At 37.7% G+C, this 72,089-nt stretch overlaps 1 protein-coding gene across 2 annotated transcripts; it reads left to right on the top strand.

The window, feature by feature from the left end:
- The first annotated feature begins 35,863 nt into the window (after positions 1-35,863).
- Positions 35,864-61,169, top strand: DSC1 (desmocollin 1). 2 transcript variants are annotated; one of them, XM_030943871.1, is made up of 17 exons: positions 35,864-36,155; positions 38,607-38,691; positions 41,240-41,442; positions 41,918-42,037; positions 43,217-43,372; positions 44,285-44,429; positions 44,702-44,868; positions 47,080-47,214; positions 48,107-48,292; positions 49,540-49,799; positions 49,995-50,137; positions 51,315-51,530; positions 52,966-53,199; positions 55,874-55,995; positions 57,072-57,308; positions 57,930-57,975; positions 58,061-58,172. In XM_030943871.1, the coding sequence occupies exons 1-16, from the start codon at positions 36,117-36,119 to the stop codon at positions 57,966-57,968; spliced, it is 2,487 nt and encodes an 828-aa protein (XP_030799731.1). In that variant the 5' UTR covers positions 35,864-36,116; the 3' UTR covers positions 57,969-57,975; positions 58,061-58,172. The 2 variants fall into 2 exon arrangements, with proteins under 2 accessions (XP_030799731.1, XP_030799730.1); XM_030943870.1 differs by lacking the exon at positions 57,930-57,975 and having other exon boundaries at positions 58,061-61,169.
- The last annotated feature ends 10,920 nt before the right edge of the window (positions 61,170-72,089 follow it).

The raw sequence follows: 72,089 nt of genomic DNA, 5'->3' as shown, positions 1-72,089 counted from the left end.
ACCTTACAACTGGCCTTGAACTTCTTGAGCTTCATGTGGGCTCACTCTTCAGGCCTTCTGGATGGCATCCCTTCCATCCAGCATGTCAACTGCACCACACAACTTGATGTCAGCAATCCTGCTGAGTGTGCATTCGATCCTGCTGTCCGCGACATTGACAAAGATGTTAAACAGCACCAGTCTCAATATGAGCCCCTGAGGAATGCCACCCATCACTGGTCTCCACATCTAGCCATTGATCCCATTATGGATAATTCCCAGGCCTATTAATACGTTTTCAAAACAAAAGTTGTATGGTCTTAAATCCATATTTAATCCATGGAAGTAGTACAACTGCTGAGCCACACTAGTGATGGGAATGAGCAAACTGTTGGCAGTTAGTGTAGGATGACATACAAGATTAAAGTTCCTATGTAAAGTGTTTTAAAATAAAAAAAATTGAAGTATCAGGCAATTTAAAAATAATTCCTAATAAAGATGAGTCTTTGAGACATCATTACATGGTGTAGCAAAACAATTAAATATTCAAGACAGCAAAGTCCTGAATACAGAAACTGAACATATGTGATTAACATTGTGTTTCATGGAGTGAGACTGTCTGAAAAAAGATAGTATCAGTGATGGAAGGAAGAAGGTGCTGCATGAAGGGGTGGTTAATACAGCCTTCTATGATTAATTTAAAAATCCTGCTGTGATGACAGAGGCGGATGGAGCATTTCTATTGAGTGACACCTGAGGCACTGTGCCACTCACTTCAGAGATGTGTAGAAAATAGATGACAGATGAAGGACTTACATTTGATGGGGTGTGTACCTGCCTTCTGCCTTCTGTAGTTTACTGGTGCACAGAATCAGTGGAATGACTAGACAGAAATCAGCTCCCAAATTTCATTGTCAACAAACAAAAAAGGTATAGGACCTTGTTTCTGCTTTCACCATCTTATGAACTTCAGAGCTGAGCAGTCTGGTATGCAGAAAACCTCAACATGGCAGGTTTGCTTTTTAAAGATTTTTTTTTTGTCTACACCAATTAATCTGTATGAATTGGTACAGAATATTACTTGTTCTTATGAACTCTCTGTATCTATGGATTACCTGCATTATTTAAAAATCTTAAGACAGGATATATAATATGAAAATCCTATTCAAGCAAAAGAAAACATTTCCCCCACAAACCAAAGAGGTAATTTAAGCCTCTATGGTGCAGGCATTTTCCACCCTTTGATAAAGAATATCAATACATAATCTTTGGAGAATAATAAATAAGATGTTGAGAATAATAAATAAGATGTTGAGATGTTTATTTAATTAAATAAATTTACTGGTTGGAATAGCTGCAAGTATATCTGGTGTCCTTTGATTCTTGTTAATTTTACTGGTTTGTTTTTTTTTTTTTTTAATTATAGAAACACCAATAATACAAAAAATGTTATAAACCATAAAAAGGAAAATAACTCCACTGAAGAGCTCTGGACCATGCTGCTAAACAAAGCTAAAGTAGTGAAATGGTCAGAGACAAACATGCAGAATTTCTTCAAAGTGTTATTTTCTCTGAAAAAATATGCTTATTATGTCTAACTTAAGTGAGAGGGTACAAGTAACAGTGACAGGGAACATGTGAAATAGTTAAGTCTCAGAGAGTTTCTGGCTTTTACTACTTGTTGCTTTGAAAAGGGAAAATGTAAATGAATCAAGTTCCATCTTGTACAGAAGATAAGGCTCTTCAAGCAATTGCAAAGAGTAGGAGGTGTTGACGAGTGATATCTGCACAAGTGCCACTGGCAGAACTTGTATTGCTATTTGATTTGGACAGTGATAGGGGAATAAAATTTTCTTCATTATTATTCAGACTAATTCAAAATATTAGTACTGACCAAATGTAATTGTTTCAATTGTTTGAAATAATCAAGCTCTGCTCTCTGATTGTCCAAACATTTTTCTGCTTATTACATAAGGAAGTCAAGAAAAAGGTAACTCCTTATGTCGCAACATCTCTCATGTTAATGTGCAAACACACAAGCCAAATATCATACACAATATGTGCAAATGACAAACATCTAATTTGTATTGACAGTTATCACAATTATTTGCACAAATTACTGTCACATACATATGCATAATTAGTTACACTCAATAACCAATTTGTTTCCAGATTGAAGTGTACATTTTCCATGTGCAGCACCATATCTGAACAATTTGCTATTTTCCAGACACTTTAATGTTTCTGATCTCCAAGATAAGCATTTTCCTTCCCAAAAAAATACCCAGAGGTGCATTTCTAAAGACAAACATTTGTTGTTTTGTCCTGTCTGTATGTCACCTAGTGGAAAGTCGTCATTGCGGGGTCTTCAGTCTTAGTATAAAATAAATATAAATAATATAATTAAAAATACTGTACATCTTCTTTCTTGCACTCTACAGTCATCAAATCCCAGACACATACAGTTTTCATCTTACAGAGGAAACAACAGGCAGTTAGACTATGCCCAGAGTTATTTTTAAAAATAATTTAAACTGATGGTGGGATTTTTTTTTCTGAAACCATCATTGGCAGTATGGCAGCAATATTGAGGATATGAAAAGAAACCACAGTAAACAAAGAAGAAGCACTGGGCGAAGTTGCAGCTACTTGCTGGATCAAAGCTTCAGTCTCACAGTGGTGCTTTTGCCCCTGGCTGCGGTCCAGGAGAAAGGCCCAAGGGAGTGAGCTCCCTGGCGAGTCACGGCGTCTCTCCAAGCAGGCGTGACATCTCCTACAAAATCAGACTTGGCCTCACCCTGCCTGAAAGCAACTCTCTGCCCAAGCTAGGAGTATCTGAGTTGACTTCTAAACTCAGTACCAAGCCCATTTTTAATTGGCAAGGTAAGCGTGTGAAAATGCTGACTGAACGTCACTCGTATGTACCAGCCTTTTAGTTAAGCACATTTGTAGGTGGGGCATACATAAGCATAAAAAGGCCTGAGGACAATTGGAAATTGAGCTCTGGCAGCCACTTGTCCCCAGATTACAAATTGTACATGATGTTCACCTAAGCTACATAAACTTTGCAAACTCTACAGTCTGGTAAATATCATGAAATTCAGTGCTTGAGAAATTTGGTTTTCCCTTGGTATTTGCATGATGAATACACAATTGTGCCTTTTCATTGTATTTTGCATATCTTTATAGGACTGTAATTAGGTTGGATATAAATCTGAAGTAGAAGTAGAATAAAATTCTAAATTCTGTGTAATTTCAAGCTAAAATCTCAAATTAGGTCAATAAAGCAAGTTCCCCACATCTTCACATTTGGATCACACAGAGGTCTTTGAAGTCAGTTGTGTTACAACCTTCTAAAATGGTGTTAATGGCCCAATTCTAATTTAAAATCCAGTTTTATGGCATTCCAGTCATTTCCATGATGTTTGTTTCTCATTTGCAAAGTCAGATTAGAATCGAATCCAATGAGGTTTGCTGCAGAAGGTCAGATAAGACTGAAAAAGTATCTCCAGGCTTTTTTTCCTATGGAAACCAGTCTTCTAAATCATGTTGATTCTTGCAAAAAGTATCAGGAATGACTATTAAACAGCAATTCCATTGTCTTAATTTGTTACTTGTTTGGTCTGCATCTTATAGGATGAGTTTAAGTTCTCCTGAGACATCTAAGGTTGTAAAAGCATCAGTACCAAATTAAACCACAGCTGGCCCAGTTCCCTCTCTGATAATGGCCAATGATGGATCCAGGGAGAGTATATGAACAAGGTAGGCATAAAAGTGGCACGTTCCTAACGAGCTTGTACAGCCTACAGCAATCTTTGGCACAGCGACTTCCCCAGGAAAAACGTGACATGCTTGTTTCTTACAGCAGAGTGCAAATCAAGAGTAATTGCATTGAAATTTTGTGGAGTTATAAAAAGGTATGCAGCCAACAATAGGTGTATTTTTTTTCCTGTAGACCCAGGAAAAACACTTGATTTTATTATTTTCCTGTCATTGTGAATATCGAATTATGTTTAAAAATATTATATTTTCATGAAAATACCTCCTTACTTTATGGTATTAATAACACAGTTAGAAAAATAAATACTTAAAATAAATGATAATTACTTTGAAATCTGCTAGCAGTTACTGCATTTGAAATCAAATTATTGATAAAAAAGAACATTTAAAATATCTTCAGTATTAATCATGTTTATGTTCCAAACACAACCTATATTGTAAACTTTAAAAGCAGTGGCTTTTTTTTAAAGTGAGTGCACTGAATGAGATTTTTAGACACATCTGTTAGCCACTAAGAAGGTTCATGATAATTTACTGTCCGTATAGTGTCTCAGGTACAGATTGTGTGGATGGAGCTTCGCAAATATGAATTTCGACAAAGTTCCTCCCCTGAGAAATTTGGAGCCTGTTTTGAAAAACTGCAATGCTAATAATTTAAGGATTGGGCACAGGAACAGGTGTAAAGAGACAGAGAAGGTCAAAAAGGTTACCTGAAGGATATGGGATTTAATAGGGCATCTGAAACTCACTTGATTCACAGGTGGAGCAAATGTGTTCCCAGAAGAAATACTCTCATGTAAAATTTCTTCAAAATGTTTTTTGAAGGACAGTGAGGGCCTTCTCAAAATACAGGAGATAAGAACTGATGTGCATATGAGCTGTTCATAACTAGAAATTATGATTTCCTCTGACATGAGTTTGTTTCCTTTTTGCACAAAGTTCCTGAGTTTATAGCTTTTGCCTTACCCCAAAGTAGTAAGGACTGCATGACTGGAGTTTTAATTTGCTGTAATCTAACCACATCTATTTACAACCTTCAGGCCAAATTAGAGTGATTGCAGGGAAACCCACACTTTTCTAGAGACAAAAGACCAAAATTGCAGGGCAGTCCTAAACCAGCTCTTTCCTCAACAAATATGCACGGAGGCTTGCACACGCCCTATCGTTTTTCTTGGATCTCTTTGTGTATTCTTTCTCTGTCCTTGCTTAGAAGGGATTGGTTGTGCCTGGTGGCCCATGGAAATTGTACAAAACAAACCCTCTGCCCAAGGGCCTTATGGCTCATTTGGGCATCATTTGGCATCATTTGGGTTTTGTCACAGCTAATCTACACAATTGCTTGGACATGAACTCGGCAAAATTCTATGTACTTGGGCAGCAAGAATTTTTTACTAAATGTTTAAATCGTTGCTATCATAGACAGCACCTGCAAATCACTTTTTCACCTCAAAATATAATGCTGACCACAATTCCCATTTTTCTGCCATGAAATTTATGACTTCAGTATTTTAGAGGTTAACCCATTTAAAAATAATCTAAACCTGTGATTTTTTCTTCTTACAATCTCCTTTCTTCTCAACATTAGAAATTGATCTTGATTTTTTTAGCCTGTATTCAAGACACTTGCAGTCAGGTGACACTGTGCCAAAAGTGTTGTGTAACATTAGAAAGAAAATGTATAACTTGCTAGTTTGAAAGTATCATTTCACTTTTTAATTTTTTATTAGCAAGCTAATTTTACATCATGAATTGAATCAATTAGGATATTTTAAAGGTATACAGAGAAGGAAGGAAATCCTCCAGTTAAGAGAAATACAGAATGATAATAAACAATCTCCTGAAAGGTAATTTTTTGGATATGTATGAGAAACAGAACAAATGCATGCAGAAGCACATACCTATCATGTTAATGAGTTGCATTTACAAGCTAAGGGAAGGGTATGCAATGCTGTACAGTGTACTTCATACTTGCAATCTTTGCTTTTGCTTTTCAGTATTTTATTGCTCTCTCTATATACCTTGAAAAAATACAGCATAAAATTATGTAACTGCAAATAATAACTGGGCACCAGTATAAAGCTGAACCCTTACAAAAAGCTGCCATGACTGAAATGCAGTTAGTGTCATGAAAGCAAGTAGGGACCTGTTAAATTATGCATTTTAACACAGCTGTCTTCAAAAGGACACAGATTAAAAGGATACAAAAATTATACATGGAAACAGAAAAAAAAAGTAAAAACTACAAAGACATTTTTTAAATTGTTCTTCTCTGGTGCTACCCATACCATGTCTGGAAAGCTGAGATTTCTGCTAATAACAATAATAATATAGATTTATCCTTTATTATATTTTGGCATTTATTTGAAAAACAAAACAACAAAGAAATAATTTAAAATGACCAACAGCACATCACTCTGTCTCTATACTTCAGAGGATACACCAAGACTCACACAAAAATACTTCACAGTGCTGTCAATGAAAGGAAGGAAATATAACCTATTGCAATTCTCACAATATACTACGTCTGTAGAAAAAAATTAATTGTAGAGTAGAAATTGTTAATTTTTTGTCAGATTTTTTTTAAATTGTGTTCCTTTTTCAAATCAGATCACATAAAGCCAACAAAAGCAATGGGGGAAAAAAAAAGATGAAAAAGTGAGTATGAAATGCTGGAAAAATACAGGATTCAACTAATGGCACTGGAAATGAAGATGAACAATAATCACAGTGCCAAATAGCAAGTACAGTCTCTTCCTCTGGGCAAACTGAAACAAGCCAAGACAGCCCTAGAGCACAATCTTGTGAAGCTCTGGACCTGGCAGAGACAGTGCTTCAAACACAGGGCTAAGGAGGAGCAAGCACAGCTGCAGCATACGCCCCAGTTCTGAGAAGTGGCCTTAAACATCCTTTCTGTGTTCTAACCCAGCCTGGCTCTCTCTCCTAAGGAGCAAAGCTGTTTCTGCAAGTCTGTAGTAGAAAAGCAAGAGCAAGGAACTGATGAATCACTCTCTCATTGAGTAGCCATAAAAGCATTATTGATGTTTAGTTAAACCACTCAAACTGTTTTAAAAACAGATTTAAATTGGCTCCAGACCATTCATATTTCCCCTGTATAAAACTGATAAAAAGAAAACCAACAGAAGCGTCACCTTCTGAGCTGAGCTCAGGTCCCATGCCCAGAAACAAAAGGCTTGCCTGCATGTTCAGTTTCCCCTAGTCACTTTCTAACCCAGTCTAAACTCTGGCTTTATATTTATGTATAAAACACATGCTTCATGTGAACCTGCAAAGACCCTCTCTTAATCACCCAGGGCTGGAAGAGGAACTGTTCATTTGACAATGGAAATGCACGAGATCTCCATAGCTGAGGCCCATCACTATAGACCTGGATAAACCCTGCAATTCTGGGTTCTCTTCAGTAAAGCTACAAGCTTATGGTGAGCCTCCACATTCCCAGGGCTTTTCCACATGCCTGTGTTTTGCTCTTTTTTTTCCCTACACTGACCCTTTTATTTCAACACACACAATAAGCAGGGAGAGAGATGCACAATTTTCATCATGGTGATCCACAAACCAGGGATAATCCCATCGGAGAAATCCAGATGGCGTCACTTCCTGTCATGTCTTTTCTGGCTCACCAGCAGGAAGACAGATTCCAGTTAAAATGGGGATCTCAAGGAAGATTTCCAGGGGAATTAGGGGCAGGGAGCACAGGGGGCTGAGGTGGCAGGTGAACACAAAACTGCAAGATGGGAGGAAGTTGGGGGACAGAGAGACTGTGGACTGTTGAAGAAACTTCAAGATTTCTCTTACTGTTTTTTTCTCTGTGAAATTTTGTACTAATGTAGGAAAGATGCGTTTAGGTTAATAGTGAGGTACATGTATCTGTGAATGTAAAATTTGAAAATCAACCTATGCCTGGAAAATTATGACAGTAGCATAACATATATCACAAGTCTTTCTCAGGGTAGTTGTTTTATTATGTCTTCTCAAGGGTACCTATGAGATATATGTTTAACTTGTGTCTCTGTCTGAAGGTAACTGAAGCTTCTTCCCAAAGGCAAAGGAATCAAGGCGTGAATCCATGTCTGATAGATGCAGAATTAGAATAGTAACCTCCAGTATTGAAAGCAATAGGACAATGAGAGATAGAAGCTAGCAAACATCTTGAAACCAAAGAAACATTTTAATATTTATAAAGTATTCCTTTATCTCCCCTGGAAAGTGGTTAGTACTGTATAAACTGTATTGTACTTCCATGGGCATGACTTAAAGATGGTTTAAGAGTCCTACTTTAGTAACAGAATATATAATCAAGGCTTTCAAAAAGGATTTCTATCTTAAAGAACCTGTGTTGCCAGAAGGTATGTTTTCTGGCAAAGAAGTTGTTTGTACAGACTGCTTACCAGGTTGTTTACTTCCACTGATTAGTGTGTAGCAACTTCATAGTTAGGAACTGGGGAATAAGATGCTACCTAAATGGGAATTTCCTGACAGTTTTCCAAAGCAGGTATCTTTCTTGATGTCATGCATACATTGTAAAAAGTTTGTATTTTGTCCAAAACTTTTGGCCCTAATTAGTAGGAAATCACAAAATTATGTTTTTCTGTAAATATATCTAGGCAGACGCTATAGGTCTGTGAATAGAGTTGGATTTCTGAGAGAGAAATAAAGTAACACAGGAGTCACTGATCTTGATTTGCTGTTGCTCCTTTTAGTAGGGATCCATGAGTATTTCCAGATCTAATATTTGAAATCGTATGGATGTTTATTATTTTCCTGACCCTTGATATGAAATAAAGAGATCAAAAGTTTTAAGTACTAAACACAATTAGGAAATACTACAACAGATGAAATTTCCTCATGAATCTGAAATAGCTGATAAAATATTTCTGGCATGTACATACTACTATTACCATTTCAAAATCTGGTCTTGCAGAAGTGAGAGGCAAGTCAAGCTTCTGTACAGTGACTACACCTACAATGAATAATTCAGTTGCAAGAACACGTGAGTCATGTTAGGATTTCACCTGGCTGCCTATTCCCTGGGATAAAGGCTTTAGCAGAAGCACTTCTACCCAGGGGAAGGTGTGGCTGCTGCCTTCCTTTTTACAAAATATAAGTATCGATGTGGTTTGATTTGATTAATGAGCTCAGATATAACTAGACCAGACCATTGGTATAAAATTCCTTTGGGGGAATGGTAGCGAATTGTATTCTGAGATATCACAAGAACATCTCCCAATAGCTTTTTGGAGCTATAATGAGTTTCGCTAAAAAATGTGGCACAGCTGCCCTCAGATGGTGCCCAGCCCTGGTTCTGCAGTAGGGAAAGTAGCTGGGGACAGAACAGCTACAGAAGTGACATCTCACATTTCCAGCGAAAGGCAAAAACTTTTGGCCCTAATGTGTGTTACCCTGTGTAAACCTGGTATTACACAGAAGGAGCACTTGAATACTCCTCCTGGGAAAGATGGCCCAACTCTTTGAGACTTCAAAGTGAACACCCATAAACTTTTACAAAGAGTGGACTGGCCCCCTGCCAGCTTCTCAGAGACATTCACGGAGCATCTTCTGGACACAGCACTAGAACACCCACAGACTCTTCACTGTGAAAAGCAACATTTCCCCACCAATTTAGAGGCACAGATTGTTTGTTAGAATATCATTCATTAACCTTAAGATTCAACATTCAAAAAACTGGTTTTCTGGCAATCTGATGTAATTGGAATGAGTCCAGAGGAAGGCCATCAAGTTGATTAGAGGGATGGAGCATCCCTCATATGAGTAAAAACTAAGAGAATTGGAATTATTCAGCTTGAAAAAGAGAAGGCTTTGGGGTGACCTAATTGTGGCCTGCTAGTAACTGAAGGAAGCCTGCAAGAAAGACGGCGAGAAACTTTTTACAAGGGCATGTAGTGACAGGACTAGGAGAAATGGCTTCAAACTGGAAGATAATAGGTTTAGATCAGATTTTAGGAAAAAATTCTTTACTGTGAGGGTGCTGAGGGACTGGAGCAAGTTGTCCAGAGAAGTTGTGGAGGCTCCATCTATGGAAATGTTCAAGGCCAAGCTGGATGGGTCTCTGAGCAACCTGGTCTAGTGGAAGTTGTCACCATCCATGACAGGGGGATAGGAACAAGAAGATATTCAGTGTATTCTCCAACCCAGGCCATTCTATGATTCTGTGATTCTATGATTCTACACAAAACTTATTTAAAACCATTCTGTACTTGAGGATTTTTAACACTTTGCATTAAATGGACATTTAGAAATTGTGGTAGATGTGCCACAAGCCACACCTGTGTTTTGAAAAGCCGTCATATCCATGCTGATGTATAACATGACAGCCATATCTTCATATACCAATTTCTGACCACTCTCTTGCATATGTGCCAGTACATTCAGTGTGCGTGGGCATGTTGATGGAGTGTTCACATAAATACGTCAGTATAGCCTACTGAGACAATACCTTACTTGCCAGTATAAACAGTTTTAATGCAAATATGCAATAAAAATACTTATTGTTATGAGGGCCACAGGTGGAGATTTCTGTCATCTTCAATGTTTTAATTTTCAACTACAGGACATGTTTCTCAAAGGTGTTTTTTTTTAAACAGCCAATTACAGAATCACAGAATGGATAAGATTTGAAGGGACCACAATGGACCATTCTCTCTGCTCATGCAGGACCATCTTAGAGTATGTGGTACAAGATTGAATCCAGACAGTTCCTGAATATTTCCAGTGAGGGAGACTCCACAACCTCTCTGGGCAATCTGTTCCAGTGTATGGTCACTTGCATATTAAAGAAGCTCTTCCTGACACTTAGTGGAGGAAGGCCACTTCTCCCCCAAGAAGAAGTGGAATTTCCTGTGAATCAGTTTCTGCCCATTGCTTCTTGTCCTATTGTTTGGACAACTGATGTACAGCTGCCCAGATGGACAATAGTAAGACCCTGAAATGCAGCTGACAACACACGATACAATGACATACATTTAAATATTGAAATCTAACATTGTTTAATAATGTCCTTTTTGGAAAAAGGTACAAATTTAAGTATACTTAAAACTGCTTAATTACAACTGAATATTTGAGGAGATAAATGTTATAGAGATGAAAAATATGCTGTAATCTGACTTTGATATCTGAACAGCAGCTTTCCAGCCAAATGTAATGCAAATGTTGGTTAGTAGCATAGTCAGAGATATTTTCCCATTAATCCTTAGGTAAAAGGAAGATCTAAGCTTTGTGCTGTGAATAACATCTCTAATGACTTGCTTCACACTAACAGTAAAACTGCCTAATTTACAGTACTTAGATGATGAGACACTATTGCTCTTTCCTATCCAACAAGGCAGCTAACCTATTGATCAAATGCTCCTTCCAGTATTGCACTAAAAGTGTAATCACATGCCTATTTTTAACTGAAAATCCATTCTTGCCTGTAACCTCTAATTTGCAAGTGACCATAGCATCACAGCTACCTCTTCACATAGTCACATTTCTCTAACAGTGAGAAGAGAAACACAAAGTAAGAGAAAGTGTCAAGAGTTGTGTTTTATTTCAATGCAGTTCAGAATATTTCTCATTCCTTTTGTTATTACCAGTACTAGAGAGGAGAAATACAATTATTTTCAAAATTTCTTAGTCCCTCTGTGACATTTAGGTACTCTGGTTGTGTGTTCCAAGCAGCATTTTTTTGTCATTACTCATTTTTTGATTCAAGTCATGATAAGAAAGGCAGATATTTCAGCATGGATTCTCACTGTCACTCAGTACACATGTTCTGCCAACATTTTATGCAGCTTTGTATGTTATGCAATATAATGATATTTTTTAAGTATATGGACATTATCTTTTTGAATTCCCTGACCAAAAAAATGTCTTAATCTTGAAAATATTTAATGATGTGCATAAGAGCTATTAGTAATCTCAGTTTAGCACGTGAAGAAATGTTTTCAAAGTTAGAGGACATGAGTGTGCTTGAATTTAAATTACATCACTATTCATGGAATAATATACAAAAAGTATAAGTTATAAAATGGACTATGTCTAAGCTTTCATGTGTGTGGACTTGCAGCCCATGAGAAACATCAATAACAAACTTATTTCCATACCATAGGGCTGGTTCCTTTTAAGAAAAGAGCTTCAGCATACTCTGATTCTTGCAACTATTCACCTGACACTGGTACAAACATTCAGATCAAGAAAGTAGTATGTACGAGCATATAATTGTAGAAATTCACTTAGTCAATAAAAACCTTATTTTTTTACATTAGGTCTTTCACATGAAGTCTTCACTCCTTCCCCTCAACAATAAATCCACAGAATGCAGAAGAAAGCTCAGTTCTCCAAAACTGAACTCCTTTTACACTTTTTTCAGGAAAAATCCCCAACTCTTATAAGATTTTGCTTTTTACTCTATAAAGTCTTTAAGATCATAAATATTAGCTAAAACTGTCCTGCAATGATAGATTCATTACAAAAACCCAGCTGTTGAGTACATTTCTTTCAAAGAAGGAGTACATTAGAAAGGGGGCTTTTGCTGACCACAAGAAAATTTTTCAAAAACTCCTTCACAATTTCAGTTTATTTACTTTGCAATTTAAACCCCCAAATAAATATATCTAAATCAGCAATTGACCAGTAAAACCAAGTAAAGTTCCAGCAATGTTGGTTGTTAGATTAAAACACAAATTAAAATACGAAACTACATTTTCATCATGTTTGGAAAAGGATTTTTAGAAATTTAGGATTATTACTCATATTCAAAGGCATTAACCTATCACAGATTTCAAGGTCAGAAGAGACTATTATTTTACAAAAGGTTCAAATTCTGTAATCTGCATCAAGCCCATAACTACTATTTGAAATATGTTAGTGTCAAATAATCCATAAATTAAAAGTACAGAATGTGCTGGCTAATAGGACTAGGCCACTCTGAGTGTTTGAATCACTAAGCTCCCTCTTGATTCCCCACACTGTTGATTCCTGACCAAGCAGGCCCCAGCCTCAATAGGAAAAGTGGCTCCACCCCAATTAACCTGGTATTTAGGACAGTTGTAGAGGAAATAAAAATATGTGGCCTTAATTCTGCTAAGGTCGGGGAAGGCAGTAATTTAGGATATCCTATAAATATTTTAGTTAAGTACCTGTCTACTTGCCTTGGTCTTCTGTGGCCACTGTGTGTGGTCAGCCCTGCTCAGGTCTTCCATGGAGCAGTTAATGTGCCTGCTCCCAAGTTTCTCTTGGAATGATGGCTTTGGGCATCTCTAGAAAAGAACAAGCTCAGTGTTCCTCAGAATAGCAAAAAGTGGTATTTTTAATGTCCCCTGTATTAAAATATGTTATAAATCAACATTAAGATTTCAAATGCTCCATGGCAAATAATTGTAGTATCTTTGATACAAGATCGGAAAACATTGCCTTGTAAAAATTAAAGTTGTATATCACCCTTGAAGGCAAGAGTGTGACTTCAGAAGGCTGTTTATTTATACACAGCCATGTATTTATTACATAGCCAGCAACTCTAGCTGTGGCTTCTTATGAATGTTTTGAACTGGTGACTGTGTGCAATAATAGAAATTAATAATTTTGTTTTCAGAAAATACTCAATATAAGAAACACTATTTAAAAAAAAAAGTATTTTGTGTAAATAGAAAAGTCTCCTAAGGGCATGCAAAAGTACTAATTTGGTAGTCATATAAATTATTTTCAAGACACTAACATTAATGGTACATCACCTAATTTACAGACATAAATGGAAGCTGATACTGAACCATCTATTAATGCAATAAAAAACAAGTTAGAAGTATGCATTAAGTGTTGAAATAATATAAACTGATGTATTTTTTCTCATCTCTCCTTTAATCATGCAATATTACAGCACACAGATTTCTGTGCAGATGTATAATCTTTATTACCATATTTACAACATAATTTTAAAATTATGTGCATCTCATAAGAGACAATAGCAAGAATGATAATGTTGGCTTTTCTTTATTTGTGTAAAAACCCCATACTAAATGTGTTTAATATGCTTTTCTGATTTATTACTCTGGCAATATAAATGCACAATTTTAAAACCGAACACTTCCAAATGACTTAATTTTTCCTAAAGAAAGTGTGGTTTTCAAGGGGTGCTATTGCTATTATTCTAATCTTTAGGCATTTGCATATGCCTGCAATTAGAACCATGGCAGTAATCTATTATTTTTAACTCATGTAACAATACTATGAGACTCAATATTGTTCAGATTAGAAAGGCCTTGAAATGAACCTATATTGAGCAGTTTCACACTTCATGGGAATTTGATTTACTTTAAGTCTTAAGGAATGTTTCTTGTCATAGATATCCTGAATTAATTTTCAGACATACATGTCTTAATAACAGTTTTTGACACAGAAAACATGAAAGAAAAGATGATGACCCAAAGATGTGAAAAATGATCCAAAAAAGAGAAAGTTTAGAGTTTTGTAAATTAAATATGCATTGAGACAAATCTTCTAATTCTGTCCACTCAACTATAGAATTTAAAATCATAACTAATGTTCTCTTCTTTTTTTATTATTACCATTGGTTGACTACTTTTTTGGTGCTGACCTGTAAATACTTCTCTACATGGTTTCCCTGGCAGAGCCAGGTATATTACAGGCGTTCAGGCATTTCCCACAGAAATTCTAGCTGCACCTGGAAGGAGGAACTTAACAGGTCATAGTAGGTAATAACTTAATTGTCAACCACTGGAAACGTGGCAGCCCTCAAAGATATGTTTTTGTCACATTATTCTGCCTTTGCAGAAAGTCTCTGCTAAAAGTTGCTTCTAAGTGCCATAAACACCAGCACTGGAAGTTTCATCTTTTCCTCTGAAGGACTCATTTACCAGTGGATTGCATCAGACACAGCCTTGAAAACAGGGAAACTCGGCAGCTCTGCATTCTCACTGCTTTTGTAGAAGTCTAGCTCTTAAAACTGTGAGTGGTGCAGACTGTGTTTACATGCAGGATAGGATCTCTTGTAAGCAGTTGGTGCTGTTCTTGCACCTGGGTTGTATTTGCCTCCACTTGCCACAAGCCATGCTGGCACTCCACTGCTGCCCCCAACCCCTCTTGGAGACCCATGCAAAAGCTGGGCATGTTTCATGTACACAGAAATAACTCGTTCTGAGTAGAAAAAGAACCACAACACTTAAGTCAACTTTAGGCAGATTGCTTTTTCACCCTGACCAAGTATTTTGCTGCTTTAGATACAATGACTGCCCACATTCAAACGTAATTGCTCATGATGCTTTGAGGTTCTAGTGCAAAATCTCACAGCTGGGTGAGGTTCAGCTTTCTCACCAAGCTGGCATGACTGAGCTTGCATTGCTGAACTCATCAGAAATGATATCTCTTGCTGCAACTCTCTTAAATTTGTTCAAAACATCTCTTCATCAACTGAATTTATTTGTTTTCAAACTATATATTTTAGATTTTATTAGAATAAATAATACCATACACTTATAAAATCTCACAGTGTTCTGCTGTTAATGGTTAGACTATTCAGATGAGATATAGCACATTCAAAAAGAAAATAAGCTTGTGGGAACCACCTATGCATTTGTCCAGTTCTAGTAAGTGTGAGATGATAGTTTCACTTGCATACCCATGCCTGAGGTACACAGGGATTTTGACAGTCTTTGACTAAACACATTCACATGAAGAATGACCAAAGAAAAAGAGAAAACTCTTATAGCATCATGTTTCTTGTTTGTTTGTTTGTGTGTTTTTGTTTGGTTTTTTTTACCTAATCAAAGTCATAAGAATATATGCATGTGCTAATGAGGGTACAGACCCTTGAATTTCCCTTCTGTAGACAAGACAAGTCTAATCTGAACTTTGTTTTCCTTACAGTCTACTTGCCTGCTTACAGACTGGAAACTACTTAAACTAAATTGGTTGGACTGCTGAATAATGCACAAACTACTGTGTTGGCCTAACTCTGCAGTGCCCTGTTAGGCAACAGAGGGCATCAACAGAGGTGAAAATGCAGTTGCTACCTCAAAGCCGGTGGTTTTATGCCAGCTGAAAACAGCCCAGGTGATGAAGAAAACTGGTCCTCCCCATCCCATCTATAAAAACACTTCAGGGGTCTATGTTACCAAACACAGGGAAGAAGTGCTGAGAGCTTTTTGGACTCTACCACCAACACTAAACCACCTTATTTTTCTTCTTTTTAGAAGAGGAGGGAGGCAAGAATTTTGGTATGGAGGTGTTCACCTCTCCTTGCTGGCATGTGCTAGGATTCTCCTGCAGTCTCTTTCGAGTCTGTGAATATCACTCCTGAAATGGAGAGAGATACTTGCTACCAGGTGAGCTGAGGCACTCCTGTCTGCCCTGGGGCTGAGATTCCATTAGTCAAACACTCCCTGCTCATTACTAAGGAAAGGAGGCAGAACAAACATGAAAAAGGCCTTCACTACTCCTCCTCTACCTTCCATTCTTACCTTGCTATTTTTTCCCTTAGCAACTTTCCTCCTTGTTTTCATATCTCAGTTTTTGTGACTCATACCCCTAGCTTATGCTGAGATATTTTTCAAAGGAGTATTTATTTCTTCACTACTGAAAAAAAAAAAGTTTTTTTTTGAAGTTGGCTTTTCAATGGAACTTTATGTTACTTTGGTACAACTTTTCTTGCTTCCTAATTATTTTCATATTTCCTTATTCTTTGATTCATCTATTTTATTTTGTTTCTTGTCCAATCTTGTTACCTCACTTTCTCTAGTCACTCATTCCTTTTGTCTTCTTTCTGAATTTCTTCCCCACCTGTTCATTCAGCTCTCCTGTCATATTCCCCTTTTACCCTTATCCCTCCTCTAATTTCTCTGTAGTTATTTTTTTCATAATTTTCAAGCAGTGTTCTGTATGGCTTGCTCAGCCTTTCAGTCCCTGGGGATGGGAAGGGAGAGGACTGGGAGGAGAGAAAATGAGGAAGGAGGTTGACTTGAGCACACTGTTGTCCTACAGGAAAAAGAAATGCTACCTTTGCAAAGTCCGTAAACACAGTTTGACTGACTCACTACACGCCATACTGAGTGGCAACCTCCTTTCCTAGGATAATGAGAGCCTTGGAGGTATGGTGGTTCCCTGAAGCATGAAAACATGAAAGAGGACTTCCCCAAAGCCATTGGGTGGAGCACAAAGGATATGGAAAGACTGGAGGGCTGGAGAGTAAAGATGATGATAGATAAAGATGAGGAATTCAAGCACCATGAATATCATCAATTGAATAAGGTGGCACTATAAATGTTTTGGCTACTATTAACCATCAGCTGGTGAGGCTGGGAGAGTTTTGTGTCTGTGAGTCTGAATAAGTCCAATACTATGAATTCTGTCATGAATTCCTATATCAGTATACAATAGCCAAGCAAAAGATGTGTATATTACAAACTCAGTTCACATATGTTTAACTGGAAAAAAAAGGACATTTTTGTTCTTAAATGTCTGAGATATAAACTTCTTTACTGCAGGTACAGGCTTAGTTATCACAGATGCATAAAAAATACTGTATAAAATTCCTTAGGAATACTGATGAGTCATTTCAGGGATCTCTACTTGTGTGTTTGAACACCACCAGTTATGTCAATAATATCTGATTTCTGTATTCATCCTTTTTCCTTCATTTTCTTCCTTCCTGCATCCTGATTAGTACATTTACATTGTAGCTCCCTGTAACAGGAAACTATGAAAAATGTCTTTCCCCTTAAAAACTTTTCCCTAATTTTATATGTGAAAGAAACATGCGACATGATTGTGTTCTTCTGCAACCATCTTCATGTTTTTACATAGTTTTCTAAAAAGTGAGGACAAAGTCATAAACTAAGAACATCTAATTTGCATTTATTGTACAAAGATTTGAATTTCTATTAAAAGCTCCAAGAAGAAGTGTTGGATCCATAACTGTCATCACCGCATCTCTGATACTGAAATCCAGCAAAATAGTGGTTTATGATATCACCTGAAATCTGAAGGACCAACCCTTTGCTCTAATGCTCAGTTTAATTCTTCATGCAAAAATCCTAGAACAAGTTTGAAGGTATAAAATCCAAAAAGGCTTGCCCTGTAATGGACAGTTCATGCTGTCCATACAGTCGTGCACCCTCACAATGCAGGTCTGCTGGATCTGCATAGGTCAATGAGAGAGTTATGTACAGACAGTATTATCAATAGTATATGATATTCTAATATAATTTGAACATAAGTCTGCTTAATTTTCTCTTAATTAGGTAAAGCTCTTTTATTCTATGGTAGTCAACAATGCAACAATGTAAAGATAAAAGCTTTTTGACACCCTTTGCTCATAGCAAAACAATGAAAAAGGAAATTAAAGCAGTTTAATTTTATTTTTTTTAATAAGATGTTCATTCTTTTGAATATCAGACAAAAGTAGAGATCAAATGAAAGAGAAAAAAGATACGTAAAACAAACTGATTACAAGAAAGAGTATAAGTTAATTAGACTGAAAAGTGTTTTGGTTTTGCAGCCATCTTTCTCTATAATCTCAAAAAACATCTAAAATAATAAATGTTAAACGTGTGCCGAAACTAACGCGCATGTATCAACTTGTCTATGCTTACAAATGGAATAATTTAAACAGACCATGGCGAGGGAATTAGAGAAATAAAGGAACAACCACGCCTATCCTTGTAAAGCATGTAGAACTGAATAGCATGAGAGAGCATGAGTGAGTGAAAGAAAATTGTATGTGCGTGTGTATAAGCTACTTAAGGTGATGATATTAAATTAATGTATCACTAACGCAGGGTGGATGAAGTGGACCTGGTCAGCTTCCTCTTTCCATGACAAAATAAGATCTGATCAATGCATTAATTAAACAAGCGTTTCATCTGTTAATTACTGTGTTATTGTCAGAGTTTTAACAACTCTTGTGAATGCAAGCCACAATGCTGAGATTTTACAGGAGAGAACCTTATGACATTAAACTGACAGAACTGCAAGATTTTAATATGGGATGGAGTCAGCTTGAAGAAATAAGTGAATACTTCTGGAATTATAAATTTATCCAAGATGTACTCCACATAATGTAGAAGTCACAAAGGATCTTATTTTGTGGTTTCTATAGCCACCAAACCAGAATATCATAACAAAATTCTATAGAACATGAAAATTATCACAGTAGGAAGAGTGCCTCTTCACAAACACCAAAGCATCAAGTAGAGATTGAGATATCTAATTCCATGTTCAAAGTTTTGCCTTAGTAATGCAATGCAATGTTTGTTTGATTTTTTTTTTTAAGTTGGACACATAATTGGGGATTCTTTTTGAGCATTATGAAGCAGATGGGGAAAAAATGACCAAATGTAAGTCATCTGGAAGTCATAGTCAATGTGAAACATGTGAAGTTACCAATAAGTATATACTTGTTATGCAATTTGAAAACAGCTTTTTTAGTACAAAAATTCTATGTATATTCTAGCACATATAGTAAGAATTAGGAGTGCTCCAACACCAAGCAGAGAACCCCAGTCATGTCCTGTGGAAAAAAAAAGAAATCATCCCATGTTCCCACCGTCTCTCCTGCTCTGTGTCCTGATTTCCACTGGATGAGAATTTGTGCATGTGGAAAGCCCTTTGTATGACAATAGGTCACAATAGATTTCTTGGGACAAGCACAAGGTCAAGACTGCAGGAAGAACTGGGGACACCCAAGCTCACTAGTTAAACCATAGAACCACAGAATGGCCTGATTTTGGAAGGGACCTTAAAGATCCTCTAGTTCTAAGCCTCCTGCCATGGAAAGGGACACATTTCACTAGACCAGGTTGCTCAGAGCCCCATCCAGCCTGGTCCCGAACAGTTCCAAGGATGGGGCCATTCACAACCTCTCTGGATAACCTGTTCAAGTGCCTCAGCACCAGCACAGTAAAGAATTTTTTCCTAAAATCTAATCTAAACCTATTCTCTTTCTGTTGGAAGTAATTTCTCCTTATCTTGTCACTATGTGCCCTTGTAAAAAGTTTCTCTCCATCTTTCTTGTAGCCTCCCTTCAGGCACTGGAAGGATGCAATTAGGTCACCCCAAAGCCTTCTCTTTTTCAAGCCGAACATCCCAGAGAATGTACTGTTATCTAATATTAAAATTATGCCAAGCATAAAAATGTTTCTTCTTCCTTCAATTGTCATTAGACATTTCAGTGGGGGTCAATGTCTTGGGTTAGGGTTAGTATACAGAATGTATACTAAGAATGCATATAGTATACAGAATGTAACAGTTAATCTCCATTGGAAATTATGAGAACTTTAACAGAAAAAAAATGTTTCCTGATCTTTTGTCTTTTCCTACATTTGGGTCAACTCCTCTACCAATAAACTCAGTAATTTGTGCTTGAGTAATACTTTAAGGCTTAGGAAGTAATTATTAAAGGTTTCTAGTCTTGGTTTAAGGTCTTCAGCAGCATGAGTCTCCAACTCCTTCACCCCTCTTTTTTTAGCTTGCTGAGCTTTTATAATCTCTCACTATACATAGTATCTACCAATTTTCAAATCCTAAGTGCAGCTTTTTATATGTTGTTTTAAATACTTTACCATAAGTATTAGGTGCTTTGTTCTAGTAGTGCTCTTACCAGAATTGGATACATATGTAAAGTCTCTGTCTTTTTCTCCCAATCTCCATATTGTATCTGAGGGTTATATTAACTCTGCTTTATTGACTGCTAGCATTGGAAACTTGGGTTCAGTTGTTGCTCCTTTATAATTCCTCTACTACAAAATGAAAAAGGCCAAGCTACTGCACACTTTGTCACTGTTTTTATTGGTAAGACCTGCCTTCAGCAATCCCATGTCCCTGAGACCAGAGGGAAAGTCTGGAGCCAGGAAGGCTTACCTTCAATGGAGGAGGATCAGGTCAAGGAACATTTAAACACACTGAACATACAAAGATCCATGGCACCAAGTGCTGAGGGAGCTGGCTGATGACATTCCAAAGCCACTCTTGATAATCTTTGAAAGGTTGTGGGTATTGCGGGAGGTTCCCAAGGCTTGGAAGAAAGCAAATGTTATTCCTATCTTCAAGAAGGTCAAGCAGGAGGATTACAGGCTGGTAAGGCTCACCTCAATCCCATGGAAGGTGATTGACCATGTAATCCTGGAAGCCGTACCCAAACATATTAAAGATAAGAATGTGACTGGAAGGAGTCAGCATGGATTTATGAGAGACATCCTGTCTGACCTACCTGATGAAGTGACTACCTTAGTGGACAAGGAAAAAAAAACCAATGAAATATTTTTTGCTTTAACTTTAGCAAGGTTTGCCATAACATCCTTAGATGAAACACTGAAGTATGGGCTAGATAAGTAGACAGTGGGGTAGATTGAAAAGTGGCTCAACTTCTGGACTCAAACGGATGTAATCAGGTGCCAAAGCTCAGCTGAAGGCCAGGCAGTACTGGAGTACCTCAGGCTGGCACTGAGGGGTCTGATACTGCTAAACATCTTCACTAGTGACCTGGACAGTGGGACAAAGTCATTGGTAGGACAGAGTGTGGATCCTCTGAAAATTTACAGAGGATCCAAAACAGAGGAGGAGCTGATACACAAGAGGGTCATGTCACCATCCAGATGGAATGGGGCCACGGGCAGAGAGTCCAGCAAAAGGCTACAACAGTGATTAATATCTGGGAGCATCTGACTCTGACATGCACTCAGAGGGTGAGAGTTGTGGCTTCTGAGTCTGGAGAAGTCTCAAGTGGTATTTTGTCAATGTGCATAAACACCTGATGGCTGGAACAAAGGAAATGGACCCAGGCTATTCTCAGTGATACAAGGGACAATAAAACACAGAAAATTTCACTAAAGTGAAAGAAAAAGCTTTTTTACTATGAGAATACTCAACCATTGGCAGAGGTTGCCCAGAGAGTTGGTAGAGTCTTCTTCATCAGAAATATTCAAAATCCAGCTGGCCACAGTCCTGAGAAACCTGCTCCAGCTGGCCCTGCTCTGAATAAAAGGTTTGAATAAAATGAACTCCAGAGGTATCTCCCAACCTCAGTCATTCTGTGATTTTGTGGTTCTGTGAATGACAGGATATAGGTTCAGTAATTGACATGATACAGCATTACATTGTTAGGTGCAGCCTAACTCTGTTTTTCCCACAAATAGGCACCTTTTATTTTTATGTGATTTTTTAAATTTTATTTTCAAGATATTGTACAGAAAGAAGAAAACTTGAAAAGCCTTCAGGGGTGATTTCTCTAGTCTTTATTAATTGAAAGTTTCTCTCAGAAGCCACAACTAATTTTATAAAGGTATTCCATTCCTGGAAAAAAATGTTACAGAAATGCATGAAGCACTTAAAACCAAACATGTTAGGGCCAGAACAAATAACAGGACATCAATAAAAATAGAAGTAGAAGGTTAAAGAACTTTAAAGGCGAGTACAAGATGCTTTCATGTAAAGTGACAGGGAAATTAGGAGTGACAAGTTACTAAAAAGTAAAAATAAAAGTTTGCGTTCATTTTTTTAAGAGACTATTATTTTATATACTTCCTCCCGACCCCCCAAATAATAAAGGACATATTTGCTTGATTTTGAATCCCTAGACAAGTAGTGACTGAGTGTAGAGGTGAGCATCTCCCACAGGTGAATCCCCCAACAACAATAATTTTTACAGAGGCACCATCTTACCCTACAGAGGAGTGAGGGAACTTAGGAGAATGTGCTCATGACTTGCAGAGAATTCAGTATCTAAACTTCAGAAGAAAGACTCTTGGACAATCTTTCAAACCAACACACACCAGAGTTAAAAGCTTCTAATATTTTCAGTGAATTTCAGTTTCAGGTGACTGGGAACAAAATAAATGATTCATAGTTTTATGAAAGCTGTTTTGACATAATTATTTGTCTGAGTTATGGTAGGATAAAGACTGGGTAGCAACAAGTTTCTGGGCATGTATATCTCAAAAATAATCTCAGAAGTGTCTTGAGGCACCTCAACAATGTAGGCAAAACTAGGTGGTGGCAAAGGGCATTTCTCATGCGGGTGAGTTGGGATGGAGGAATCTGGGAGTTGAAATAGGCACTGTATATCTGCTGAGGTAGCGAGGTTTAGAGGGCCTCAGGAAACCCTAGGGAAGCAGCATAGAAGGAAACAGGAAAGGCCTGTGGGGATTATGGGGGCTGTGAGAGCTCAGCGACTTTCCAGGCTTTCCTCTCCCACAAGATGGGGAGAGGCCTTAGACAGGCCATGGAGGTTTCAGAAGGCTGTAGAGCATCGAAAGCGTCCAGAATTCCTTTACCGCATTTTTCCTTGAAAAAAAACTTCACTTACAAGCTGATTTGATTTAATAATCACAGATAGCAGCCAACACAACCTCCCATACAGAGTTTTATTGAAGGGTTACAGGTGTTATCCTCCCACACTTGGCGCCATGTTGTGCTCTCCTGCCATGGGAAAGAGGAAAGGATGAGGCTGGGCTGGGGGCTCAGGGACACAAGGGGGCTGCTGACCTCCAAATAGAGCCTGAGAGATGAGCAGAGCAAGATGCAACAGCTGTTGCAAGAAGGAGCTAAAACCAGCAGCTGATCATTGATTTGAACTGACTCTTTGGAGACGACTGCCACCAAATTTAGTGTAGGTAGACAGGCCTGTATAGTCATCCACTTTCTCTGGCTCTTACAAAGAGTTTAACAGTGTCCCAGAAGTTTGCCACCTTATGTACCTGCTTGTTTTGCTCTATCCTAAAGCCCGCTGTGCAATAAGCATTGGTAAAATTTAGGAATACATGTAATTTGAAAGAAAATAAGTAAGAGTAAGAAATATGCTACAATGTATTCCTGTGTGTAGGAAAATTTCGCAGAACAATATGCCCTAACCACCAGTGAAGTCACCCATCCAATTGCAGGTATGTCAGTGAGGACATTACATGATTTTCAATGTAAGCTACAGAACATAATATATCTTTACATAAATCTCTAAGAATGTACACTCAAGACTCCAGTTTATTGACTCTGAATACCAATGCCAGTGTTGTCTTAGCTTCTGACTAATTTCTATATTTCCTTAAATAATGTTTAAGACATATACATAAGGATAAAGAATTTTACATTTTGATACAATTCAGCTAAGCAGCTGTCATTTCCCCTGTCTTCCTGAGGATGATTCTTAATGGTCTTGGTTAAGGTTATAGCTGGCCTTGCAGAATGCATGGTATGTGGAAGGTATACATCCATGGTGGGTTTTTTCAGACTGCACCCTTTGTCACATATACGGGACTAGTACCAGTTCTGGCAAAGCCTGCTTTGCAGTGCTGAAGTCAACTAAAGAGTTAGGTAAACATATAGAGAAATAACCTTAAAGATTAAACTAGTTTCTAAAAGTACAGATGTTACTGGTTAGAAGTAATCTCTCTAAATATTTTAATTGTTTTTGTTCTTTACTGGCCACAGAAAACTGAGAAGGATCCAAATGTAAACAAACTTACTGGCCACAGAGAACTGAGGAGAATCCAAATGTAAACAATCTAATTGGGAAATTTTCTTTTAGAAACATTAGCTAATCAGGTATACAATTTTTACGTATATTGTGGATAGCGCAGTAGCATTAGCGAGATCACAGACTAAATTTTTTCTTAAAATGTTAATTTCAGAGCACAGAAGGAAACTATCCATAGTACCATTTAAAGAGAGTATTTTTTAATATTATGGAGTTAAATTAAGGAGGTAATAAAGAAAAACTCTCTGAAGCACTTTCCACTTAAACTTGTCACACTGGTACATAAGGGTTTGATCACGAGTGTATACTTTTGAACAGAAATAAAGAAATAAAGAGAGTGTTCATCTCATCTAGTCATCATCTAATTGATACTCCAGGAAAGCCCTCATTATTTCATCCCATATTTAGTGAAACAGCATCTCTTCTGCAAACCTTCTCCATTAATTTTGGTAAAAATTCTAGATGCACAGAGAACAGCAACAGTAAGAAAGTCAAAGTAATGCCTGTATTTTAACATGTCACATGTATTGGTACCATTGTGTCCTTTAATTGTACTCACAGAAGCTCCATTTGATTAAAACAAATATGTCACTGGCATTTCATTCACATTCCTATTTACACTAACTGAATTTGCCTAATGACAGTAACCCACATTTACAGACATTCACATGAACTTAAAGAAAAAGAAAATTAATAAGGAAGGAACATTTTGCAATATGTCAAAACTGTGAAATAAAGGATCATTATTTTTACTCCAGTAACACAACACTGGAAATTGAGTTTTAAATTTTTCTGTTCCCTTCTTTTCTTCTCCTTGAGATTAACAATTACCTTTTCCTCATTCACAAGAGACATTACTGCCCTTTTGCAATTCCCATTGCCCTGCACAGAGATTTATAAAATGTTGTAATTCACAAAAATCATATCTGCAAATTTTAATAATCCTCAGGGAAGGAAAAAAATAAAAAAAGAGCAAGCCCTTGGGGCTTATGTTGTTCCCAGAGAAGGCCATATTCAAGGACACTTGGGAGACATGTCCTAGGAAACTCTTTTAAATGCAATTATTTGTGTGAGAGAAAAATGAAGAAGTAAGTTAGAGCTGCACAAATTTCTGTGTCAAGAGAAGACAAAAAAAGCATTGGGGCTTAGTTATTTTCTTATAAAAAAGGTGAAATGCTGTAAAACAATACTCTGCAAATATGTCAATTTTCTACCTTCATCTACATATGGGACAGCAATAATCAACAGTTAATGAAATTGAATGAAAATGTCTATACACAGCTGTTAAAAGAGACCTTTTTGGCAAATGACTATTTAAGATTCTCAAGGTTATTTAAAAGCTGAAGATTATATTTCTCTACACACTTTTAATTTTCTTTATACTATTTGCATATTTCCTCAAATACAGTATAAATACCCTTGCCTAGGATATTTGTATTCAGCAGAACAAGGAAGCAGACCAGACATAGCAGTACTAGATGTAGCAGTAGATGATGTAGTAATAGAATTACAAAACAATAAAGCTACAAAACTAGTGTCAGCTGTAGTAATATTTTCAAAACCTGTTTAGTCATTCTACTTTCTCCCTTGTGTCTGTAATATTTTTTTCTGACATGCACAATATATAAACATCACCAAAATACTGTTTTCTCTAGAGTATTAAAGATTTTCTTATTGATTATAAGAAAATTAAGTTTTGCAAGCATACTTACAATTATTTAAATTCATACTTCTATGTGTTAAAATAACTATTTTTCTTAATTAGATGAACCTAAATAATGAATTTGTACAGAAAAAGAAAGGAAAGACATCCTTGGGCAATTCTGTGTTTTCACACAGAATCCCAAATAATTGTGACTAATTTTTGATCTGGCTTTTATTCTCATTGACAATTCCCAAGTTTTTCCTTATACTACTGTTTTATATAAAAATACAGAAAGTTGTCTCAGGGAGTTTCCCTTCTAGGAAGATTCATCTTCCAGAAAAAGTTCTTATCTGATGCTGTAGGAAAGAGAGGAGGGAGAAGAGAAGAACATGTCTACAGTTCCATGAAATGCACATAAACTACAGCTCTGTTTTCAACAGAAACCTGTATGAATGATAATGTATTAGGAACTTAGCCAAATCTTTCAACAGAAAAAAATAATAACATGCAACTTTGAACTAGAGTCCTCATTTGCCTTAACAAATTGTGTTTGATTCATTAATTGGAGTTAAACAATAGTTATTTTGGCCAGCATTCAATTTCAGACTGTCACCTTTTCCTTTTGCTGTGTTCCAGCAAGGATATTTCATTTCTTTTGAAATAGTTGTCACATATATTGTGATCAGAACTATTAAAATAGATGTTTATATTTAGATTCTTCATATTAAATCCTCTTAAAATGTAACTACATGGTCTTAGGCTCTGCCACAGCAAAAATTGCTTAGCAAATACCTGGGTATCTCAAAACTACTCCTGCAAAACTTAAATGACTTTTAGAAACAGTATTCATGAGGAAGTTGCAGTACAGAACTGAGATTAAGACTCACTTCTGTTGTAAACTCTAGCTAGCTCTCAGTATCACAGTGGAGAATGGCATTACAGTCTATAATTAATGTTAATTCCAGAAAAACACATTAGAAAATCAAGGTCATTTACCTGTTCTTTGTACATCAGCTCGAGAATGTGACTGAGACTTGTCTTTTATTAAAAAAGGTTTAGATCTGTAATAAAGAGCTGCATCTTGGGGCATGCTCTCCCTCCCTGGGGAGAGAAGAAATGTTGCTTCAGTCTGTGTCACCAAAAAAATTGAGAGTGCGAAATATTATTAAATAATCTGATCCAAAGAATGAAAATATCAGGCATTCTAGAGAAAACAAAAACAAAAACCAAAACCAAAACAAAAACAAAGGAAGGGCTTTTCAAAACAAGGGCTTATGATACTTAGATCTGAGAAGAAGTTACTTTCTGATTCTAAGTCAATGACTGATGATATCCCTTGCTGTTGCCTGCCTTTGATACATTCCAAACTTGGAGGAAAGGGAATTAAAATTTCCCTGGAGTCTACACTGTGCATCAAAACTTGTAAAAATTCTTTCCTGGCTTATGTACAAACTAAGTGAATCCATTATCCATGGGATAAGCTGAATTCAACAAAGGAAACTGCAATAAATATTTCCAGCATTTTAAAAGCAAGTATGAGTCTGTAAAACCCTCATAAACTTCACAGGTATAATTTTCAAACAATGAGGGTTTCTTGCCTACCACTTCATTTGAAAAACACATACAGGTTTTCCCTCTTTAAATAGTGACAGACTTTATATATACAATGCCTTTTGTAAGATCATTATGCCTAAAAAAACTAAACTTCTTTATCTACCTTGATAGCTTAAATAGCCCTTTAAACTTTCTAAAATACCTCTTCCTATTACTATATTAGTCTTTCTTTTTTTTGATCCAAATTTATAATATTTTATAAACATCGAACATCTTGCTAATACTATGCACTGTAATGCTAAAATTCCTCAATCTTTACTGAAAGTTCTCCTTCAACATTCCAGTAAATGCAGTTCCCTCTCTTTAAGTGCCAACTCCAGTTAAGCCTTCAAGTTAAACTAAAACTTCTGGACTTAGTCTCTATATGCTTTACTTTCTATTATGCTATTTTATCCTACATTTTTAATTCCCATTCACAATGTGCAGTCCACCTGTTCCTGTCAACATTGGCTGGATTTTTCCAGTTTTACATCATCCTCACACATGGTTTATTAAAGCCAATTTTTTAAAATCAGTGTTGTAAATAATGATATTAAGCAGAACTTGTTCTAAGAGTGGTCCTTGGAAAATATAATTTCTAGCCTCTATCCGTCTGGAAAATTCTCTTAGCATTGTAATCTTCTCTTCAGCTACCATGTTAATCATTCCATAGTCCTTGTTTTAACTTCCACTTTCATTTCCTTTCCTTTGATATCAATTTTGTTTCCTCTGAGTCACTGCTTAACTGAAACATAGATTATTAAATTGAATTCATTGATCCCACCTGAAGGATATAAAAGAAAGGTGCACTATAACATGACACAATCTACTTTTGCCAAAATCATATTGAATTTATCTTATTTAAACTTCATGTTCTTGGTTACTCTTCCATACAACATCTGTATATTTTATTAAAGATAAATGAGAAATTCTTTTGGATATTCCACTCTTCCGTATCAGATACACGTATCACACTTACTAGTTTCTAATGGGAAGCAATAACGTACCGTGACCAAAACTGCAGCTTCTTTTAAAATAACTCACTGGACATTATCCAGGCTGTTCAGATTTCACACAATACCTGCTTATTTTTGAATTCACCATGGATGTTATCATTTCCATTTCCTATTCTTGGATAATCCTTTCTTAGCCATTTATATAATTTCTTCAATTAAAACTGGGGCAAAGTATTAAGATGTGTGACATTCAATGTCCCCTAATTTCCATCTGATTCTCAGGATATGACCCTACTTGTGCCCTTAATATTATTTCTATAGTACTGTGGTTAGAAATCTTATACTTTTGTTTTGTTTCTTTGAAGGATCTAGCTCAGGTAGACATTTTGCCCTTTTGACTCGATTTTTCTGACCTACACACTGATAGACAATTTCATTTCAGTAAATTCCCTGATCACCTACTATATCCTGCTTAAGGTGCTTAGTGGTCCAGGCAGGCCTATAGTTCTTTCTTTTCTATGTACTGCCTCTTAAAACTCAACCCCAGATGACTGAAATTTTCTCTTCATGTGATTCCATGGGTCATTTGCCTTTTAGTCCATGAGTGCATTTTCATTGCTTTTATTGCCTCAAAATGTGGAAGCTTTAACTATTACTAATCTTTGTCTACCCTGTGCTTGAACCTATTGTGGGAGTTTTGAACCTATTTGTGCTTGCTCATTCCAAGAATACTGTCTCAAACTACGTTTCTCTCGGCTCAGTCCAAACTCTTAAATTAAGATTCATGGCTTTTAAAGTAAATGTAATCTGGTAGTTATAATTATTTTCTTATTAAAGAAATTTGTCTGGTATTTTCTCCAAGAACATCTAAGCTGCTGTCATGGTATAATTAATACTGTAACTTATTAGCTATTTTTTTTTTTGTCAAAACCATTTCTAGGAAATCTATGTATTTCTCTCATAGTTTCTAAGAGTTTTCTAGCACATATACAACTCTGTTTTGCAGATTATAAAATGTGTTAGGGAGTGCTCTTGGCTTCTTTAAAGACATCTTTCAGTTCATTCTCTAATTTTTCTCTTACATGCTAGGAATATGACTATGGGAAGTTTCAGCTTTGACACCTGTTGTGAGTAAAAAGGAGTCATAGGATTAATAAAGATAGTACATGAAAAGAGGTATGATTCTGTTCTTCATTTATATATATGTAACTAGAAAAAATGGAGATGAAAGCATGATACAGAACTAATTCAAGACTTTAAATGTACCAAATGTGTTTTATAAGAGGCTCAAAAGCATTTGTCTCATAACAGTTAGTGCCCTCACCTCTGCTAGATGTCTAGGAAAATGCAACAGACAGACATTATGAGAGAAAAATAAAATTAACCTGCTTTACCACCCATTTGAAGGTCCATTACATTCATACTATCTCTCACAGAATAAAAATAGAAAAGTGACAGTATGATAAGCAAAGAATGTGTGCATTGTCTTTTCCCAGTATACTCTTCAACTCTGCCAATCAGTGTTTAGGGATTTCCTAAGTCAAGCACTCAGGACTGTGTCTCTAGCAATCACTGATAAGCACACCTTGTGCTATTTTTTCTGATCCTTTTTCTGACATATTTATGCTTCTTTCCTCTATAATAAGATAGTACTAAGGTGCACCATGTTATTATTTACTATAAAAATAAACATGCCTGCTTTCACTTGTTTTTATCTTATTGCCTTAGCATTCCCCTTGACAACGTTTAAATTCTCAGCTTGCAAGAAACTGTGATTAAATGTTCCCTATTATTGTCCATATGTCATTCTTTACGTTGCAATTCCCGGTCATAGTAATTTTCCTCACCTATCTAACCTACTACCTACCCACTGCCTTCCATTGTTGATTCTGGATTTAACCACTTTTTAATTCTTTTCTTGATAGATTCTCTGCCTCCTCTAGGTGCTTTCTGAGATGCCTGGACCAGCACACAGAATTTTCAGTGTAAATTCCTTCATTCACACAGTGGCAGGATTCTGCTTTCAGTTTTGCATCCCCCTTCTTCGTTTCCGAATAAGTTTTGATATTCCAGTTGCTTTTCAAATGCCCCTGAGTTATGACCTGAGGTTTTCTGAGAAACAAAAATTCCTTTCCCATGAGGGGTTTCTGCATTGAAAGCTGTTCATGCTTTTTCCTGGAACTCAAGACCAAGAGTGTACACTTGCAGAAAACAATAATATTTTGGTAATAGTGAAGATCAGTTGGCTAAACACGTTAAACACAGAAAAAAGCTACCCTACTTTCTTACCTACAAGACATATTTTGCCTTCTACTACTCAATTTTTCCATTAGTTAAGCTTATGACATTTCACCACCAACCACTTCCTTTTAAAATCTTTTGATTTGGACAAAGTCTTTGAACTAATTTTGAAAAAAAAACTAATATTAATATCAGCTTTTTGCTTCCTTTTGGTCTTGGTTTTGGCCTGAAGATGGCAAAACCCCTTGCCTATAATATTTCCTTCATTGTCACTCAGAGGTAGAAAATTCTGGATCTTCACTTCCAAATAAACTGATATAGCAGCAACAATTTTCCTGGATTTTTACTGGGAGACACAGTTTTTCAACCAAGTGTTAAAAATGCCCATGCAGTTTTAAATAAACTATTTCAATCTAATTTAAAGATTCATTATCTGTATTTAAAATTATTTTATTAAAACAAGAACTATTTAATAAAATGAAAATGTTTAAATTCATAAAAGTTTTTTATATAAAGATCTGGAGGTATATATACTTAAATGGCAAAGAAGGAAATTACCTAGCATTTGTTTGAAATTGCTCAATGAAATACCTGATTATTTCCCCTTTCAAAAAAGCACCTGAAAATCAGGATCTGCTGTGACAACAGGTATACTCAGATCATTTTGCTAGACAAATAGTGGTTTTCATAGAAGAATAGTAATGAGAATTAATAAGTGCAAACAAGAAAAGCTGGCTTAAGTACAGAGGGTGCATTTTATTATTCTGTAATGTAAAACTGATATAAATAAAAATTTGGATAAGCATTTAAATGAAAACAGTTTCAAAATTGGGGATTTCATCTTAAATTTCAGCCTATGCTTGCATTTTAATATGAGAAAAAGAGAAGTGCAAAAGTACGAGGCTATAGGCTCCAGAGCCTTATTCAATCCAACCCTCATGTGGGAATGAGTAATGTGGAAAGCTTCAGACCACTGATAATAATTATTCTCTAAATTAAAGATGAGCTTTAACCCATCTTCTTTGATGATTAAGAAAGCCAAATTTTCAAAGCTAATTAGTTTCTCAGTAAGGGTCATTGTTGTTTATTGTTCAGGTACTCTTGAGGTAATTAGTATGCCTGACCTAAATTAGGCATTTTGCACATTTTATTAACAATGCACAGTAGCAGAAACCCCTGACCAAAATACACGCTGTGCCTCTCCTGAGGTGGCCTACCAAGGAAGCAAATTTCACATCCAAGGATGCGATCCAACATAAACATCTGGCTGCAGGTTCTTGGTTACGCGACCAACAAAGGTTGCACCATCCTGCTGCTCAGGGAAAAGTGGCTTCCATGTTTTCCAAACTCTTTATTGGTGCTATGTTGCTTCATGTGTAGTGAGCACAGCCAGACAGAAAAGTACTCTGAACTATCAAAGGAAGCAGTAAGGACTGGTTTGCCATTCTACCTCAATAGCTTGCCATCTCAGCAGTAGAAAGTAGCTGATTTTACAGAAAAAGAGTAGAAATCATAAATTATTGAATTATCCCTCCTACCTATAAAAAAATATACATAATCTCTTCCAGCTTCCAACCATTAGCATTTTAGAACTTTTTGAATGAAAGGTGAAACTGCTTTTAATATCAAAGATCTAATTATTATGATATTTAGATTATGAGAAAGTATGCAGTCCTTCCCAGCTTGTCTTTTCCATTGTTACCAATTGTGTATCCCTCTAACATACTCCTTCTTTTTTCCAAGCTCAAGAATATAGTCCACTTAGTCTCCACAGCTACTATCTTTTCTTGTTGTTTTTCTTGGTACTGTTTTTGCTTCTACTACCCCTTTTATGAAATAGCTTAACAGAATTGCAAATATATCCTTTTCAATATATGGAGGTACCTGTGGCTACAGAGAATATAACATTAAACATTAAGAGGTTTATGTTGTTTCTTTCAAAAGAATTATGCTGGTTTATTTCCCTTTGATTGACATTAGTCACTGAGCTCAGGATATTTGCAGAGAATGATATAAAATCTGTTTTCAGCAAAGTAGCAGCAAGGCTAGAGCCTGCCATTCTATTCGCATTACATTAGTTCCATTACTATATTAATTTGAAATTCCAGTTATCAATTTAGCATCTTTTCACTCACCTTTGAGTGAAACATGGTAACATTTTTGTTTTACTTTGGGTAGCCAGCCTTAAATATGGCTGGGTATAAATAAATATGAATACGACAAATTCTCCATTGTTACTGTGTTACTACTAATCTCCTTTCACACATCCTTGATGAAAAGATGGTCAGGTCCAGCTGCCAATCTCCCCTACAACACAACTTACAAAATTCTTCTTTTCCCTATTTTCTTCTTTTCCCTATTTAAAACCATTTATGGTCACAGAAAAATCTACTCCTATTGCAATTTTAATTTAGGATATTTTTTAGTGATAGGCTTTATCAAGCTCTTGGATGAAACTCCTGCATTGAACAGGTGAAACTTAGCAATTTATGTATTGAGTCCAGTCTTACACTCTGCTTGATTTTTGAGATGAAACGGCCCTCTATGACAGTCATGCTAACTCTTCCAATATTACATATGTCTTCACATGCTCACTGAGCCCACCCTTTAATAATCCCTTATACTAACTGGTCTCCAAGATAATCAAATTACAAGTAAGTTTTTTTTTGTCAAAGATTTCCCCCCAAGACTATCACGTATATCAGTGATGTCAAAGTTTGAAGTAAAACTGTTGGAGGATTCATTCTGCAATTATGTGATTCTGTTGTGGAATTTGGTAGGGTCTCTGTGCCCAAAATAGCATGAAACAAGGGATGTTCCCCCCCCACACACACTCTTGTTGCTCGACTCTAGACCTAAGAATGCACTCACAGGAACTTTAAATATAAACATATCCTTGCCCACCTACAGTCAAAAGCATGGTGTAGGAAGAAGGTTAATTCAGAGCTCCAGCTATGAGAGATTGCTCATGACCAAACCAAAGCCTTAAAATCAGTGTATAAGCTCATGGACACACAGCTCATAGGGCAGGGATTTACTCTAGTTACACAATACAGCTCTTCCTATGGGCAGGACAGCCCATTGTCAAATACCTCTCTGCTGTACAAATGCTTCCTGGTGATGAGGAAGGCATGAATGACTCTAAAAAAGTGCTGTGACTAAAAGGCATTTACTCAGGTCAAATTTCCAACTGGATTTTTGAACAGCAGAGTGACTTTGATGCAACTGACATTAAGGAAGACCCAAGATTTTCTGGGAGGAACTCATGGTAGCACCAGAGCACATGAGAGACCAACCAAGCTGTGTCCAAGTCAGTGCCCTCTCTAGCCCACTGTGCTTTCTCCAGCTGTGGCTGTAAGCCAACAGCCAGAAAAAGTAAGAAAAAGGCAGCCTTGGGCTGAGGGTACCACAATCCCATCTCATTACTATTCCTGTACATATCTCTCCTTCCAGCATTTGCCTGCTGTCTTCCCTTAATTCCTGCTTTCTCAACCACAGCAGCAGCATCACGTTCAGTGTAGGGGTCCAGTGTGTTACTGCAAATACTGAACAGCATGTAGGAGGAGGAAAACACGAGTGGTACGAAGCCAGGCCAGAATTTTAAGATTGTTAATTAGGGCTTTGGAATAGACAGTCTGGGTCAACCCAATCTAGGCACCTATTCTGACAGATGTGGGTTTGCCCCACACTGACACTAAGTAAAGAATTCAAAAGCTCAAAAATGAAGTTTTGACCACAAGGTAAATATTCTGAGTTATTAGGTTTGGATGGAAATTATTGCAGGTCCAGACAATTCATTCCCTTTCTATGTCCACAAGTGCTTGAATGGAGTGTAATGAATTAAAACAATCAGAAATTTGGCCCTGTGCTTCCCACCAGGCTGGAAACCTCACTAAGGCAAAGAGCAGGATCTGGTGCAGCTGCAGGGGGCTTAGGGCTCTTATTTTGTGCTTATCTGAACACTTCAAGAGGGACAGCCACTGTGAGGTTGCTTCTAAAGACAAATCATGCTTTACCAGTTCAAAGAAAAAAAAAAAAAGAAGTGTTACAGCCCTTTTTTGTCTTCTCCCACTGAGTCTGTATGACGTTATTTGGTGCAATGTTTAGGGTGCAACCATCAGCAGAGCCATCCTGCAACACCAACATGCCATGGAGTACTGCAGCACATAGTTGTGACTGTTATCATAGGTTATCACAGGTTACCTACGGAGTGCCCCATGCCCGCAGTGCACTGCTATGTAACCAGCTGCTCACACACCTCTGTGGATGCCCACGTGTTGGGGGCGACATGGCCATGCTTTTAGGCATTCCAGCATTCCCATGCCCATACAAACGTGCACATCCCACTACCACTGTCCGATGGTTTCACCCCTCCCTACCTTCTTGCCACCTACAGTCACTACTGGTGACCTCCAGCAGTGAATGTCTCATGCTGTCAGATGCAACTCATCTCTCCTTATTAGCTTAAAATTGTAATAAACAGGTTTATTTCTCAGTATTTTTGCTTCTAACTGTGAATTTCAATGTACACCAATGTAAACAAATACTGCAACCTACTTGGTCTCCTTTTTGGCGTGCTTTGGGACTGGCTACAACTCAGTAATAACTGTTTCTGAAGCAAAACGTGGAATAAAATGTAGCCGGCAATAGAAACAGCATTCCTTGCTTCAGGCTGAAAGGTCTTTTGGGCGCAGGCGGCTCCCACGGGAAGCCCACCTCCCCGAGTCTCCGGGTTTGTCACTGTCATTTCGGCTTTTATTCACCTGAAGCCACTTCGAAACCCAGAACCCACACACACAGATCACCACGATCGTCCCGAAAAGAAGAGACCCGGCCGGAAATCCTAAACTTTGTCCCTGAGCGCAGGGTACCTTGTCCCGCCATGGCGGCCGCCGGCCGGCACCGCCCCGACGGGACGGGACGGGACCCGCCCGTGCGCAACCTGCGCCCCGCGGAGCGCGGCCCGCAGCGAAAGGGAAGGCAAGGGAAAGGCAGGGAGAAGGGAGGGGAGGCGAGGGCGTCGCGCCCGGGAGCGGCACGCCGGGGCGGGGGCAGAGCTGTCCCGGGCGCGGCTCCGCAGGGCTCGGCGCGCAGCCGGCGCGGCGGCGGGGCGGGGCAGCGAGGGGAGGGGACGGGCACCGCCTCGCCGCGGAGGTGGGCGGCGAGCGGGCGGGGTGTTCCAGCGCCGGGCCCGCGACGGGCATTACCCAAAAGGCGGAAAAAAAAAAAGGCAGTAATTAAAGTCGCCGCTGCCGCTCGCGGTCCCACCCTCCCCACCGGCCGGCTCCCGTGGCAGACGGGAGGGGACAGCAGAGCCGCGCTCCCGTGGAGTCGCGCCGCCACCTCCGCCGCCACTTCGCACTCGCTCCCTCGCCCGCCGTGGCAGCACCGACGGCGGCGGCTCCCCCCTTCCCGCCCAGCCCCGCGCACCATGGCCCCCGCAGCCCCCCGCCTGGTCCTCGGCCTCCTGGTGAGTGAGGGAGGGAGCGAGCGGGATCACTGGGATGAGTGGGATGAGGGGGTGGGTGCCGGGGGGAGCGCACCTGGCCGCGCCTTTCGTCCGCGCTGTTCCTGCTGCACCGCGGGTGCGCAGCGCGCAGGGGAGGCATCCGAGCGGGTGATCTCTGCCGGCCTCTTGACTCCAAGTCGGGTTTCTCCTCGGCGGGGCCCTTGCGAGGGGCGCAGAGCAGCGCGGAGGCTGCGCGGCCGCGGGGCGCTCCTCGGGGGGGCTTCGGCGCGGGCAGGAATCCGGCGGGATGCGCAGCTCGCCTTGGGACAGGTGGTCGGGTGGCTTTTGGAGCCTCCCGTGGGGTTACGCGGCGGGCACACGCTCGGGTCGCTGATGCTGCTGCTGGATATTCATAAGAAAAAAACCACCGTAGTTGATTTTATTTAAATCTCCCACTCTGCCTCTCCCCACCTGGTTCTCCTTTTTCCGTGGGAAGGATTGTGCCACAGTGTGGAGCGTGTTGGGCTCCTCTAAAAGAGTTAGTTGTGCATGAAACACTTTTCATCGATTTTCTTTGCATTCAGTTCATTGTATTTGTACATAATTATCAGCTCCATAAAGGCCTTTTGGCAGGCGGAGCAGGGTAGTTCTCTCTCACGTTTTTATTTTTTTAATTTATAGTAGATGAGTAAAAGTGATTTTTCTATTGTTTCCTAGCCCCTTTCCTCCGTATTAACATTGCATTCACAAAAAGAGGGCAGATAGTTGGTTGAGCCTGTGAAAGAAAAATACTTGGTAGTGTTGAAGCACTGAGTTTATTATTTTAATATTAGTTATATATGCACATTTTAATGATAATGTTACTATTTCAGACACTGTGTGCCTGCCTTTGCCAGGATAGTAAATTAAAACTGAAAGAAATGCAAGCACCTTTATTCATATATCTAATTAAAAAAAGGAAAAAATTCTTCAGTCAAGCAGAAAAACCAAACAACACTCAAAGGAAAAAATCCTGAGGTGTCTTCTTTGTGTAAAGTAAAAGGACATTGCAACTTTTTTATTCCTGATGTTTCCTTATGTCTTGATGTCCATGAATAACTACCGCTTACTTTTGTTTAACTCCTCAATAGTTTTTTCTGCTGACATCAGACTGGGCTTGGCATTACTATTTAAAAATTAGATGTCACATTGACTCTTAAAATATTTCAGAACAGTGTAAAAATATGTTGTGATTTCACTAACTTAAAAAATTAGTGTGATGACTTTCAGGAGAGAGTGTTTTATTGTCTGTTAATAAGGAAAGCCTACTAATACATAAGCATGGGTGTTTAAATTATTTGTATAGATGCAACTTTTATATCTGCGTATATATATATATAAGGAACTATATGAAGAGCTTTTATGGTGCAGACACAGCATTTTTTTTCTGCAGGGTCCTAATGTCTTTCAGAGTTTAAAGTATTTTTATTGAAATATTTTCTTAATAAGCATCAGAAGTAATTTTCAGGATTTCCATTAGCTATTTACTTCGTTATACCTTTAATCCTAAAGGTATGTGCAAAATAAAAATGCTTTTCCTTTTTTGCTAGACTTTCATCCTGAAAGAGTAAATGCACATAAAAGGGTGGATAGATTTGTTTACATTTTTCTATGTCTTTGTTTAATTGTCTGTGTGATTTTTGGATTACAATTTTAAACACAGAGATAGAAACTAGGCAAAAACACATATACGTAATCCGAGAACAGGATTCACTTGCTCTTGTGCTGAGGATAATCTTTGTACCTCTGTGTGATTCTTTTTAGAAAAAGGTCTGGTTATCTACTACTCATTTGAATTTTAGGAGGACCCTATTTTGTAACTAGTTATATGGGAGTGGACTGCTGTGATACATGACATTTTATTTATGTCATATCTAATTGCTGAAGCTACGTTTAATTAGTTTGTTGAGAATGCACTTTTAAGATGCAAAGTGATATATAAGTGCAAGTGTCGTCATGTGCTTTTAATGAGACACTTGTCCCTTTAATGTTCAGCATCGCCACAATTCTACCAAACTGAGTGTTGGTGCATTAAACTTTCATACTTAGAGACCTGGGATCTAAATTGGCCGGGAATGCTGTTAGAGGGAGCGCACAGCGGAGATGTATTTTATCATATCTCTACTGAACTATGAGTGTAGGCAAAATCCTTTAGTCAAAGGGAAATCTTGCTGTTAATGCCAGTAATTTTAGAAAAAAAAACCAAACTAAACACGACCCTTGGACAAGTACAGGAGCAGTAGTCAGATCTTGTTTCCAGTTTGGAACTTTGTGTGCGCAGTACCTGAATTTTTAGGGAGGAGTTCTTTAAGTGCTGTTTCACTTGCTTGTCATAACAAACAAACAAACCAACCAAAGTCAGCATCAGTGTCTAGTTCGAAATACCATGTAATTATGCGGGTTTTTTTCCTGATTTCTTCATTTGTTTTCTAGGTGCTGAGTTTGTGCTGTGAAGCTTGCAAGAAAGTAATTTTTCATGTTCCTTCTGAACTAGAGGCTGACAAGTTAGTTGGCAGAGGTGAGAGAAACTATGAAATTCCCAGCTTAACAACACAGCATTGCACCTTTGCTGGAGATGCTGTTAACAGTGGAGGAGACTTTATTTTTAATGGAATGAATGGATGACTGGAGAGCCAGCTAAACAGCTGGATCAGCTTTTTATGAAGGATACGCCCTGTGTTTGTTTCGGATTTGAACACCAGCTCCATGCATCCCTTCACCTTTTACATAAAGAGCTATTGTCAGATTACAGGATTTAATTTAAAACTAAAATGTCAGTATTTAATATTTTCAAAATTTGGAGTCTAAGGCTTACTATTTAAATAAATGCTTGATATTCCAAACTGCACCCATAACCCATGGTCATATGAAGAAGAGAATAAGTCATTTGGACAAAGGAAATAATAAAAAAAGAAGACAAAACCTGCTTAACCAGGCACCAAGAGGCTGCTTCTGTGTGAAACACGGATGTGACTGCTCAGCAGTGCTGGGGCATTCAGAGCACACGAGGGGACATGTTGCAGAAGTGTCCTGCATGCACATTCTGTTGGAAGAGTGCTCCTGTCTGACTGGACAGTCTGCCTCAGTTCAGGGCACCTTGCAGGTGACTGGGAGGAATAGAGGAGACCAGAAAACACCCCACTCCTATTTTCACTCCTATTTTTTTTCAAACCAGTCTTTCAAAGGCAGCTTTCAAAGGTGTGGCATAGGGGGTGCTGAAGGATTCTGTGCTGCCTCAGACTGAATTTGAGAATTCAGGGGTGCCCTTTGTGAGTTCTGTGACAACAGAGAAGTGTGCTCCAAGTCTGCAGTCCTAATCCATAGTTCTGTAGAAAGAACAAATAAAGTGAATTGGTAGTTCATCATAATTGCTCCGAAAATCTAGCTTAATAATAAAAATTGTTTGATCTTACTTTTACATTTTAAAAGAAAGAAAGCTGCTACAGCTGTGTGAGTTTTCATAGACTTTAATGTTTCTCTTTGTAAATAAATTTCTTTTATACAAAAATGTTATTGCAGTGCTTTGAAAGAACTTGCATAACACGGAACGCTAAATTTTTTTCCTCCCAAAATTTTTAACAAAACCATTATAGCTCAAAAGACATTACTTAAGCATTTATGGAGAAATATTTTGAATTGATAAAAGGACCATACCTTGACAGTGAAATTAGTCAGAATTTTTCTGCTTATCATAAGGGTTCTTCTTACCTTATACCAGAGATTTTAAAGACAAAAACCCCACAAAACTATAACTAGTGGACCATAGGGTTGACTCATGTAACCATCAGAAACAATATCTCCAGTCTGGTATTTTTGGAAATGCAGTGCTGTAATAGGCAGCAGTATAAGGCACATTTAAGTGTGCCTTAAGTGCCTATATGAGGCAGTGATATTCTTTTCAATACTCTGTTTGCGCTGTACAGATGAAAAAAGGATAGGAGTCACTGCTGCAGTACCATAAAAAGTCTAGGAAATCTTCATTTGTGCATTTAAAGGACAGACTTAAGAGGAAGAAGAAAATCACATAGCATTTTAAATTATGGTTCCCATCTGTTTTTGCAGTTTTGAAAGCGGAATGAAATTTAGTGTATTGAAAATGGCATTTACATATGCAGGATGTAATTCTGAATCTTCATGAATTTTGCAATCAGCTTTCATACAGCAGTGTCCCACCCACTATGATACCATTGAAGGAGTATTGAAAAGTTTTGGTTTTGAGACCATGACACACTCTTGTGCTCTACAATGATCATTTGTTTGGAGTTTGAGTCTGTGACTTTCATCCTTTTCAGGGTGCCAAATCATCCTCTTTTAGGGCTGATTTTGCTTTTCCTCCAGGTGTAGTACTAAACTACTTGCTGGTGAACCGAGTTTATTGAAGTTAAAAGATCTATTTTAGCCACAAGTGACAGCAAATACAATGAAAAATACCTGGGAAGTATGCTGAAATTACCTGTATGGGATTCTATCACATGGATATTAAAAAATTGCTAATTGTTTGTTCTAGAGTTAGTCTTTATCTCTCCCATCTGTCTGCCTCATAATTTAAAGGCCTTTGTCCTCCCAAGAGTATTAAATCACATAGTACCAGTCAGTGCTTTCCTCCTGAGGGCAAATCTTCCAAGATGTAACATCTCCATTGGGTATTTGCATTAATTAATCGTCTTCACCGATATTGTAGGGCATGGAGCACGAGGCAAATGTAATAGCTACTGCTCCAATAATGAGCATGTCTGCCATGATTTTTGTATTTAAATGTACCTAATTTCATCTCTGATGCTTCAGTAATTTTACCAGTGTAATAGTGTTTTGTTGAACGATATCCATATAGCACCCATGTTGTTTAGGAAGCACTAATGAATACAAGAGTGGAAATGAATGAAAACATCAAATTTGAGTGCATAAGTGGGTTTTAAAATCAGTATTGGTGTTACTTAAATACTGAGTGACAAGCTGTTGAAGACTCTATCTGTCAGTAAATACAATTTTTACTTGGGGTTTTGGGTTTGTTTTATAAGGGATATTTTTTTTGCTGTTTGAGTTATTGTTTGGATATTTTTTTACAGTTGATTTGAAAGAATGCCTTCAGTCTGCAGAGTTTATCAGTTCCAGTGATGGGAACTTCAAAGTTCTAGAGGATGGTTCTGTGTATACAACATCTGCTCTTTCTTTGTCTGCTGAGAAAAAGACTTTTACCATATTACTTAAGGACATTCAAGAACAAGTTGAAAAGAAAATACACGTTGACTTGGTGGAAGAAGAAAAAAAGGTTAGGTTCTAATTTCAAGATATCTTACTTATTTGAAATACTTTTTCACAGAATACAGCGTTATACTAAGTATCTGTAGTTGAATTTTAGAATTCAAATAATCAGGCAAAATACTGGTGTAGTGTGTAGTTTTATTTAGCAATTTTTGATTACTGTGTTGCTTTAGTCAGCAGATTTTCTTTCTCAAATGGGAGATGCTAGCAAGTAGCATAATCAGGAATGTCAAGAATCATAAAAGCCGTGTTTGAGGAATTAAAGCAGATCTTATTCATGCAAAGTATCACAAGAAATGAAAAAGCTTGGAATATTATCACAGATATAATCAGAAATGAAGACCTTGGAAAAACAAATTGTCAGTAGGAAGACTGGAAGGGGGAGAAAAAGATGGAAATGCAGGATGGCAGTTAAGCAAAAATTTGTGCAGTTAGGATTATATGGATGTATTCTCATCTGTCTTTTTATCTTCTTGACCCAGACACCGAATACCAGGCATGCTAGGGATACAGTTCTGAAGAGAACCAAAAGAAGGTGGGGCCCTATTCCATCAGTCATGATAGAGAACTCACTGGGACCTTTCCCACTGCAAATACAGCAGGTACATTTTATATAAATCTTAATTTTATGATCCATGCTAGTTTTTTATGTGACTTTTATGATAAAGAAGAGGAGCTGTCTTATCTACCAATGACATTCCTGCTATTATTCCTCTGTCTTGTTCTGTCCTGTTCATTGTATATCTCGTGATCTTGTACCTGAAATAACTTGTGATCTTAGTTGTCAGAGTGAAATGGCATTGTGCAAAAGTTGAAAAAAGAAGGGAGACGTACTATCAAAGAGAGCTCTTTGGCCTGGAAATCAGTGTCTGTAATTAAAAGAAAAGCAACAGCAAATAACCGTCCACTAAACGTTGCTTAGAAAAGGATTTTGTAAACACAGACTGGGGTACGTTTTGCCTGCCTGTCTAAATCCTTTCTGGAGCTCGAGGTGTGTACCTTCAGCCTTGAAGACTGAGTATGGCCGGTGTTATTCAGAAAAGTAGTTAGTGGGAGAAAACAAGTAGGCGTGAAAGAGAAATGCAAGAACTAAAGTTATCATAGAATCATCTAGCCTTCACTAGATTACAGACTAGCTGGTAGCAGATGTGTAGAGACAAGTGTAATAACAGAGTCTGTGCAGAGCAATCATTCTTCTACTAATCTTACCCTCCTAACTTCTGGCATTCAGTAAATAAGTAAAGTATTTTGGGAGAAGAGTGTTTGTAAATAGATAAGTCTAATGTTGCCTCCTTGCTGCTTGTAATGAGATGCAGATGCTATCTGAATTGGCATATCTCTGTACTGTACTCTATGTGGTCTTTATTCCTTATTGCCTTCCTTCACTTTTTCTTCTTTAGGTGCAAACCACAATCTCCGTGAATGCACTCAAACTAAAGTCTCTTGAACAGGTTCAGAAATAAGCCATCTGTATCTAAATATGCCTTGTGTGTGAGATATTCTAGAGATTGGATTTCAAAAAATTTTTTCCCTCTCTTTAAAATCATCTCTTTAATTTGATAATTCTAAATATTTATGAGTTTGAATTAACTCCCGTTCTCATGCACACACATTATAAAGAAAGGCAGTCACATCCAGGCTGTTGTCCTACTTAAATCAAGTTTGGTTTGGTTTTTTTGTTTCAGGAGTTTTTGTTTGTGCTAAATATGATCATGAAAAGGTGGAAATGTATCGAGATGCTGTTGCTGTTTTTCCTTGGGCTTAAAAATGTCTTCTTATAGGTCCAGTCAGACACAGCTCAGAACTACACAATTTATTATTCTGCAAGTGGACCAGGAATTGATCAAGATCCAAAGGGTTTGTTTTACATAGAAAGAGAAACTGGAAATATCTTTGCTACTCGTGCAGTAGACCGTGAACAGTATCCAAGTTTTCAGGTACAGGCCTATGTTGTGTAAATATAATTAAATATATATATATATATATATATATATGTATATATATATAATTTTAAATCTCTCATGCATATATTTGACAGCTGGGTTGCAGAAGAAATGGTAGCAAACAGGATCTGAAATCACCTGTCTATTCTGAGTAATATCCTTGGTGTTGAAGAGATAAAATCAGTAGCAAATAAGTAAATAGCTGGTCATCTAGATCTTGAGAGGTTTTGCTGTTCACTGCTTAATCTCTAATTGCAGCCTAAATATAGTGAGCTATTGGATTTGCATCACTTCTAGGAAGAATTTTTTAGGGAAGGTTGAAAAGATCTGCAGAAAACAGAAATAATGGTAAACCCTAGATTACTATGGTTTTCGGAGTCTCTCAAGCTGTTCAGATCTGTTAACAAGGTACATTGCTCTCTCTACTGGCTGAGAAGTGTAAGAAGGCAATTAGTAGAAACAGCTTCTAAAACGTAATTTTCAGTACCTATTGCTGCAGTTTATTAGGTTATGTTATAATGCGGCAAATAGTTTTACCCTTGTTCTTGTTTTGTTCTAAATAACAATATATACATCTGCATTTTGATAGCTGAGGTGCCTTGTGAACACCTGAAAAAAAAATGTTCAGGAAACTTGAAAAAAGTGATCGAGTTGGAGGAGGGGTCAGGGAGAAAGTGATTAAAGTACTTAGAGTGTGTGAAGAATGGAAGGGGGAAAGATTGGAAAGCATTCAGAGGTTTTGTTCTGCTTTCACTCTAAGATAGCAGTAACATCCCCTTCCATGCTCCTGAAGAGCCTGGTCTTGAGAAGGATGTGCTTTGCATGCTGTATTTAATTTTGTTTTATGGACTCCTCCATTGAACTGAAAGTTCTGCATGTTGCTTAAGCACTGAATTTTTCTTACAGATCATCTGCTTTGCAACCACTCCAGATGGTTATTCACCAGAAGTACCACTTGTGCATACAATTAGGATAGAGGACGACAATGATAATGCTCCATATTTTACACAGGACCTTTTTGAATTTTGTGTCCCTGAAAATTCCAGACCTGGTAAGAATTGTTTTAAATCACTGAACACACTTACCACTACTCAGCTTTGTTACATACTGGTATGACTAGGTGTGATCCTGCCTTCTAAGACGTTTCAGTGAGATTTCTTGGGGAGTATTATATTGCAGCAAAGACTGAATTTGCAAAGAGTGGCAATACATGTTCAAGTAGCTCTCTTCACAAGTTTAAAACAGAAATACCTTTTCAAATATATTTTTTTTTATTATTTGCAGATCTTTCTGAAACTAAAAATTGCTGTATTGTGTTCACAGGTGTTGTTGTTGGGAAAGTGATTGCAGAGGACAGAGATGAGCCTTATACTCTGCATACCACGTTGAAATACCGCATTGTGTCACAAACCCCACCGATTACCCCCGCGTTTTCTTTACATGGGGACACAGGTGTCATCTCTGTATTGCTGCCGCAGCTGGACAGAGAGGTGATCTTTCCTGAAGCATTCTCAGCTGTCATTTAGTGCACACAGATGGCTTAACACTGCTCTGCTCTGCCCTTGTGAGACCCCACCTGCAGCTCTGGGCTCCTCAGTGCGGAAAGGACATGGTCCTGTTAGAGCAGGTCCAGAGGAGGGATGTGAAGAAGTGCAAACCCAAAAGGTGGAGCACCTCTTCTATGAAGACAGGCTGAGAGAATTGGAGTTGTTCAGCCTAGAGAAGAGAAGACTCATTACAGCCTTTTAGTTGTTAAATGGGGCTTATAAAAAAAGGAAAGTGACTTTTTTTTTTTTGCATGGGCAGGTAGTGATAGGACAATGGGAAGTGGTTTTAAACCAAAAGAGGAGATATTTAGGTTAGATGTTGGAAAGAAATTATTTACTCAGGGGTAGTGAGGCACTGGACAGGTTGCCCAGAGAGGTTGTGGATGCCCCATTCCTGGAAATGTTCAGGGCCAGGTGGTACCATGTCCTGAGCGAACTGATTTAGGGGGTGGAAGTTCATGGGGGTGAAATCCCATGTCATGGGCAGTTTGGAACTAGATGATTTTTAGAATCCCTTCCAATCCAAGCCTTTCTATGACTCTATGAAATGCTGGCATGGGGATCAACAGACATAATTTGATTTCCATTTTTTTATTAATGTCTCTAAGGCTTCTTCTGAAGCTTTTCAGAAACCTGTAAGTAGTCCAGAGAGTTTCTGCATAGATTGCCATATTCTAGCTAACCTTGGCAGAGAACTTCCTACTGCTCAGCTGTTCAACCTATGGATTTTTCACTTTTTTACTGAACACTTTCTGTGTTCAGGAATCCCATGAGCCACTGTTTCCTCCTGATTAAGCTTGATTTGCGGTGTTTCTTGCTTCTTCTCAGAGAAGATGAACCGGTTTCTCTGGAAGTAGTCAGTCATCTTATATTAACCAGAAATATCTGCAATAGCTGAAACCTAAACAGTAACATACCATTTCTTAAAATTAATGTGCCACCCATTTATTTTTATCAGCTAGCTTTCAAGCAAATAAGATACAGGATTTCTTTTTTTTGATAGAATGTCATGTGAGATTGTTTACACTAGGGAAAGAATGACGGGTGTAATTCAAAATAATAATTCTCGCGTAAGACAGTCATTCTAGGGGACATTGCAACAGGCACAACTTTTCTGTAGATGAAAGGAGTTATGGCATACTTGTGTTGTTTCGTGGCTGAAAATACACATAAAACATCATGTGACAAAACTTTGCGCTAGCAGTTACAGTGCTTAGCTTTTTTAGCAGGAGAAAATTGCAGTGATTGTGAGCATCACTGTGACTACTAAGGAAGCTGTCACAGTGACAACTTGAAGGAAGGAGGGATTGAAAAACTAGTCCACTGCCTATCTTTTAAAGTTAAACTTACGAAGAAGAACAGGAGATTTCATTCCTGCACCAGAGAAACCTAGTGCTACTTCCAGGCACTCAGATCTAGAGTTATTATCTTGATTTACAAACTTTCTCTTTTTGTGCCTAATCCATCTGTACTGTGTGTTCCCTCCCCTCTGCCCTCACCTTTTTTTCCCCTGGTCCCCCTTTCCTTGGTTGTTTACATTAAAAAAAAAAGCTTTCTGCTCTTCTGGTTTAAGTTAGGGATTTAAGTGGGCTGCTTCCTGTTGGGGAGCCCCTTGGAAGTGATAAGGATGCTGACTCCTTCAGTGCCAGACCCTGCCAAATGACAGGCATTGCCTTAACCTGTATTGCCCAGACAGAGGCTGGTTGCAGCACAGTTTTCTTCATCCTCAGTGAAATAAGAGACATGCATTGAAACATTTCACCTGTAGGGAATACTCTGTTGCTCCAAAGGGGAGAGAAATAGCAGATGAAAGTGTGTCATCTGTATCTTCCAAAACTTCAGGTTCTGGAAAATAACACTGACATTGTGAGGAGCTTTATTTGATACAGGATATAGCATGCATGTTACTAACAGATGCTGACTGAGCTCAGTACTGCTTAGCCACTGAAAATTATTTTTCTCCTTTTCCTTTTGAGCTATAGGGCAAAAAGCCCCAAAGCCAATTGTCTCATTTTGTTGGAAAGCACTGAATTTAGAGCAGAGTTACGGAACACAAATGAAATATTTAGTTCTACTCCTGTGTAACTATGTGTTATTATGCAGTTAAAAAAGTGAGTATGACAAACTTCTGTATGGTTTTCTTCTTCTTTTTAGCTTGTACCGAGTTACACTTTGTTAGTTGAAGTGAGAGATATGGCAGGTCAGCCTTTTGGTTTGTGCACTACAGGAACAGTTGTCGTCAAAATCGAGGATACGAATGACAATGCACCAACCTTTAAACAGTTACAAGTAAGTCTGCATAAGTAAAATGTCTGTATAAAGGTAAAAAAAAGGTATTTTCATCCCCTTTCTAATTTCCTGATGGACAGTCCCTCAAATATGAAGTCTAATGCCCTGAGACAGTTAATGCCAATAGAAATGTCTTTGCCTATTCTAGCCGTGAGTATGATTCAGGGCTAAGAGTATGTCTCAACAACTGTGTATGCATCTCAAATACCACAGGAGATTTTGTAATATGAAATATATGAAAAAATAATTTATTATTCATAAGGAATGCATGTAATTTACCCCTTCTGTTCACTAGTGTAGAATATCGTCAATAATACTGATTGAGATTACTCTTAACTGCTCTTCTTCAGCTTGTACAGAATAACACAAAAATACAAAAAACCCTTTTATCTTTTGCCATCAAAGTAGAGATGTATTTAATCCTTTTTGTATTTTTGCAAATTTTTATTTGCAGTTTATCTGCAAAATTATATTTGCAGATTTTTATTGTTGGTTTATTTATATATTTTTAAAAATTTACCCCAATGCCTTTTCTAGTTCTCAGCTTGATCATGTTGAATGCAAATTACAATCTATAGCTGATTTAACTGAGGGAAACTGTGCTAATTTACTTTTTCTGTAAGGAGAATTCCAGAATTAATTGTGTCAGTGATAGTTTATGTGTATGAAGAAGCTGAGATTTCAATTGTGCTGTCAGGAAAGGTTTATTGTTTGACTCAGGGGGAGGAATGGGAAAAATATGCTAATGCATCAAAACAAAATAAATAATTACATCAACCTGGTAAATCGACTCCTTAGGTTGAAGTAGTCTTATTGAAATATGATGTTCTTCAGTCCTGCCTTGTGGAACACTATTCTCTGATTTAAATTAATTTTTTTTGGGTACTCCAAGTATGAAACACGAGTGGAAGAAAACAGAGTGAATGTGGAAGTACTGAGAGTCTCTGTGGTTGATCTTGATGAACCTGGTTCACCTGGCTCAGGAGCAGTATATGAAATTATAAGAGGAAATGATGATCAGGCCTTTGAAATTACAACAGACAAAAACACAAATGAAGGAATACTGTGTGTTGTTAAGGTAAGTAAAAATTGAAGGGCTAGGACAAAATTTATGGATTTTCAAGTTTTGGTTTTAAAACATAATGCACAAAGCTCACCTTCCAGATTGTTCCTCAATTTTGTGGGTTCAGAATCCAAAGAATTTGGTTTTTCATTTCAAAAGAGCTTGGTGCTTTGGCCTGGTTCTACAGTTGGAGTTGTTTAGACCTAGGGATGTAACTGAGGAATGATTCATGGTTTTTGACAGAAATGAGAGAGTGGCAAAGCAGGGAAAGATTGAGCACCTTCTTCAGTCTTGTTCTCTCTGGGAGTTAAGTAGACTTCCTTGTTCAGCATAAAGCCCTCCAGGTTTTATTTTGCAATGTACTGACTTCAGGTTTGCTTTTCTGGCATGTGAGGAAGTCCATATGCATAAAAGAATTTGTGTCAGTTTAATTATTTGTTATCAGTGTTTTACAGATGTGAGGTAAAAGGCCCATTGCATCTGTCCTTCAGCAGATCCCTTTGCCTCTTTTTCATTATCTTTTATAACTGCCATAAGAAGTAACTTCTAAGGAGCAGAAGAGATTAGTATTAAAACTTGAACATGTAAATTCTAGAGGTAGAGATGCTAGTAATTTTTTTAATTAATATTATTTATTATGGTTTTTTTGTTCCTAGTAATGATTGGAACTTTTTCTAAAGCTCTGTCCCTGGTATATGAACATAGTCGAAATTTCTTATATTTATTGTAATGCTGTAGTAGACTAGAGAATATTATGACTTTAGGATAATATTAGCTATATTAAAAGCATAAAATGACTTTGGAGAATGTGTCTAAAGAATAAATGGTTACTACTTACTGTCAACTCCATAAATTCTCAGGTTGATTTGTAGCTTCTAGAGAGAAGTGTGATTGACCATTGGTGAAAATGAAATACATGTAAGCTAAAATAACGGCTAACTAAATCGGAAGCAGAAAATCCCCCACTACTTTTAATTGCTTTCTGTTCTTTTAGTAACTAATTTTCAGAACATTTATCCAAAATTTTGCAGTGGTATTGCTTGCTTGGGTATTTTCTAGGCCTTTTTCTTTGACTAACTTAAAATTTTACGTTTAAAAAGAAAAAAAAATCATGTCCTTCTACTCTGTCTCAATGGCTTATTTGAGGACAGTTGGATTCTTTTGTAAATGTGGTACAGTTTCAGCTGTAATAATTGCATGAAAAGAATGTTAGGTTTTGTATTGGTTTGAAGGGAAAAAACACCGCTTCATCTTTGTTACAGGGACTGGACTATGAAACTGCCAAGCAAAGGATCCTGGTGATTGGAGTCAACAATGAGGCACCCTACCTCCTGGCTCCTCATTCCCAGCAACTTTCCCAGAGCACCTGCTCTGTTACTGTGCACGTCCTGGATATGGACGAGGGACCGGTGTTTAAACCCTGTCTGTTGCGCTTAGACGTTAAAGAATGCGAAGATATCGGGACGGCTATTGGGAGATATGTGGCAGAAGACCCAGAAACTGGAAACAGTGAGGGCATAAGGTATGAAACTACTTTATTTACTAGGTTTTTTTTAAATACAGCATGGGTGGGATACGGGAAGGGGGAAATAGTTGTTGAGGCTGTATGTATGTGTGTGCACCTGCACACCTGTCAGTGTATATGAATGCATGGATCTAGATATGTGTGTGTATACATATGTTTGGGATCTTTAACAAGACAAATTATTCTTCACAGATACCGGATACCGCCTGGCCAGTGTAATTGGGTCAACATAGATGACAAATCAGGTGAAATCAGAACTGTTAGGGTCTTGGACCGAGACATAGGAGAAATGAGACGAGGTCAATGCAATGTCACAGTCCTTGCAATAGACAGAAGTGAGTACTAAATGTTGTTGGAGTCTCTGTGGTGTGTATCAGATATGTATGTGCAAATGTAGTGTGGGTACAACTGTAGTGGTTCAGACCAGTGGCACACCTGGTCCATTGTCTTGTCTTTGTGATAGCTCTGTCAAATGCTTAGGGAATATTATTTAGTAGGGAGAGCCTTTATAAATCAGGCATGATCTCAACGTTTTGAGAAGTTATCTGCTCAGTTTAAAAGCCATTAGTAATTTTAAATTGAGATATTATTCTCTGGAGTATATTTCTTCTATTTCTTGACTATTCTTTTTAAAGTGATAGCTCTTGGCAGTTGTGAGCTAGACAACAGAGAAAGTAGGGAGGACTTTTTGAAAAGAAGTCATTGAACTTGCAGCAAACAATTCTAACTCTGTCAAAGTTTTGCATTTTAAAGTCAAATGTAAATAATACAAATTTAAATTGTTTAGAACTTCTATTGTCTATATGGTAAGCATGATATAGGCATCTGCAATCAACTATTTCTAGAAAAACGATTAAAAAGTAGACTTGATGTAATTTCACTGGAATGCATATGACAAGCATTGACCATTTGTGTATTGGAAAAACTGTAATAGGAAGGAAGAGTTCATTTATTTCTTGAGTGTTGACTTTGGTGACATGGTATGTGCTGCTGATGAATGCATGGTGACTTAAAGGGTAGAGGACAGAAAGAAGTGCTCTGTTCCCGTAGTGTTTTTGTTCCCAGGAGAGGTGAAGGTAGGGAAAGTGTAGGTAATTTTCTCCTTCCGGAAGTTAGAAGGCTGGAAATCTTCACTTTCTGCTTTTTTCTCTGCTTGTCATAGTGTCCTTTACTCCTAGTTTATGAGTTCTTCCTCCTCTTACCCTTCGTACCTGTTAGAGTAGTATGTGTTCCCACACAGACACACACACTCAGCAAAATACATTCTGCACATGCAGAATATGGAGATGTGGGAGCTGCTGATGCATCTGCAACCAGCCAAGCAATGAGAAGCAGCCAAGAAAGAGCTGTGAGAACTCCCCCTCTCTCTCTGGCTAAATCAGCAGTTGCTTCACACCTTACTTCTAAACATGAATATTACAGTTGATGATATTTAACTGTGAAAGTTTGGACCAGAAACTAATGTGTCAATGTTCGAAGTAAGCGCTAAACCCAGTTATTTTTATCTCATAGATGGTAAAACAGGCACTGGAACAATTCAGGTTTGCATCGTGCCTGGTAACAAGAATTTCCCCCGGATCACTCAAACAGACTATATCATGTGCAGAGACAGAAAACCGATTTGCCTCACGGCCCAGGATGGCGACGAGGCTCCGTACAGCGCACCCTTCGAGTATCGCATTAACGACCGCAGACTGGCTTCCATGTGGAAGCTAACTCCACACGATGGTATGTGAAAACTTCCTCCTCCTCCTCACTCAGCTGTAGGCTGCCAGAGGAGGCTTTGCTGCCTCTCACTTGTGTGTTCTGCAAGAATAGAGTGGATGAATCTCTGCTTGGAATTGGTGTAGTCAGTGGAGATACTTCGGGGCTTGCTGATGATCTCTAGTGGTCCCTCTAGTTACTGTTGGCATCCCAAAGGCAAGGAGAAAGATCTGTCTCTTAAACCATACAGAAGAAGAAGAATCTGTCCCAAACATCCTTGGGTCAGAAATCAGCTGCTGTCTGAAATCATGACATAAGAAGATCAGGAGAAAGAACAAAATCTGATGTAATGCACTAACACCTGGAAAATGAAGTATAGATTCATAATTCATAAGGAATTTAAGAATGAAATGGCTAGTATTCCAAAGAGAAATAGAACTTTTCTTAGTCAGTTATTATGATGGAGGACTGGGAAACTGAAACTTTACCTACAATTATTATAAGCTGACCAAAAGTTCTGGAAGTTTTTATGTTACTACTGCTGTTACTCAGCACACTTTTTGTAAAGCTGACCTGGGCAGTAGATAAACAATTTATTAGCTAAGGAAGCACTGTTTCCTGAAATTTGTTGATATAAAAAGTTATAGCTGATGGTCGTTTCCTGGTGGTTGCCAGACGATGGCAACAAGAGCAGCACTTACGTTTTTACTATGGTGACATGAATTGGTTGCAAAGGATATGATTCTGTAGCATTCCATCTCTCTAAGAAAGGCAAAAGACAGAAAAATTTGAAAGCAGAGACATCTAAGAGTTTCAAGTTTTATATCAGGCAAATTGAAAGCTGCATTTTGGATGATACCCATTGTTTCATATAGCTCATCATAAAACAACCATTATGTACATCAGTGTCAGTCTTGTACATTTTTTTACAAATTATTTATTTTGGCTCTCAAAGAATATGGTCATTAATCATTGCCTCTAAACAGGACAGGAGATTAAATGGTTTTTTTCCCACTGGAAATAGTCATTCTCCCTGAATACAGCAATATAACTAAAGAGTAGAAGAGGTATAAATTAAGTTTATAATTAACTATTCCAATCACGCTACCAAAAGCCTTTTTAATAAATGTCAGTTTAGTTGATGATCTATACTAGTAAGCCCAAGTACTGTCATTTCCTATAATGAACTAAATCAACTTCAGAATTTCAAATCATATATTTTCAGAGGGTTGTATAAGGTATACTTTGTCAGTTTTAACATTTCAAAGGTGCTGAATGTATAAATCCATTCAAGATCTAGTTTTGTATTAACGCATTTAATCTAACTTGAAGCTAATTACTGTGGATCTGGTAGCAGTATAGCTGTAACAGAAGGGAAAATTGTGATTATGGGCACATTTGTGACAACTGAGTTTCAAGCATCGTTGATCATAGATCTCGTTTTGTCTTTTTTTTACAGATAATTCTTGGTATCTTTCACCAAAGAGTGATATTCCTTATGGAATTTATGAAATTCCTGTAAGTGTGATTGATAATGGAGGAAAGATAGGAGAGAACATAGTAAGAGTTAATCTCTGTGACTGTGTTACTCCAAGTGAATGCGATGGCAGAACTCGTCAGCTTGCTGGTGGAAATGTTACCCTTGGTCTCTGGGCCATCCTTGCAATGATCTTAGGATCATTATTATTGCTGCGTAAGTACATTTTTTTAAAACACAAAGTACAAGTCACTTAATTATAAAATTAGCTGAGAGAACCGGATTTAAACTCGATTCATTTTTTATTTTGGCTGTTGTATAGCTGTCATCACTGACTTAATGTACCTGCTCTGTTCATATCAGTATCACAGGTTTCCTTCTCTCATCTTGTGCTGTAGTTACTGTGTGTGGATTTCTGTTTATTTGTTTAAGTATATTTTGTGTGAGAGGTTCTGTATGTTCGTGTAAGTGAGGCCAAAACCACCTGCATTTAGCACTTGAACCAAAAGACTTCAAAATAGTTTGTGAGTTCTAGAAACATTTCTGTTTCTAGGAATGCCGAAATCAATTTACCAGAGTATTTTGTGATTTCTCTTGTGCTGTGGGTTAAAACATGGGATATCTGAGACACTGGATTTCACAAGGGATTTTACAAGACCCCCATATAATCATGGAACCATTCAATATACTGAGTTGAAAGGGACCCGTCAGGATCATTGCATCCAAATCCTGGCCTTACACATGGCACCAATAATCACACCATGTGCCTGAGAATATTGTCCAGACACTTCCTGAATTCTGCCAGGCTTGGTGCTCTGACCACTTCCCTCCAGAGCCTGTTCCAGTGCCCAACCACTGGAACAGGCTCTGGAGGGAGGCTGTGTGAAAAATCTTTTCCTGATATTCAACTTAAACCTCCCCAGACTAAGCTTAATGCCATTTCCTTGAGTCCTGTCGCTGGTGACGAGAGTGAAGAGATCAGTGTCTGCCCCTCAGCTTCCCTTGAGGAAACTGTGCCTGAAATGAGGTCTCCCCTCTGTTTCCTCCACGCTGAAAAGCAGCTCCTCATACAGCTTTCTCTCAAGGCTCTTCACCATCTTCATGGCCCTCCTTTGGACACTCTTTAATAGCTTAAATTCTTCCTTATATTGTAGCATCCAAAACTGCACGCAGGTGAGGCCACCCCAGCCCAGAGCAGAGCAGGACGATCCCCTCCCTTTCCTGGCTGGGGCTGCTGTGCCTGATGCACCCCAGGACAGGGTTGTCCCTCCCGGCTGCCAGGGCACTGCTGGCTCCTGTTCAACTTGCCATGGACCAGGACCCCCAGGTCCCTTTCTGCAGCTCTGTTCTCCAGCATCTCTTTCCCCAGTTTACACACACATCCGGGGTTGCCCCATCTGAGGTGCAGAAGCATTAAAGGACAGGGTGAACAGTTCATAACAGACCAAAATCTTGAATATATGTTGTGCTACTGGAGCTGCGCAAAACATAACAGATTCTAAGAGCAATATTGCTGTTAACCAGTGAGACAATGATGGTGATATAGAAAAGCAAAAGGAAATTTGTGGTTTTTTACCACAATCAATCATGATATTCTGACTAATAACATCTTTAAAAACTACAGAGGACATGCAGTAGCTATTATTTCAGAATTTGGTTTTTGGTTTTTTTTTCCTTCTTTCTTATCCATTTTTTCTGGTTATAGTAAAACTGCCTTGCTCCAGTTGAATCTCAGCTAGGTGTTCTTACTTAAGTAGCTAGAACACTGGGACCTGGACATGTTTTAAAGTCTAGCTAGATCAGTGTTTTATCTCAATGGGGCAGATACCCAAATTTGGGGTATATCCTGAAGATGAATTTTCAGATGTGGGAACCTGCAGTAGGGGAGCTGTTTGAAATGTCACCTACCTCTTTTTCACTGTCTTTTGACTGCATCACTTACAAATAGATCCTTTATTTTACTGTGGATAGGTTTTACCCTGTGCATCCTCTGCTCAGTGCTGTCATGGATGTCTTCTTCCCATCTGTCAGCATCAGGAGGCAACCTGTTAGAATCATTGATGCAGATCTCTCTGACAGCTGACGCTAGAGAAGCTAAATTAGCTTGAAAGTGGCTCTTGGCCAATTTTCACAGAAGTTTATATGTTCAGAGATCAAATTTCTCAGTGGGCAGTTAGGCAGAACTCTTCGTCATGGGCTTCTTTATTTTAAAGCTAACAATTTGAAAAGTGCAGAAAACGAAATGGTTCCCTGAATGAAAGGTTTAGTCAGTTGTTTAGGAAAGGTATTAGTTAATCATGATTCTGTTATTCAAAGTCATTTCTGGGTGAGTTTCTGACAACAAGTAGTATTATTAAGAGGAATACGATGAATACAAGGGATTAAATAAGATTGTTCTATAGCATAATCCTGGAAGTCCTCCAGGATTCTGCTGATCCTTCCTGTGAAGCAGAAGTTTCTGGTATTAGGACATTTAGCTTGCCTATTAGTGTCTTGTGATGTAATTTGACATTTGCATATTCAGACAAGAAAAATATCTCCTGTGCAACCTAATTGTAGGCATAAGACACAATTTTTCACCTGGGTTTGGACTAAATTTTTCAGTACTGTGAAACTGAGTAAGTCACAGTGCTTTCATAAAGGATGCTTGCATTTCTTTTGGAAAAAACAGGTGTGTTTTAGAAGAATGAAATAATTCAACAATGCAGTGATTACTCCCTATACTGTTTGGAAAAAAAAAAGTGAATATATAAAGCTTTAAGTATGGGCATTTTTGGAAATGAATTTCTTTTTAAACCATTCTTGATTCTTAGGCCCTTAAAATTCGTTAGCTAACATAAGTAGGTACCATTGTGAGGTAAAATTTATTGTATTATTTCCTTTTCCATAGTAATCCTGATCACAATTTGTGGCTGCTGTGGCGCTGGGGTAATGCACAGGCAGGTGACTGATGATTGTGCCAATCACAATTTAATCATTTCAAACACAGAAGCTCCAGGAGAAGAAGTGATGGTAAGTTGTCTGTTTCAACATAGAAACTTGCAATTGAGATGTCCATAGCATTGCAATTTGAGAACAGGACCACCTGCAAGTAAGTGTTTTGATAAAGGAGGTAGGCTAACAATGAAGGGATCATTAGATGTACGTTGCTATTTAATAAGAATTTGAAAATTCTTACTTTAGGCAGAGGTGGTAGTACCATATACATTTAAACATACTTTGTGGTCGTTAGGCTGGCTACTTGTAATTCTTCCAGATTTTAAGGATTTGGTTGGCAGCTTCAGGTGAACATTTTAATAACCTTGCAGTCATTTTTAACATTGACATTAGACTGAAAATTATTATTTTGCCTGTGTTGAAAATGTGTAAATGGAAAAATATTCTTTTTCCTTGGAGAAGGATTTCTATATTTAGCAGATAGCTGTGTAAATTGCAGGTGCAATTTCTACCCTTCCCCTGAAAAATGACCTCAAATGCAGTTGACTTCATGAACAGGTCTGTGTTCATGAAATTTTTCTTGCTTTTTGCATCTAAGCTTCTTTCAGTCTACCATGAACATAGTTCAGTCCAGGACTGCATTCATCCAGAATAACTTAGCTCTTTAGAGTACCTCTTTTCTGTCATCCTCCACCCCCTGACATTGTCTTCCCCAAGAAGAGGAGATGAATTTAAAAATAATATTTTGTGTTGAAAACCAAGAAATCGTTATGGTGGCACGAGTCAAATTTCTTGTTGCCTATGAAGAATAATGTAATGCCATTATAAACTCAAATATGGATTGTACAAATTTCACTGGGATAAAACTTCCATTCTTTGATATCATATCATACCGTATCATACCATATTAAAATGCAGATATCCTCTCTTCTCTCTTGTCGTAGTATCCTTTCCTAAGATTTATTGATCTTTAGACATTAAGGATAGCCCTTTGTTCAAAATATCACAGTGCCAAGAAAGAGACTTCTCAAAATTCAATTGTGAAAGCTTCTGATTGCTGTTTCTTCTTTTTGAATTAAAAAGGAAAAAGAAATGAGGAGAAAAAAAGATGTCCTCACTACTGCTTTTTTTGTTTTGTTTTGTTTGTTTAGGATCACAATATAATTCCTCTACAAAATACATGTGATCAAGGAGGGTATGGAGTAAAAACAGGAGAGCAGCAAACATTTGAAATGGTAAAAGGAAGAGGGCATACCTTGGAATCAGTCAAGGGAGGTGGACATCAGACTCTGGGATCAGTTAAAGAAGGAGGAGGACAGACTATGATGGATACTTGTAGATACTCCTACTCAGAGTGGCATAATTTCACACATCCTCGTTTAGGCGAAGTAAGTATTCTGAAACTGATTTTCTTGGAAGTGTAGGCTATGGTCAATATATACAGGCTTTTGAAGGAAGACATGTAAATGTGCTAGAAAGGTGGCTTTCTGGTTTTGGTTTCATTTCATTTTTCCTCTCCTTTGCTCCTCTGCATCCCCTTTGGAATATTGCTCTTTCAAGGAGTAATCCTTGACGTATTTCAGGCATAAGTGTAAATTGCTTTCTTCTCTTGGCTTAAGCTATAGTCAGTGTGCTGTTTTTCATTTTGAATAATTACTGAAGCTTTTGTGAGTTTTTCTGAGGATGTCTGTTTGCTTTTAGTCTAACTGCTTGCTTCATGCTAATTTAAACCTCATACTTAAATTAGCAATGGAGCAGGAATGAATGTACAGCATTAAAAATGTAGTCCATTTCTTGGAGATCAAAAAACTCTCACTACTTGTCTAACTAGTTATGTATAAATCAGTCTTTTAATTTTCAGTGAATTTTAGTTGCTTGACAGGTTATTTAAACAGGTTCTTCCTCTTTTATTGTTACATATGTAATTAGTAGAAATTATTTCTTTATTAAATACTTATATTTTGTAGTCATAATGATATAGACCAATCATGTGCATTTTTTGTATGTAGGAATCCATTAGAGGACACACTGTGATTAAAAATAATTGAATGAAAGGTAAATCAAAAAGAAATTTTTTTTTTGCAATATGTTCAGGATAACAATTTAAGAAAATGATAAGATCTGTTCTGTTCCTATCCAGAAGGTGCACCTATGCAGACAGGATGAAGAACAGAAGCATTCTGAAGATTATCTCCTTTCATATAACTATGAAGGAAAAGGATCTTTGGCTGGCTCTGTAGGCTGCTGCAGTGATCAGCATGAAGAAGAGGCACTTGACTTCTTAGATCAGTTGGAACCCAAGTTTAGGACATTAGCAGAAACATGCATCAAAAGATAAATGTGCCTTTCAGAGTGCTGAAAAAAACCTGTAAATAAGTGGCTGTCATCTTTTGTGATATTAGGTACTTTGGAATTGAGAGGGGTAGAGGTTTATCAAAATTAAGATAGACTGGTGAGAGTGTAAATGACTCTTGCTTTGAATTTACATTTTCTTACACTGGACACATTCTGTCAGAACAAAGGGATTCAAAATATCTTTTCTTTAGGTTAATATAGTAATGCTAGTTTCTACTTAGATTACATTTTGCATTCTTTGTGATTGCTCACAATGCAAAACTTAGTGTTCTTTTAATTAATTTTCCAGCTTCAAAATTTTATGGTATTTGGCTTTGGAGAAGGAAAGCTTTATAACTCACTGTTTCTTTGTTTTCTTTTAATTTTTGTAGAAATGAAGCAAATCATGTTGTTGGTGCATATCAAATACCTTGTTAACTTATATGAGCTGAGATACGAAATATTTTTTTCATTTTGGACATAAAAATACTCATGAATATATTAGAAAACTTTACATTTTGATTGAAAATTAAATATATATATATATATATTGTATATATGTAAAATAATATTCAAAAGTATATTTTTCTCCTAATGGGTTACCACCCATCAAACTTGCTATCCTAAGGGATTTATGGCATCACCACATAGGGTATCAGTATTGTATGCGAAGATGTATTTTTCTTTTAAGGAAATAAGAGATCAAAAAAAATAATCATGCAATAGAGGAAACTATCATACTTCAAATGAATGCAATATAAATCTCATGTTTACTTCACACAAGGTTGTACCTCAGTTTCTTGTGAGTTTTGACATAGTATCATTGCAGAAATTCTGACCATTGCCGAGAGTTTTGTCCAGTGTAGCTACCACTACCTTTTCTACTTACCCTGCTGTGGACTTCATTAAACTGTTTCTTTTTGGAAGTAGAGCTTGACAGAAGATAGGCTCAAATGGATTGGGAACAGTGTTAATAATGTGTTTTTGAGATACATTTTTTTTGAGATGCAGAAATACAGTGGGAGAAACTGGTTTGTTTGAGTGTGGTTTGGGGTAGTTGTAGAGGTCAGCATTTACACACATCTCTGGCAGAAACCATCTGAATCCCATTTGTTACTGTACTAGATTAAGCATACATATACACTATATATATATATACACAAACACACAAAAGTCTGAAATACCTTTGGCAGATGACAGTAGTGGGACTTGAATGCTGCCATAAGCAGCAGGTGGTATTACACCTCTGCTTCCCAGGTTTTAGGTGGTTTTTTTTTTTAATATTTGCACTCCTGGTTAAGTAATCTGTCTTCTGCTCTCTGGGAATTCTCTTGTGCCTTAAAAGAACATCTCGGTGCCTATGAGAAACTTGTGCAATTACTTATTTCTGTAGCTATAAGTCTGCTTTTAGGATTTGCTCTGTAAACATACGCCCTAGAGATATTTTAAAAGATTTACTATAGCTAATGATCTGTAATAGGAATAATTGCTAACAACCAAGAGTCATGCTGCTCTAAATTTCAGTCACTGCGGACTTCCAGTGGTTGCAATTCATTCCATAAGAATTATGGTCAGTGAAAACCCATAGCAATATAGAAACTTTTAAAACTTTATGTTTCACACTGTAAATGGGCTTCGGAATATTTCTGGTAAGAACTAGCTGCTGTTGTTAAGAACTTCATAGGCCAATGTTAAATATATTTTCCTGTATCATTTGAAAGTGGTAATGAATTCATCCTGAAGTAAATACACTGCCAGTGGCAGGAATGACAGTCATCAGCAGCAAAATACTATGTGAGAAGCAAGGTGTTACAAACTTGCTTCTTTTAAAAAATGTGTGCTAACACTTCTCTTCTGAACACTGCTCATCTTTATCACTAACATAAACAAAATTTACTGTACATGGATGGTCAGATCTGTGACTGATATGAGTCAGAATTTCTCTGCTGATGCCAGTGGAGCTATGCTGACTTTATGTCCAGTGAAGATCTGTTCCCTGGTAATTTTCTTGCTGCTTTGTCTTGCATTTTATGTTTAGTTATTGGCTATACACTTTTTAAGGTAATAGTAATGTCTCCCTCTCCCTCTTAATGTTTGGTGGTGTTTTTGTTTGTTTGTATTTTAAATTATATAAAAAATCCTGTGGTTCAGAAGGACCTAGGATAAATAATGACTGCACTCTTTTGAAAATTACTTGGAGGGTGGTGTACAGAAAACCCTGCAAGTATGGTTTCTTTCCTTATGAAATACAGTAGTAGTACTTTTCCAAAATAATAGACCAAATTTGTATGAGCTTAAATTGAATCAGTGTTGGCTGTTTTAAGCAGATGGTTGTCAGCTTACCATCCTAGAGTTAAAATAACACATTACTTAAATCAAAAGAATACTTTGCTAGTCTAATTTACCTTAAAAATGTTTTATTTGGTTTTGGTTTTTTGTTTTTTGGTTTTTTTTTTTTTTACATTTCAGAAAACATAGATAATTATATTTTTTCCATTTTTAAACAAACTAGAAATCTGGAATAACTTCTATTCCTTCATCTCTTTTAAAAACTAAAATTCTGAGTTGAACCAGCTGTTTCTGGAAAACCAAGACTAGAAGTGAGATGCTTTAAAAAAAGAACTGAAAAATATTATTTTCATTATATCTTCAAATTATGTGAATGGAAACTTTGTATAAAGCATTAAAGTTTACAGATACCAAGTACCAGGTAATATTTGTCTAAATCTTATAAATGGAGTATTTCAAAATGTAAAATTCACTTGTTGTTACTGTCTTGAATTGCCTTAAAAATTGTGAAGATTTCTTCCCTGCAGCTAGGTAATCTGCAATCTACCTAGCTATGTCAAAATTATCTTAACATCATATTTTTAGGTTTATTTTGTACAACAGTGAGTAATAAATTTTTTGCAAAATAAAAGGATGTTCTATAAAAACTCTTCATTTCTTGTGCATGAACCAGTTTATGAAGATAAGTATGCCTATTTCTGAAGGGGACTGAATTTTTAAATTTTAATGCTGTGCTTTTGTGCCACTATAGTGCTGTAATGCAAATAGTAGTTGTCCTTGCAGCATGAGCTGAGTGGGGGGGTCTCGCTGGAGTTTATACTTGACAAATTCAGGATATTAAGAGCACAAAGCATTACTCTGTCATCTTGCTGATAATTTGTAAAAAATACACAGTGCCTGCTTTGCAAACCTCATAAAAACCATTTGAAAACAAGCAGCAGCAGATAACCCAATGTTAATATGTTTGGCACGTAAAGCTGCAGAATATCAGTATAGTGGGGGTTATGATATTATGGTCAGGAGACAAGTGGAATGTAAGTTTGGTTTTCCAGCTTCAAGGAGAGGGAAATTCACAGAATGGCTGAGATTAGAAGGGACCTCTGGGGGTCCTCTGGTCCAACCTCTTTGCTCAAGCATGGCTGCTTAACAGCTGTTGTTCTGGACCATGTGGATTTTGAGTATCTCCAAGGATAGAGACTACAGCCTCTGTGGGAATCTTGTTCCAGTGCTCAGTCACCTTCAAAGTAAAAATGTTCTTCCTAGTCTTCAGATAGTGCTGCCTGTGTTCTGGGCACCACTGAAAAGAGTCTGGCTCTGCCACCTATGCACCTTCACTTCAGGTACAGGTATAAATTAATAAGATTACCCCTAAACCTTCTCCAGGCTGAACAGTTCACATTCCTCAGCCTTTTCTCATCAGAGAGGGGCTCTAGTCCCTTCATCATTTTTTGTGCCTTCTTTGGACTGTCTGCAGCATGCCCATGTCTCTTGTACTGAGGAGCCCAGAGCTAGACACAGCAGTCCAGGTGTGGCCTCACCAGTGCTGATTAGAAGGGAAGGACCACTTCCTTTGACCGGATGGCAACACTCCACATGCAGCCCAAAATGTCATCGGCCTCCTTTGTGGGGAAAGCACATTGACTCATGGAATCCCCCAGGAGCTCCAGGTCCTATTTTGCCAAGCTGTGCTTTCCAAGCAGCCAAGGCGCTGCTTATGCCATTCCAGCAGGTATCAGGGTGGTAAAATGCCCCGTGAGGACCAGAGCCTGTAGATGGGAGGCTGCTTCTGGTTGCCCATGGAAAACCTCATGCACTTGTCCTTCCTGGTCAGGAGATGCATAGCAGACACTCACTACCGTGTCACCCACATTGTCCACTCCTTAATCCTCTCTGATAAGTTCTCAGTGAGCAAAGAGCAAAATTGTCTAGAGAGCAGGTCAGACTGACATCTGGGTCTATCTGTCCCTCAAAGCAGAGAGTTACCTGCTGCTGTCACCCACTTGCTGTTTCCTCCTGGTGCCTCAGCATGGCTCAAGGTCAGAGGACACAGATGCTTCTCTTGAGAGGACACCTTGCTCCTCCTTAGCTTTGAGGGAAGTGAATCTGCTTTAATAGTCACTCCTTGTCAATATTTATGCCACTGGTGTTTTTCAGTTCATAGAGGGTGCCCCTCTTTCCAGCCCTGTGTTTTTTGGTGCTGTGGGACTGTAAGAGGAGGAGGAGGAAGAATGAGATCACACAGGCAGCATGGAGAGGGTCTGTGACACTCCATGCTGCCTCATCGACCAGCCAGCATCAGAGGGCTGGGCTCAGCATTTGTGTCCTGGCCATATCCATGAGATGGAGGGTGGTTACATCCACTATGCTGGGGTGACTGAGCTGTGGAGAAAATGGTGGGAGGGGAAAGAAAAAGAGACCTGGAACTGAGTCACCTCAACCTCAGTCAACCTCAAGCTGGACTTTTACTTAAGCATAACAATGAGAATGGGATTCAAAGTTTCTCACTGATCTTGCATTTTTCCTGGTTCTATGTATTTTCCTAGGGGGAGAGTAAAGGGGCAAAGCATTCTTTTATCAGGAGACTGTTACACAACACGCTGTTCTTGCTCTTTTAATCCCATTCAGAGCCTTCTGAATGAAAATAAGACAAGTGTTTTAGGTTAAAAGGACCATCTTAGAACAAAAACGTACTTGAGATGAGAAAGACACCAAGCTTGTCTAACAGAAAATAGACTACCATGAAATTTATCATTGTTTGCTATGGTTTTTGTTTTGGCCTTACAACTTTCGTGATTTATCTTTTTTTTAGGGTACAGTGTGTGTTTTCACACGGATTATTGTTGATTTCCACTGAAATAATTATTGATTATTACCCTTCACTGTATATTCAAGGGGAACAATGGGAATATTCATTCAAATGTCTATAATATCTTCAGATAAATCTGTAACATTAAACAAAAAGGGCTTATGTATAAAAATCAGATTTTCTGGATTTAAAGTTGCTCAGGTGATATTGAGTTGCCCAGGTGATATTGATGATCACCAAAGTTAAACAAGGAGAGGTACAGAAGCAGTACATTGTTTTGAACAGTTTTCAAACACCTAGAGTCTTATTTTGGCAGAGGCATGCTGAAAACGCTGTGTGCAATTCTTTCCATCAGCAAATACCTTGAAGAAATCTGCAACTCCAAAGTACTAGCTTCAAATGTTATAGAGACATGACATTATTTATTTTCAAGCAACTCCCCAAGCAATTTGTTCTGTTCTCTGATCCCAGCCTCCTCATACTATTTTGGGACTTTTCCTCTTTAGCTCTAGCCTCCAGATCCCTTTATTATCCTAGTTTTCTCTTCCCCTTTGTTTTTATTCTCAGCCTTGGCCTCAGGACATGTCTCTGTGTGAATGCTGGTATAATTTCTTACCTCTCAAAGGATATGTTTTGTCTTTTTTTTTTTTTCATATGTTGAACACCTCTTTTGCAATTTGCCCTCCCTTCTTGCAGTCCAGCTTCTGTGTAATCTGAATCTGAGAGAGCTGCTTGCACACCAGTACAGGGTCTGTGAGGAAAAGGCAAATAACTTATATAACTTACATTTTAAAAATGTAGACATCTACAAATGAGGTAATCATCACACAGTGAATTTGTAGTTAGCAGAGATTTAGATAATGGAGTTTTGGTTCATGATTCATTCAGTCTGAAGATAAAGGTTTCTATTTGGTCAAATGAATCCCACCTCTGTATCTAATTTCAGCTAGAAAATGATGGTTACAGTGGCAATTGAAAGGAAAGCCTTAGTCAACTTTGAAGTTCCTTAGACAAAGCATGTTTCAGAAAGGTCATTCTTTGCATATGAGCCAACAGACACTCAAAGGCTGTCTGCAAATTGCAAATCAGACTCCTAATTTGATCAAGTGGGACAGGCATAATACCAATACACATGTAACTGAAAATACACGTATAACTAAGGAGAATAACCCCATGGAAATAGTCAGACTTCTATTGAAAAAACTAGAGACACTGAAGCTTTTGAACAGGAAGGTTGTGTGTGTGCACGTGATTGTTTTTTCCCACTTTCTAAGAAAGCGTTAGATTTTTGAGCTAAAGTTAAATATGCTCTTGAGAAAAAAGTCAGCCTCCACCTAACGCCAAATAACTTAGATTTGCAATGCAAATTATCTTTATCACTTGAAATTATTAGACTGAAAGTAGTCTTGGGCAAACACGGACGCATTACGCAACTCTTTAAATACAAGTAACTTTGCTGGATCAACCTATAATTAAGCCATTCCATAACTACAACCAAACCATGACAAACTTATCACATAAATACTAAAAATGAAATAAGCTCATAAAGTCCCAACTCTTTCCTCCCACTCTAAGGAGGCTGTAATTTGACCAGATCAAAGAGTATATGATGAGGTTTTACGATCCCTCTGTGCTCTAGAACACAAAAGCGATTGGCACATTTTCCTTGCCTTCCTAACACATAGTTTTGAGATCACTTTATATCTTGGGTTTTGTTTTGTACATAGTTCAATCAGTCACTACATCAGTAACAAAACTAAAAGGAAGAAGTTATGTATATAACACTAACATAAAGAAGAATACAGGAAGCCTTTAGGTAGTAATCAAAGGATACATGATTTTCTCATGCTACTGATAAATTCTGTAGTAACATAAAAAAAACCTTTTCTGGTGACCAGTGTTACTTAAGCTAACAGGTTTTAGTTGTTTTCTCTGAAATTAACCAGATATCTAGAACTCCAGACTTACAGCGTTAGTAAGAGCCAGCAAAAATTTACACAACAGATTATCTTTTATTAACAGAAAATTATTTTTAGTAATTATGAAGGAAATAACAACATAAAAAGGAAAATTTAAAGATCATATCATTATGTGGGGTAGCACTACAAAAGCAATCATAACCTTTGCAGTGTTAGCTTAATTAGTTTTTATCTAACAGAAATTGTATGGGGGAAATTTTTTTTATAAAATATTAACCCTATTTTGTTCCAGCTTTAGGACAAAATTTTTTTTTTTCCTTACCAGTGATGTTTTATATAATTTGTTTCCTAAGATAGCTGTCTCCTTTGTTTGTGTAATGGTGACAGTTTAGCATGGGTCACACTGGTCTGTGACATGAATATCAGGAAAAAAATGGAAAAAAGCATGGTTTATTCTTACCAGAGAAATGGTGTCAGGAAGATGCTAGAAATAGCTATGCTTGCTTTATTCACTGTAAGACTCCCTTATCTTTGGGTGAAATCAGGTGTAAACACTGAGAAGATGAAACTTTATTTCCCCCATCATTATTATTAAAAAGCATATTATTTTTCCAAAACCTGCTCTGCTTTCTGTTAGTCTGATACATGAGTATTGAGATAGGGTGTCAATGCAAACACCCAAGATATAATACTCAATGTGAAGATCTCTAAGCCATCACTTTTGGAGGAGAATGCATTTCTTTCTAAGTACGCCACAGAGTGTTTAAAAAACCCACATCATCTGCTCTCAGCACTTTTGCAGTATTCACCCCTTCAATTAGGAACATGTGAAAGGACAGGTCCACTGAAATGCATACTAAAGGATGATTTGTTGGCAGGAATGAGGGTTCCTGGCATCAGTGTCTGCCTCAATTTGTTCATCCTTCCCTGTAGTGAGGGTGCACATCTCTGCACCTTCCCAGCCAGTGCCCCAGCTAAGCAGCCACAGGCAGGCATCGAAGGAGGTGCCAAGCCTGGGAGAACAGGCCAGCTCTGCTTTGTATAATGTTTCTGAAAATGGGTTTGCAGGGAAGAGCAGAGTGCAGCTAGTGCAGCCAGCAATGCTGCCAAGAATGCAGCACTATATATTTTCTCAAACTCTATACAGTTTTGGAAAAGCTGGAACTCCTAATATCATTTGAGCCTAGTGTCACCTATGACAGTTTGCTGCTTATAAAGATGAAGTTTGGAACTAATTTTCTAGACCATTAAATGCTTTCTATATTTTTCCGGGAACATATACAGGCACATAATAATATATACAAAAAAACCAAAAAAAACCCAAAAACCAAGGAAAATATGCAGATGGGGTGAAGTGTGTCTTTGATGTCATTTTAAAAGGGAGGATGAACCTTGAAAGCTGTTGGGCAGTTAAGCACTTGCAAAGCAATTACTTCTGCTTGAAAGATTAAGAAATGGTTTAATTGGTCAAAAAAAAAAAAGTAGGGCAGGTGTTGTAATAAAATAAACTTCTGATTTGTTGTTATTGCAGCTGAAACACAAGGTTTGATTTAAGCAGGAGATAACCTATGCAACCAGCTGATCCTGGAAGCTGCAGTTATGTTTTCAACCATGGACTTGTAACCAGGTGTGGGATATTGGCCATCAGTTTGACATAAATTTATGTACATAAAAATCTGTGAGTACAGAGTCTCACAGACCCGACTGATGGAAAAATCCCTCTCCTGACATCTGTGCATGAAGATAGTCATGCTGTGCTGTTAGTGTTAACAAGGACCACAGCTATGACTGAAAGTTGTTTCCATCAAGAATGGGAACAAGGTAGAAACAGGAACTGCAAAAGACAGGAAACAGAACATTATTCAGCTATTGGTATAATAGAGTATAAATGCACTATGATGTATGTGAATTCAGATAAAAAATGCAAATAATTAATTGACATTTTTGACATTAGGATAACAGACCCATGCTTATCACATCCATCACAGGATATGCAGAGCACACATTTCCTCTCTATGGCTCGTTGCAACAAAATATAGGCAAAAAATGCAACATTTATGACCTAATAAGCATCTACATACAATGTGTCAGCATGAAAACAGACCTAAATTCGAAACCTTGCTCGACCCTTTTACTGAAAGTAAACTGAACATTTTTGCACAAGTTAATAATTGCAAGACAGGACTGAAATGGGGTAAAAATAAAATTTGTAAATGATTTGTCCTTTGCATAGATCTGCTTGGTTAAAAGGGAGCAATCACTTCCTTTTAAAATATTGTTTAAATTCTAACAGCTAGATCATTGTGTGATGGTGCTCAAAACTGCTGGCATGAGGTGAGTTTTCCAAAATCATGTTGCACACTCCATGACTGAGTGGCCAGAACCCCAGAGGCTGATCCTACAGGGGCTGTAGGCGTTCCAGATTAATTTCACATTACCAAACAATCTGTCACACCAACACTGGATCAGTAGGTTAGAGTGCTTTGTGCCAAGGCTTCTACTTACACATCGAGGATGATTAGGGTAATTTCAGGTGACCTCAGCCAAGATTTAACCTGGCTCTCTGACAGGAACATCCCCTTCCTGTGATTAAAGGCCCTTTGAGGGCTGCTCACTGGTTGAAGCTTTGTATCATCATTAGGAGTGATGAGTGTATTTAATGTACACACAGAGCAGAGATTTGGTTGAGTTTCCTCCTAAACAAATTCAGTTTGTTGCTACCAGAACTGGTCTGAGAACTGCACCAGCATGCAGTAAGTGGGGGTGACTTGGACATTTATGTCAAAGTACTCTAGAGAGAAATGTCAGTCTAGAAACTGCTTTGATGACTGGGGCGCTCTTGCCCAATGCAAGCTATGTACAAGCCAGCAGTTTGTCAAAAGCATGTGAGCATCTGCTATAAACCTCTCTTCTGTCTGACACTGTCAGAAGTCATCCCTAAATTCATATTGCATGGCGTTCATCAAGGACTTCTTATCATATTTCACTAAATTTAGAGATATATGAGGATATAATATTTTTCTGGTTGCCCTCAGCAACAGCTACTACATTTATTTGGGTCACTCCACATGGAAAGACAAGTTCATTGCAATAAAAGCAGAAAGGAGACAGGTTAAATATTTTAAAATCATCAAGTGACAAATTTGTTGATATAATTTAAGTTAAGGTCATGTTCACCCCAGGCTGTGAAACTCAAATGCACAAGGAAAACAGGATTTGTTTGGCTGGATCAACTTGTAAGTCTGTAGCTGTGCAGAAACTGGTGAACATCTTGTTAGTGAAGCACAGAAAACTTTTGATGACATAGCAGGTGCAGAATCTGGGACAACTGATAGCATCATACTAAGAATGAGGAGAATATTAAAAGTAGTTAAGATCAAGGCAGAAGGCACATATCAAAACTAGTTAGATTAAATGTAGATAATGGCTGTGTGAATATGAGTTGTTCAAAACAATTTTCAAGCCAAGTTTAAAAAAAGATGAAGTATTGCATCAGCTACATCTTTGAGCTTATATAAAATAATCATTAGCATTTTACTGCACTGAGAAAAAAATTATTCATATTTACTGGAATAATGCTGTCTTCTCACATTCTGAAATCAAAATTTTCTATTTCTCAAAGTGGTATTTCCTATGTATTTGTGTTTGTGATTTACATAAAATACTCCCTTACCTTCCAGGTACACACAGGAAATAAGTGTTATAAGATGAAGTGAGCAGAGAAAATATATGCTCCAGCAACCTTACAAAATGCTAAAATTATTAGTTGCTCAATGAATAAAATTAAGAAAAGAAAAGAAAAGAAAAGAAAAGAAAAGAAAAGAAAAGAAAAGAAAAAAAAGAAAAGAAAAGAAAAAAAGAAATGAGGAGAGAAGGGAGAAGTGAGATGAGCAATGACAAAGAAAAGCAAAATACATTTGAAAGCACTGCATCCATTGACAGAGGTACAAATATCTAGTTTACATTGACTTGCTTACTAGCCTCATGCAACCTGCTTTAAAAAGCAAGCTGAAGTTCATATATTTGTTCATGAGGTTTGCTGCTTGATGTGATTTGACACTCTTTACTGAGTACTGTTCTGCTGCTACAAGGCAGTTTCTTTTTACTGTCCAAACACGTTTTACCAACGTGATTTAATTGGCTCCCAACAAAATTGCTATGATAATAAAAATTCTCAAAGAACAATGATTGCCAAATTTCCTTCAACAGTGACTCAATTGTGAACAAGATCAAACATAAATGCAATAGAAGAAGAGAAATGTTGAGCAACTAAATCCGACTCTTGCCACATGAGACACCCAGTAAAGCTAATTTTGCCAAAAGGCATGTCTTGAATTTACTCTTCTGGAAAGGAACATTACAATACAATGTCCTGTGAGGCAACTGGGCCAACACAATCATCAGAAAATCATATATTAAAGGAAGATTAAACTCTAAGGAAGATTAAGCTCTTCAAAGTGAATAACGTTGCAGAACACCAAACCACCAACGTGATTGGTGAGTGCCTGGAAGCAAGAGTTCAGAAGCTGAAGGGTGGATCTTTAGTTAGCTTGTTTAGGTACACGTCATCAACATAATCTCTGTTTCTTTCTTGTCAAAGTTCTTTGTTTCTCCACTGTATTTTCTTTTTCATTGTCCTGGTTTTTGGCCTTCACCTTGGGCAGTGAAACACACAGGGGCACGCAGCCTGTGTGGGATAAGAATAGCTGTAGCTGATCATGAATTCCCCTGTCCTGTAGTGTGGACACACCCCTCAGCAACAGGCAATTTGTTGTGCAGATCTGTTCCTATTCATCTGCACTGTGCGGTGTAGCCAGAACTGCTCTATCACTTATTTCCACTGTTGTTCCTAACAAGTGCATTCCCAAATGCTTTATGATGTTCATATAAAAAATAATAATATCAGAGGAAATGAAGACTAGAAGCAAAAAGAATTAATGGCAGAAATCCCTCTTAGCGCTAAGTAGTAACTCCTGAGCTCCATGGGAAAAGTGAACCAGGATGGAGTGCATGAACTTCACTACTATCTAAAATGCAAATGCACGGAAGAACAAGTTGACAGCTCTCTAAGTTTTGTGCTCTTTTAGATTTGCAGCATTCATCTCTTGGGCCAATTACCAGAGAACATGAACCAGTTAGAACAGCAGTGGCTAAGACAAACTCTTTTGCCAAGATATTGGCACAAACTATTCCACTTGCTTGAAAAACACAAGGAATTGAACTTACACCACTGAAACGAAGGCTGAGAGTAAAAATGTATAATGGTGTGACATGCTGGAGAAACAGTATTTATGCTTTTGTATTGCTGCAAATTTTCTTTGCCTCAATCCTCCACTCCTGTAGGAGGGCTGGTAACAGCTTTGTAGCCAAAGACTGCAGTGTCTGAAGTTAGTCCAGCTAATAGCAAGCTGATAGCAGGACTCGTAGGTCAGAGATTTACTGTACTTACCCTGTATAAGCAGAAAACAAACAAGAGCCTACACTTCAGACTAGGTACACTCTAAATAAGTAATATGCACTCTAAATAAGTTGTACTGGTTTTGGCTGGAGCATAGTAGCTTGGATGGTGCTGTGGTAAGGGTTTGGCATGGAATTAGCATTGATAAGTTTGGGGTGTTTTTGTTATTGTTGAGCAGCACTTACACTGAACCAAGGTCTTTTCTGCTCCTCACCCCACCAAACCAGTGAGGATGGTGGGAGAGCACAAGGAGTTGGGAGGGGGCACAGTTAGGACAGCTGACCCCAGCTGACCAGAACTGGGGGAAGAAGGCAGAAGGAGGGACATTTGGAACTATAGAATCTGTCTTCCCAAGTAACTCTGATGTGTGATAGAGCCCAGTTTTCCTGAAGATGGCAGAGCACCTTCCTGCCAATGGGAAGTGGTGAATTAGTTCCTTATTTTGCTTTGCATTGCTGTGCGCACAGTCTCTGCGTTCCCTCTTAAACCCATGGGTTTTCACATTTTTGCTCTTCTTATTTTCTCCCATACCACTCTGCAGGGGAGTGAGCGAGCAGATATTTTAGCTGCCTGTTGAGGTTAAACCATGACAGATGTAAATCAAAGAACTTTGAAAAGGTAAAGGACAGCATTATCAGATGTGCAACACTGCCTAACACAGCTGGGTGCTTCTCCAGTCAACAGATGTAGCAGCACCTCAGTATACCACCTGGATTTTATCATATGGTGATGCTCTTTACACTGTTCCTCTCATGTACTCATAGGAGTATAAATATTTTCATTCATCTTACAATGGGAAACATGACTTATTTTCCCTCAGAATGATAATTATAGTTTATGTAAAACACTTATTCACACACTTCATGTTTCTCTATCTCATGTTACTACAAAGGAAAAGATTTGCTCTCTATTTCAGTTGAGGTAATATGGGCTTCTCCTCTTATCCTAATATTAATATATGACAACTGAGTGTCTCTACTGCATTGATTTTCATAATTATCCAACAAGCCATAAATATTTTAATTATAATATTCTCACTAATGTGTTACGAGCTGATTTTCTCCAAGCTCACTTCTCAATTTATTACCTAAGAAAACTTCTATAGGCAAGAATTAAATCATATCACAAGTTTGCTTTAAAGAAAAAAACCCAAATAAACAATGAAAATTAATGCAAATCTAGCCACATGTACTTACAGAGATAAAAAATACATGTACCAATTCATGCTTAAAGGGGATGTAATAATTCCAAAACTGACTTCCACTAGATCTAGCACTTCAAGTTTTCCCAAAGAAACCCCTGCAGAAAAGAACATTATAATTCCATATTTAATGTATTTTTGTTTGTAGAAGCTTTAGAAAGG

The sequence above is a fragment of the Camarhynchus parvulus genome, chromosome 2 (assembly GCF_901933205.1).
Source record: "Camarhynchus parvulus chromosome 2, STF_HiC, whole genome shotgun sequence".
Classification (NCBI taxonomy): domain Eukaryota; kingdom Metazoa; phylum Chordata; class Aves; order Passeriformes; family Thraupidae; genus Camarhynchus; species Camarhynchus parvulus.
Note: the sequence above shows the minus strand (reverse complement) of the source record. Positions and strands in the feature narration are given on the sequence as shown.

What these genes read in the sequence shown, in the direction of transcription:
- DSC1 (XM_030943870.1), top strand. Translation starts at nt 36,117, where the DNA reads ATGGCCCCCGCAGCCCCCCGCCTGGTCCTCGGCCTCCTG. An exon ending in TGGTGGAAGAAGAAAAAAAG is followed by an intron (nt 41,443 to 41,917) that starts GTTAGGTTCTAA and finishes TTCTTGACCCAG; the next exon opens with ACACCGAATACCAGGCATGC. An exon ending in CCCTGAAAATTCCAGACCTG is followed by an intron (nt 44,430 to 44,701) that starts GTAAGAATTGTT and finishes TTGTGTTCACAG; the next exon opens with GTGTTGTTGTTGGGAAAGTG.